The 56,056-nt window shown below is 45.8% G+C and overlaps 1 protein-coding gene across 1 annotated transcript; it reads left to right on the top strand.

Annotated features, from left to right (window-relative positions):
• Window positions 1–15,736: 15,736 nt before the first annotated feature.
• Window positions 15,737–46,422, top strand: LOC142588811 (lysosomal aspartic protease-like). The gene is made up of 7 exons (XM_075700628.1): window positions 15,737–15,793; window positions 31,629–31,746; window positions 35,667–35,848; window positions 37,592–37,848; window positions 39,964–40,105; window positions 44,645–44,743; window positions 46,121–46,422. Exons 1-7 carry the CDS (start codon window positions 15,737–15,739, stop codon window positions 46,295–46,297), a joined length of 1,032 nt encoding a protein of 343 aa, XP_075556743.1. The 3' UTR covers window positions 46,298–46,422.
• The last annotated feature ends 9,634 nt before the right edge of the window (window positions 46,423–56,056 follow it).

Here is a 56,056-nt window from a genome sequence, read left to right as displayed (position 1 = left end):
GCTTTCTTGTGCACGTACATACACACCTGGTAGATATGTGCTATCGGCCAAAGAAGTAGACGGACCATTGCTTAGGTGGCCGGGGCAGCTGCGGGGCCACACCGGGGCGCTGCTATCTCGCTCCGCGCGCTGACGACGAGAGTGCCCCGAGTGACGCCAGACTTCGCCCTCACCTTCGCGCGGAGCCTTGTCCCGCTTGATAAATTTCGGGTGCACCGTTCAATTGCTCTGCTGCTGACAGTCACGACGAAGGGGACCGTACATGGCCGGTAGTCTAGCACACGGCGCTGTCGCGATGGAGCGGGCGGGCGCAGCATAGAGTAACATAGTAAACGTAATGAGTGGACACTCCCATAGGCGCCTGCGGCTGACCTTAGAGTCACTGGAAAACATTTCAGAGTAGCGCATTCGTTTTCCCTGCGCCACCGACGCGTTCATTGGCGCAACCGTACCACGTGACGTTGGGGTGCCATATACCTTCCAAGGGCCGAGCGGGCCCGCTGAGTTAGAGCGAAGGTTACCTACGTTTTTTTGTGTTCCGATTGTCGCGCTTGCGTTTGACTGCAAGGAAATCATGCATGGCAGCTGCGCCTTCGGATGCAGCAACCGAACCGAGTCTGGAAAGAGTTTTTTCTCGATTCCGACCGGGGAAAATGACGAGCGTCGTTCTGCGTGGTTACACAGAATCGGCCGGGAGAACTTCAAGCCTACAAAAAACACCCGCGTCTGCGAGGTATAAGTACTCCTTGCTTGTGCTTTTCGGCACTGTTTTAGAAGATATTTAAGCCAAGTGCACGCGGTGTTAGCGATCCTACGAAAATAGGAGTTCTTGCAGTGATCATTCGCTCTCGAGCGCTTGACGCGGGTACACGTATATGCGTTTGTTGCTCAACACACGCGGTTATTCCGTGGTCGTGGCATGCGAAGGCACACTTGTCGCGCGAGAATTCCGCGTCCTCACGTGCACCAGGTACTCGCTATGTTTCTCCGCGCACGTGAGCGCGCTCTCGCCTCGAGTCACTGAACCCATATGGCACTTGTTTTTCGCAGACCGTGACGATCGCAGTCAATAAAAACATGGTCAGTGCATGTCGTGCGTCCACATAACGGCCGCTTTATGTGCAGTTGTGTTGGCACTAGTAGAAAAATAGAAATGGGTTAAATGTTAGCAATCCTTGAAGCTGCGTGTTTGCGGCCACATGCGCGTTTACATCCCAATTGAGCTATTTTAATTTTCTCACTGCGTAAACTTCTAAACATTTATACCGTATTTTTCGTTTCTTTAGATGGATCTTTCAACTTAATATTACAGCTATCTTCGATGTTTCTTTTTTGTTTCACATGTCTGAAACAAGGCTTCATTTAAAAAAGCCCTGGGAGCCTCCTTGGGCAGCCCAGCGTTAGGGTGAGCAGCATCACACTTCTAACCATACAACAAACATTTGCAGGACCACGTTTGTGCTGAAGACTTTCAGAAGCCTAGAGTGGGTGGGCATTCCGCTTATCCTTTGCTCATCTATACATATGCATCTTGAGGTGAAACCAACGGCCAGGTGATATTCACAACACATGCTTTAAATTTTGAGCTTTTAAGGCGAGCACATGCAATGAACTGAAGTCAGCATACATATTGTGTTTTATGTTGAACTGCTACGTGCATACCCAAATACTGTTGTCCTTGACGCATAACAAGAAATACAAAACAACAGAACACCCATTAGCTTCAGTTTCACTCTGTCACTATGCATGTTACATAAACCGCTCTAAAAGCACAAGAATTTTATACATCGCCCATGTAACTTAGAAAAAAAAAGTGCTGCGTCACCAGCGGACGTTCCTGCCTTTTTTACACAGGCACAAAATCTTGGAAGTCTACGAAAACAGCCGTAAATAAATTGAGAAGAGTAGCCGCTCATGAACGCTCTAGACAGCCAGGTTCATAAATCACAATGTAGCAAGCTCTCGCTCATTATCAGTGTACAGAAGTACATATACGTTGCTGTAATCACTCAAATGGCTAATATTGGCCTTCCACAAGATTTAGTGTGCAAAATGGTGATCGAAGTTGGTTTTTACACCTGCTGTGCACAGATCGTCTTACGATCACGGCCAAACACCGGTGCGCACAGGGCAGTCGCAGTGTACGGTGGACGAAGTCGCCCGGCAGAGTCGAGAATGCGCGGTATCCGATTAAGAACTAAATTAAATGTATCCAATTTAGCTTGTGAAATTATACAATGAACGTACGTACCTATGACGCTTTCAGGTGTTAGTTTCGTCCTGCGTGGAAACATTCAATAGAAGCCAGCGGTGGTCCACGATGTTCATGCCCAAAAGCACAAGCTTGCCTCATTGCGGCTCTAAGTGACGAAATGTTTCCTTCGTAGCTCGCTCCGCGGAAAGAAAGAAAAAACGCGTGCATAAGCTCCCGATAGCAGCGCTAAGCTGCTGCCCACAATCGTAGCACAGTTCCACCAGTAAACACGATCGGTGTGCAAAACAACCACCGGCTGCATTACTTCGCACAAAATAACCTTTTCTTTTCGTTCTTAGCAACCATTATCTCCGGGAACAAAGCATTTGTACTTCAGTAAACACTCAACCCGATGCGTCACCGAATATCAAGCTCTTCCAACACGGCGGCCTTCCCGCGACGCAATCGACTAGGAAGGTATATGGCGGTGACCGCTCAGTGTTGCCAGTCAAATCCGGACCTTTGCGGTACTCTGAAATTGTTTCCAGTGACTCTAGCCGGCTTTGGCTCTCAGCGCACCTAGCAGAATCGGCGAAACGCACCAGCCTCCAAAATGGTCGCGCACGCTGCCGAATCTCGGAGGTCCAAATTTCAGTTTTGTTTCTTTTCTTTTTTTTTTTTTGGTGTGACCCATAACGTTGCTTATATCGAGTGATTTCATGCAGGCGCTTGTTCCGCCGTTTATATGTTGTGATGATGCAACAACGAGCGTGCAAAGGTGTTTCACTTCATGTTAGTTCCATTTAAATTCATATTTGTTGTTTCAAGCTGTAACTTAGCTCAACAGTCGTGCCAACTGGTGAGGAAGTAGAACTTTATCGCTTATCATATTGCACGTCTAGTAACTCACGCCAAAAGGTCTATCGCAAATAAATGTGCCATGGTCCGTCAATATAAATCAACTTGCTGCACAGTCAAGAACACGAAAATAGCAGACAACAATTTATTGCAGCAAGATTTTAAGAGGCCGATACATGAAAACGGGAAGAAAACTGCGAAATGCAAGTAATACGGGTGTCACACGGCGCACTTTTAAACGCGATCAATCCCAATACAATTTGAATTCCTCGGTCACTAACACTTTAAAGCTAACATGCCGAGGATGACGAGGCCGCCTTTGACGAAGATAGGTCCTCCTATCGAAACGTTGGCCAGCCTTTCTGAGGCACCTTATCCCTGCTTACAAACTTTATACCCCGGCCGCGATTGGTTCTTTCGAGCAAGCTGCGCGATGGAGCCAATAGAAGTCGAGAATTTCGATCCGGACCGGACTTGATCGCGATCGAAAGTGGTCGTGCAAAACCGGTATAATGGATAATAGTTGGGAATTAACGGCGGGATGGCAATTACATTGCACAAGCAAAACACATAGAAGACGTGTTGCAACTATCCAGATAATTAAAAAAAACTGCACCTACACGTCATCAATTCATTTGCTCAAAAGGTGACTGCTTTAGCAAGTAAAAAAATACGACGTTTTTTCTTGTACTTCTGCGAAGGAGGGAGAATTAGGATAGCAAAATTATGTGAATGGTTGCGTGCCAAAATAAAATGGCTGCAAAAATAATTGAGCACGCACCAACATCTTCCTCTCGAATGTGTAAGCCGCAAGTCCATCATTAAACAGCTCCAATTAAGCACTTTGTTTTGGTGGTCTTCACCTGCTGTCTTCAAAGCCTTGCAATCCTCTACTGATACTTGGAATATTGCCCTTGTGTATGCATGAAGTCATTTGGCTGTACAGTGTATATTGAGCAAATGGTGGAGGTTCCTGCAATACGTAAAATGAGAGACAGAAGGTAACTATACTGGAGGTAATTCTACTGCTATACTGGAGGCTTCAAAGCTATTGAATGTATTCGTGCGCTAGTTTCCTTGTTATAAGCAATACTGGAGCCTGCAAAGCTTTCTAATGGAGACACTGCATTTCTTCATGTTGTGCGTACTTTTTTGTTAAGGAATTACCGTTCCAAGTACTAAGAAACAAGGAACTTTCTACGGTAACGATTCCATACACAATTAAAACATGAATACACGCATCTTCACTCCAATGCAGAACAGCTAACAAGGCTCAAGCGCACATAACCTGCTACAGAGGTTGAGAAAGAGTGCATTTTGCTATACTGCAAATATTGCACATGCACCGCTTTAGAAATAGCTACATTTCTTTGGCAAAAGTAGAGCACCATACTTTTTCAGCAGTCGCTGCGCGTAACATAGGGCTCTCTGCCCTGAACGGTATGTGTTCATAGGCCGCATTTCTTAACGAACCATTTTATTCTATTCTTTAACTTCGTCCCTGTATGGAACGTGCCTCACCGTTCGGACGCTGCCGCGTCGCTGTTATCGCTAGCACGACCGCTCATTGCTGCGCATAAGAAAAATTATACGAAATGAAAGTCAGCGTAGCAAATGGGCAGGAGCTGTTCATGGCTACAAGGCCGCCGTCACTCGTTCATGCGACTAACCATCACATAACGAAATGCGAAGAGAATAAGTCATTAACAACGCGCAAGAGAACTTGGTGTGGCCTTACCATAGAGTTTCTCACTATAGCACCTAGAGGGTAATCTGGCGCCACCGTCTATGGGAGTTTCTTAAGGGGGCACCGTGCTGTCATGGGAATGACGGTATATGTGTCTGCGAGGCTCGTATTGGCTGGTGTTGTAAGAGGCTTCGTCTAAAACTTGGATATGGCTACGCAAATAACGCGTTCTCAAAGTAAAATCTTCATGAAATGTTTCCATTCACGCATATTACATCTTTACTCACCCAAGATGCATGACCATGCGAAGAAAAGCAAGAACAGACGACCAACTGTTTCAAAGCGAGCGCGAACCCTGTTGTCTGTGCTCCAACTTTAGCGGTCCGCTGATACTTTTTACGTAACATGTATTCGTACACACAATATCAAGTTCCCACAGTTAAACAAAACATATTTTCGCGTAATAATAAAGCTGAAACAGCTTTTCACGTGCTGTTCTAGTAGAAAATGAATCATTGTGAAAGACGGAATGGTACTTGCCAAGCGCGTCTTCAAGGTGTCCTGTCTCTACGAGAACGATGCCAATCCGAATACACAATATACCCGCATTCCCATGCGTACCACAGTGCAGCAGCGCCAGATTTCCCTCTAGGCAATGTAGTGAGAAACTCTATGGGACTTACCATGAAACGGCGACGAAGCAAACGCTAGCAGAAGAACCCAACAAGGATCCTCAGGTGCATTTTACAGAAACCGCCCGGCGGCGCAGCCTGACTAGGCTTCGCAGTGGTCGTGCCGCCTGTCAAGCTGCTAGCCGCAGCTGCAGCCACAGCCACACTTTTCTTGATGTGCTCTGCCACCTAGCGCAATCGGCGAAGCTCGATAGCTCGGCCGCGAAAGGGCTTGAGTGTCCACTCTTGTCGTTTACTATGTTACTCTATGGCCGCAGGGCATCAAACCGCGGCACTGAAAAGGAACGAAGACCTGTTCTTAATGTTTTGCTCATATTCACCTTATCTTTCATATTAGTGCATGTCGCCGGCATGTCACCGCTGCTCCGTTATAGGCCGTCACCGTAGCCGCAACAGCGGTTACGGTGACGCGCGCTCTTTCACGTCGGCGCGATAAGTTAGAGAGAGGGGGATCGCTGCGCGGGCGTCCGAAGCTTAGTGCCGGCATTATCGATGCCGATGCGAGTAAGTAAAGTCATCGCGGTCGACAGTAACTTTCCATCGCAGCGAGGACCCCTTCAAGCCATTGAATGCTTCCTTGAATAAAATTTCATGACTGACTATAGTTATTCCGATTTGTCTTCCCAATTATCACTTCCCGGCCGTACTTCTGGAAAGTTTCATTACCGCCGACGCACTGTAGTAGCTAATTCGATCAGTTCTTAGTGGCGCCACTGATATAAATATTAAACCCACTGCTGGAGACAATGCCGGAAAAGTAATTTCGACAGGAAAGCCGTATCCTCAGTAAAGATTTGCGCCTTAAAACTTATCGCGCCGGCGTGAAAGAGCACGCGTCACCGTAGCGGCCGTTGCGGCTATTTGCGTTATGTTGCCTAAAATTGAGCAGCCGTGGACGCCTGCGACATGCACTAATATGAAATATATGGTGGAAGACAAGGGTTTCTCTAAACGTTTCTCCTGGGCGCAAACCATAGAATTCTCGCGCACTGATATGGTCAGTATTACAAATTTGATCAAGCTACAAATCATCTAAAGTTACACAATAATAAACATCAAATGTTCTAGCTTGACCAACCACGCACTTATTTCCAAGTTACAAGGCGTGACGGGACAAATGCGCTCTCCCCGTGGTACTCGGCGAATAATACTTACGCATTAATATACCGGGTAGTGCATAAGGTACTCCGAGCCCTTCTCTGGTTAATCGATTTGGAGGTGCTTGAATGGGCGAGTGTCGTACTTCCGGTATGCGCTAATGCAGGGGCACCTCCAGCGGCTATGACGCAATCCCTCAGTTGGCACGTGAGATATAAAGATGTGTATGAAAACAATAGGAAGAAGGAACGCAATACTTGGTATCCATCCACTTGGCGGAAAGCAGAGACGTCCAGTGCTTTCTGAGTACACCGCCCAGGCGCTGACGGGTTTGCTTTAAACTTGACACCGTTTAAACAGAGCGTGAAGTCGACCGCTACAGGCAAGTGTTCTTTTGTGCTTCTTTTTCTTTTTGGACGTGTATTTCTTCCTGGTTACATTTTTAAGAATTCCTTTACCACATTGCTATTAACACTTGTAGTCACAGAAATGAACTCTTCTACGTGTCGTCAGCACTTGGTCGTTGCGGAGTCGATTGTTAGAGAAGTGGGATTTGGGGGCGAGAAATTCAAAAGGACAATGAATCGTTGACCAATGGAACAGACCTGATTTTAGTAAAAACATATACATTTGTGCGGTTTCGCTAAGCTATTCGTCTATTTATTAACGGGCGTCCCATTCAGCAAAGACTATACCTAAAGTATTTTCTGCTTAAAAGAAAACAAAATAATATTTAGATAATTTTTTTAAAAGGGAGCGTCAGTTTTGCAGGGATGAAAAAAGAAAGAGGTTTCAGTCATTGAAATTCAAGCTTTTACATGAATCAGACGAAGTCATAGCATAACTTGCGCAATTATCGGCATTCGCTCTGCGCCTATTTTTAAAAGAAACACGTTAATCCTACTGTTTGTCTGAGACGCAAATAACTTTGTGGAAATGAGCAAGAATGAGAACATGTCTAGTGCAGAACATAACTTTAATGTCTGAATGAATTTTCTACAGAAAAGTAACACACTGACAAGGCGTTTTTCAACACGTACAAGAGCCTGCCTTAAGAAAAGGCTTAGTTCAGCACACTGCCTTTGCTGTGTTCAAGAATATATGTGAGCAGAGAAGTGCATTCATTGCTGCATTACTGAAATAATATTAATCAATTTTATGCAGTGGCGAACAATGACACTTTCGATTACATTTACATAATAGCGTAATAGAGGTAAACGTGTATTTCAATATAAGAGATAGAATTCAGCAAAATTAACAGATTGAAATAGATGGCCACAACTCCACACCATATTAAGTGACTCCGACTGCGACTCCGCGGCGTATAAAATGTAAAACCGAAAGAGTGAGCAATGTGAGTACAGTGCTTTAGTATTTGTTGCCTCCCCTGAGCAATGAAATGAAAAAAAAATTGAAGGTATGATAACACATAGGTAACTCAAGGCCTTCTTGCCGCTACGTAAAACGTTTTTGCTCTAACCCCTCATCCAGTCGTACTTAAATTTGTGGGCTTGCGAAAATTGCTGAGCTGTAGTTGCAGTAACTTTCTCCCTCTTTTCAATGATCAGTGTTCGAAAAAGGTTAATTACCTGTATGAAAATTCTGCACGACTGGCCACTCGAGTCACTCTGCGTGTATTCACGGGCTTCGTTCTCGCTAGGAGAAACCCTTTTATGTAGCACGTATTAAGCACTAGAATGCTATATCCGTAGTTTTTCATGTCTCTCTAAAATTTGCTCACTGACACACTTCGTCTACTGATATTTTTGACAAGTTCAATAATTAATTAAGATTAAAGCGGAATGAAAACAATAATCTCAGTATATCCAAGCGACGGCAAACAACGTTATCTTGGTTTTGTCCAGCTACGTAGTATATTTTGAAACTCCGGCTCTAGTTTGCCGGGACACCCTGTATAACCCATGGCGATTATCGAGCAGTCATCTTTTTTGCAGGGCTTACGGATTAAGTCAGGCTTACGGATAAGTCGGCACGACATTTTTTTCGAGCGCTTGCACCTCTGTTTTGGAACAGTTCACAGAGATCCTACAATCGGGAAATTTCCAGGGAAAATTAGCAGCGGAAGCTATCGCTATAGTGTCTCTGCGACTTTCAATCATGATCGTACGACAGGCATGGGAATGAAGGTATAATTTCCTGCGATAATTACCAAAGTAATCACTGGTATTTCGATCATTCACGTACCACGGGAATTATTCCTAATACATGCGTTTGTCTGACGTTTCTGCTTGTGGCTTCGAATGCGGTTGTAAGTTCACTTCCGGCGCTCTTTGTGCCGGCACCTGGCGAAATTTCTAATCAAACCTATTTTTTTCTAAACGCACGAGGCCACTGGACTCCGGACACACGCATATAAGAAGTAATCTATATCATTACTAAGGCATTGTGTTCGTGTAAATGAATAGTTTTCTAAGTCACACACCCGTTTGAAGCCAAAAAGAGGATGTTTAGGAAAAGGAAATGTATTAAGTGTCAATCCCATGGTGGCTAAACCGCCATGTATGAAGCTGCTTCTGACAATAGCTTGAGAGATTTTTTTTTAGTATTTTTGTGGAAATCGCTTTGGTATTACCAGCTAGTACATCGATTTGTCTCAGCATCGTCCTTTTCGGTTTGACCGGCTGTGTGGCTTTGCAAGTCTTCCAGTTCAATAAAATTTGGCGCAACAAGCGCACCAAAGTACAATAACATTGCGTGGGTGTACTGTTAGACCAGTGTACTGTAAGTTAGACCAGTACATGCCGATAAAACGAGCTAAATAAAACCGCAAGGAGCTTCGAAGCTATATGCACGAAAATCACGCAAATCCGTGCACTATGCATGACTCCTATGATAGATGAACCGTCGCAGAGGCGTAGTTAATTCCCTCTTGTAAATTTTGCAGAAACTTGTGACTATACAGCCACGCTAGACAGGTCAGATAATGATTGAAGCTCGTTCTTTTATTCTGTGTGGGTCTACGACGGCAGCCGCTATGGCTGCGAGAAAAAAGTACATAAAATTAAACGACCATCTAAACCGCAAGAGATGCTTGGGTCAGAGCTAAACGCTGAAATTTTACCGGTTGGGTCTAGTTGGTATGTCATAGTTAGCGGGAGCTAATGCGCTGATGCTCGTGCAAAGCCTAAGCTAGGTAATGACCGCGACGCCGCGTTATAACTCGACCCTTGCCTCACGGTACGTACTCCGAAGCGTCATCGAAAACCTCGATCACTTCCCTCCAATTGTGCTTTTTCCGCACGTACGCTAGGCGGATGTATTCTGGCGCTACTGTCACCCGTGGAGAACGTCAGCTTGGGGCGGCGCTCTCGTTGAAACGGCGGAGAAAGCAGATAACATTGTGTTTGGGCAAGAAGCTGTACTAAACACTTTGAAAGCCGAGATATTGTCTCACGGCGGCCGCATTTCGATGGGGGTGAAATGCGAGAACACGCGAGTACTTAGATTTGGGTGCACCTTAAAAACCCCAGGTGGTCCAAATTTCCGGAGTCCTCCAATACGGCATGCCGCGTAATCACGAAGTGGTTTTGGCGCGTAAAACCCCATAATATATATATATATATATATATATATATATATATATATATATATATATATATATATATATATATATATATATATATATATATTGAGAGTAGCAGGAAGCTACGTAGAGCCCCTGCGGGTTTCTGAGGACGAGACCTTCATATTTAAAAAAGGAATGTCCGAGTCTAGCGGATGGAACACGTTACCAGCTCCTTTCTGGGTCAGTCGCCCTACTATCTGAACTAATCGGGAAGCTCACGGATCCCAATGTGAAGCCGGAATCGCTAACAATTAAAAGCTCAGGGACATTGAATGTGGCAAATCATGGTGCTTCCTTTAGATTGTTTTTATTCTGCTCGCCGAAGTTTAGCCTTAATTATCGTTTCCTTTCGTCCCGCGCACTCTCAATCGCCAAATAATTGTCATTAAACCCGCAAAATCTAGCATCGCAAGGTTTTTATTGTTATTACATCACGCCGTCGGCATAACTAGCTTTCACCATGATCATTAGACATATGTTTGTCTTTCAGTGCTCCAGCAGTTCTACAAATCAGAAATGCTAGACGTAGGCTTTTCAGCACTAGTAGGTTGCCGTACGCGAGATGGAGGACCTCCCTCTCACTGCCTCGTTCAGCAGTGGGTAAACTAGCAAACAGCGATGATTCATTAAGAAAGAGCTGGCGGCTACCACAGGCAGCACCTGCTCGGGCGCGCCTGCTTTATTTCCTCTTCGAGGGCGACGGACATTATCACGTGTGGGTGAATCGAGTTTTGTAGAGAAGCACATTTGCAGGATTTCACATATCGGCTGTTGCAGATGACCCAATTCTAGTCCTTCACTGTCTTAATACCTGAAGTGGCGGACATTACTTGTTAGAAAATCTAAATCCGTGTTTAAGTATTCTACAAAAATTTCTCAAATAATTGTTTTTTTTTATTTACTACTTTATCTGAGCCGGTGAGTTCGCAAGGCGCATCCATTTCGAATAAATTCTCAGGATGACACCAATCTCGAGAGACTGATGCTTTCTGAAGATGTTCTACAAATCTGCGTTTCATACTTGGGGCCCTCAGCCAATCATTAAAAAAAGTTGGGTAATTGAACTTGATTAGTTAGTTATGCTAAAACAAAACAATTGTATGAGTTAAGATAGGCTATTGCGAATAGTATGCGTTCGGTTCAATATTCTTCCAAGGCGCTTTTCATTTTAATATGCTTCGTTCAAGCTACGTGGGACACCATATATCAGGGTGTTTCACGTATCTTGAACCACAGACGTATCTACTGGGTGGACGCGGGGTGCCCAATCAGTAATGTGAAGGAGGCGCATCCCCTCTCGCACTCTCAGAAATGGGGGAGGGCCAAGTCACGTACTTGAACTATAGGCGTATCTACATGGTGGGCTGGAGGGTACTGTCCCCTGCCTACACGGTAGCTACGCCTATGGTTCAAGTGACGTGAAACACCCTGTATATATTCAATGCTCATGAAGCGATCAATAAAATAATATATGTGTGCAAGAGAACCATATACACAGTGAGTGGGTTCTTCATATATATTTCAAAACTGAATATTGCTCAATAAGGCTCAATATTATGCAATAATCAGCAGCATTTAGTCAACTTTACTGTTGTGAACACTAAAAATCGCTCAATAACACTCAATACTATTCAGCTATGCGGCTACAGCATTTAGTCAACGAATTTTTTGTTGTAAACCACCCAGTAACCTTGTTGCTGAGTTATTCTTCTTTGCTTTTATTAATTGTTGAGGTATTGTTGAAAGGCTAGTGAGTCAACAATTCATCAACTATATGCTAACAACATTTCAATAGTCATTTTTATAAGGGCTAGCGCCGTGACGTCAAAATCTATTTCAAGCAGGGCCTATGTGTCGTGCCCCACAGACACGTTGAGCTGGTGTCATTCAAGCAGCACATTACATAGTTGGCGACAGAGCAGACAAGATCTGGAGGCAATCTTGGTTTATCCCATAGATGGTGATGAGCCTCGATGTCACTTCGGATTAACAAATGTGCGAAGGCGATGCGCAAAAAAAAAAGCGTGAGAGACAAGCAAATATAATGCAAAGTCAGATTCTATGCGACGCGAAGCTTTTCTCATTTGACGTGGTAGTAGCAGCAGCACATCGCACACGCGCAGCGTAGTCGCCGGTAGCTGTTGACTGTTTGTGTCGCGAAGACGAAGGTGATTTTGCATGCTCCTCGAAGGACGCACAAGTTCTTCAAGAGCTGATAGACCGATACGTAGGACTTCAACCTACTGCACCCGCTACCAGTATACAATGGAACCGCTAACGACCACCTGGACTCGCCCATACAAGCAGCACAAATACGTGAGCCTATCCTCGCACCCCGCCCTAACTCGGCCCCGGGACCTGATAGCATTACTAATAAAATGCTTCGCAACCTGGATGAGGATTTTATACTAGCCCTCACAGCTTATTTTAACGCACACTGGGGAACTGGAAACGTCCCCTCAAAATGGAAAGAAGCCAAAAGTATTATGATTCCCAAACCAGGGAAGCACCTCCCACTCGAAAACCTCCGCCCTATCTCCCTTACTTCATATGTCGGAAAAGTAATTGAACACGTCATCCTCACACGCTTACACAGACATATAAACGACAGCGACCTCTTCCCAAATATCATGGTTGGCTTCCGCCCGGAACTTTCTGCTCAAGGTATCATGATTCAGCTCAAGCACCAAATTATCGATGGCGATAAACGCTCCAGCTAGACACCAGAGCCACCTTGGGGCTTGACCTGACCAAGGCCTTCGATAACGTCAAGCATGAGGCCATACTGAACCAACTGGCACAACTCCAAGTTGGACATCGAATATATAACTACGTGAAAAATTTTCTTATAGGTCGCACAGCCACCATTACCATCGGAGGATTGCAGTCGCCAATTATTCACTTCGGCAGCAAAGGCACGCCGCAAGGATCGGTTCTGTCCCCTTTTCTGTTTGACGTGGCCTTGCTCCGTCTACCGCCTGCATTAGCTAGCATCCGCAAACTCAAGCATAGCCTCTACGCAGACGATATCACCCTTTCGGTCACCGGGGGCAGCGACGGGGACATCCAAGACACGCCGCAGCAAGCCATCAACGAGGTCATTGCATACCTAGAACCCCGCCGCCTGGCGTGCTCCCCACAAAAATCGGAGCTCCTTCTGTGCAAGCCTAACTGGGGAGGTCGACGTCCAGACCTTCACCCACCGGAGATAGAATTCCATGTGCATCAGCAACGCATACATACTGTACCTAGCATCCGTATGCTTGGCTTACGCGCCCAATAAAACGGGAGAAACACGGAGATACTCAAGCAATTGGATACGCATGTACACCAAACCACTCGCATCATTGCACGCATCGCAAATCGACATCGCGGCATGAACGAAAACAACCTTATACGCCTGGTATCACCTTATACGCCTGATACCTACGCCCTGAGCAGGATCACCTATGTCGCCCCGTACCTTAGCCTCAAGGCAACTGACAAGCTCAAATTAAATACTATGATCAAGAGAGCCTATAAACAAGCCCTACATCTTCCCATCTCTATCTCTAACAAAAAACTGGACGCCTTCGGAATTCACAACACCATAGACGAGCTTATTGAAGCGCAACGTATTAGCCAATACGAGCGACTCTCCAATTCCACCACGGGCAGACACATTCTAGGCACCCTAGACATAACCTACAGCACCCAATTCCGACCAAAAGTACCTATCCCTCCAAACATTCGCGCTCAGCTAGTTATCCCACCCATACCTCGCAATATGCACCGTGAACACAATCCGGAGCAACGTCCAGAAAAAGATAAACAACTACAAAAGGGCTACGACCAAGCCGCTGACGTAGCCTACGTGGAAACAGCGGAAAACCCCAACTAAAACGCCATGGCGGTTGTCGCAGTCGCGGGCTCGTAGTGCCGCCTCGCTGCGGCCGCATCAATACTCATCACTAAACTCGAAGAAGGAGAAGAAACGGCCATCGCTTTGGCCTACGCTGCTACCAATTCAGACTGCATCATCAGCGATTCAAAAACGGCCTTTCGCAACTGCACAAGAGGACTGATAGCGCCCCAAGTGCAGAAGATACTCTCTGGCACTCCTCCCTCAAGGCAACGCCACGTCCAGGTCGTCTGGGCCGCTGGTCACTTTGGTGTGGCTGGAAACGAAGCCGCCAACGATACCGCCAGAGCTCTCGCATGCCGGACGCATAATCCTTCTCCTGGGTCTTCCGATACCGACCAGCCCTCTGTCCTGCGTCGCGGTCACGCGCGGGACCGAATGATCACGTTCAGAGAAATTCTCCTCCACTACAGCAGTGAGCGGTTACGCTACCCCCCAGCACATGAAACATTGAATAAATCTCAATTCACCACTTCGCAACTCCCTCAGAAGCGAACTTTCCCGAACCCCGTGCTTTACAACCGCATTTACCCCGATGCACAATCCCCACTCTGCAAAGCGTGCGAGGCCGGCGCTGACCTCGATCACATTATCTGGCAATGTCCCAGAACCTCACCCACCAACACCTACAGCACTAACACACGCATCATAGCTACGGCCCAGCAGTGGGAGACTTTGCGGCTCAGCTTGAACCCAGAGGAGCAGCTCCCGGCCATCCGGATGGCCGAAGACGCCACCAGAAAGCAAGGACTGGCCGCCGTCTGAGGAATGGTGGGACTGCGGGTTAGTCTCCCGACCCCCGCCACTCCTGAACCTCATCAAGGACATAATAAAGTTCTGTATGTATATATATATATATATATCCAAGAAGAAGGCAGAGTGTACGGAGAAGTACGACACGTACGTAAGTAGGAGGAGGCAATAACTTTATTCTGGTCCTGTACAAGGTGTTGCTACCTGCCTGGCTAGTCTCATGTTGGGACCGGGAAGTCAAGCTTCCTAGCCCTATCACGGGCGTACTGGACAGCCAGGACTTGAGGGATATGATCTGGGGATCTGATCATTCCTAAAGACCGATTCCGGGAAATGCCAGGGCCGAGCGACCCACACTCCCAGAGCATATGTTCAAGCGTGCAAGCGACGCTACTTACGTACTTTCGCACAACAAACGCCCGTGTGGAGGGAGGGAGTAGGCAAAGATAGCTTCGCTTCAAAAGTCCGCAGACAACGATGATCGAAACTGTGAGTACCACTCCAATCGTCCCATTTCCATACGGCAAATGGCAACTACGCCTCCTCCTCCCTCACGCAAACACACGCACAAAATAAAATAAAATGGTAAGCACACTGTTCTCCCCGCATATACCAGCTGAAGGAATAGATGTTTTTGTGCTGCGTGGGCTATTTATTCTGCCGCGAACGGCCCTTCACGCAGAAAATTGACTAGCAATTTCCTGTTACTGTACGCTGTGACCCGGCTAGAAGAAAGCACAGGAAGCGTTGTTTACCTGAAAGAAAAATAAAACTCATTCAAGCTATCTCGAAGCTATGAACTAAGCAAAGAAGCAGGCCTTGAGAGCTGTCCGCCACGAAGACGCAAGCTATCGCAAAATGAGAGCCCATTGTGAGCAGTATTTTATCCTTTTTTTATTTAGAGAGGCCCCGTAAGTATGAAACAAAGTACGCGCAGACCCACGGCAGACACCAAGGAAAGGCAGTAATGGCTGCCCATTGGCAAAGCGCTTCGAGACGCTTTGTGCTTCGAAAGACAGAGACGGTAAGTGTAGTTTGTACCTTCATGCAGCCAGTATCGAATACGGCTAAGCGGTGTTTCGCCCATGGCTGCACTGGTTCTTAGCCATACGTTATGTGCAGACGCATTCGCTGTAGCTTAAAAGAGGCATTGTATGAGTGCTTTCCAAGCATAAAGCAAGGTCGCTTCCAAGGTCGCCTATTTCGCGCGCGGCTCACAGTCATGTTGTTCTGACTGCCCGTCTCGCCCCTCTGAGGATTTGCTCTTTGTGCGAAAATATGTGACAATGCACCCTGCTCACATCTGACATCTCAGCCTTGAGCGGCTCATCACTATCAGTTCAGCCTCGTTCGGAAAGACTTCTCCGATTACTGTGGCAGGCACACGGGGCCGCCAGCTGTTTCGTGTACCTCAATTCCTACGCGACTTGTGAATTCCAGGTAAGCGCTGAAAGTTTTTTCTTTTTCTCATTTTCTTCTTTTTTTCACTGTACCTTTAAGCGGTGTTCCAGTTCGCCGTAAATAGGTCGTGTAACTAGCTGCGTTCCTGGCCGCATGCGTACGGGAGGCTTCGAAACCACGGCAATAGGAACACTGAGAAATATACTATGTTGTGCAACTTGCCGGGATCAGCAAAACCCGTATCCCGCGCATAATTCTAGCATGTTTTCATGCCTTTGAGATATACGAAATGAACTTAGAATGATCATACTGACATGCCTTTTTCTAACTTTGTAATGAAAATCCCCCCCAACCCCCCTCCCCCCCAGAAAAGAAAGGAATTGTCGCGCAAAAGGAGAGAAAAATGATGCGAAGGTTTGCAGTATCACGCAAACAATACGAAAAAAAATTCAACGTAGCGACAGCAGTTGCAGTGTTCACATACATATTTTCATCAAGTAAAAAAGGTCGTAGTTTGGGTCCATTTATTTCTGCTACATTTGCACTTTTACTAGTTTTCGCGCGTTTCAGTTTGTACTCCCGTAGATCACGAGCATGTATTGGCAACTGATAAATTACAAGTATCACAAGTTCGGCGGCAAAAGGGGCGTGAACAGCTTTCCTGCGCGAACTGTACAAGCAATGTCCAACTTGTCGCAGACACATTCGCTGTAGCTTAAAGGAGCCATCGTATAAGTACTTTCCAAGCATAGGGGAGGTAGCTTCCAAGGCCGCCTATATTACGCGTGGCTCAGAACCATATTATATAATAATTACTTAATTAGTTACGTACTGCCAATCCCAATCCTATTGCACGAAGGCAAAACAAAACGAGAAAGAAAAACAATTACAAATAAAGTGTCAATACGCAGTTACAATTGTTATACAATATTATTTGGGGTTGAGGGAGCAAAAATCACATAGTAAAAACAATGCGAACAGACATACACCAAATAATGATCACATTGAAAAGTTGGACTAGTACGAAAGTAAACGAGATTTTCGCTCTGGGCAGTACGTAAGTGATTTTCAAGCAATGTTAAAAATTTATGCACTGGGTAATATATTCCATTCTCTAACTGCCTGCGCGAAGAAATAATATGTGGAACAGTTTGTGTTGAAACAGTATTTTTGTAAGATTACTGGATGTTTGGGGCGTGATTGTCTAGTTTCGCACTTAGATATACATCTTTAGCTGTCGATCTCAAGCTTCTTATGAAGGAGTTTGAACAGCATTTTCTTGCGTGCGAATTTAACACGATTCCTTAATGTTAACAGTCCAGATCTGTCAATTAACTTTCAGGTTGAATCGAATACACCATCTTTGTTGTAGAAAAACCTAACGCCTTATCTTTGTACACTTTCCAGCTTGTTAATTAAATTGTTTATGGCCGGGAACGAAACTACATTTACGCATTCTAGTATAGGTCGTATAAAGGTACTGTAGGCTGAGAGCTTCGCTTTAGGTGGTGCAAATTGGAGTCGCCTTTTAACGAAGAATAATCTCTTTAAGGCGGACGATGTAACATAGTTTACGTGTGCATCCCATCTAAAGTCGCTTGGAATTACTATTCCATGGTATTTGTATTGCTTGGCTATACTAACTTGCGTGCCCACAAATGGCGTACAAAAAATCTGATATATTTTGTGCACGTGTTATTGTTACAAAGCAGATTTTCTTGCATTTAATGTCATCTGCTATTTCGCACACCATTCTGATACTGCTATTAAGTCATTGTTGAGGACAATATGATCAAAAGGAGAGTTTTTTCTTTATAAATGATGCAATCATCTGCGAAAAGCTTTATGTTAGTTCTGATGGAACAGAGTAGATCGTCAATAAAAATTATGAAGGATAAGATAGGACGCAGGACACTACCCTGCGGCCCTCCTTATGTAACTTTTGCCCCTTCGGATTTCTGTGATTTAATATTGCAAACTGTGCCTGCTTAAGTACGCGCTAATCCAGTCTGTAATTTATCTTTGCCTATTGTCACCTGTAATTTTGTTATTAGTTTTTGGTGTGATACCCGGTTAAATGCTTCAGAAAAGTAAAGTGAGATAAGGTCGATCTGTTTTTGTTCGTTGATGGCCTAAGAGATATTAATTCAATTAGTTGTGTAACTGTGCAAAGACCTTTACGAAACCCGTGTTGAAACAGTGACAAAATGCGTTCTTTTTCAAGGTAAGTAGTGATATGTTTAGGAATAACTTCTCGAGTAATATGAATATCGTGCTTCTTAATGACCTCGGGCGATAGTTGGAAACATCAACTTCTCTGCCCGACTTGCGAATTGGTATAACCTGTACCATCTTCAAGGTGAAATTCTGTGCCAGGTATATGAAGTTAATGACATCTTGAGCATTATATGCAGATATTTGGCTACCCATTTGGCGTAGCAGGTGAGAAACTCATTCGGTATGTTATCAGGACATGGTCGCTTTTCTATGTTTATTTTTAGCAAAAGGTTACAAATGCCTGCTTCGTGTATGCGAAGACGTTTTATGTAGTTGGCACTAGGAATCTCAACATGCGGTGGGATGCGTTGTCTGTAATGAAAACTGACATAAAGCAGTTAATACACTTGTTATGCTCTGTCTCTGCTTTCTTTGGGGGAAATTGTACTGTCTGCGATTTTGTTCTGGTGGCCCGTCTCGCCACCCTGAGGGTTTGCACTTTGAACGAAAATCTCCGCCTGTGCATCCTCCTCGCATCCGATGTCTCAGCTTTGAGCGGCTCATCAGTATAAGTTTCGTATCGTTCGGAAAAACTTCTCCAATGCCTGAGGCAGGCAGATGAGACCGCAAGCTGCTTGGTGTACGTCCGTCCATACCCGACTCGTAAATTCCCGGTAACCTCTGAAAGCTTTCTTTTCGTCATTTTGCTTTTTTTTCCGCATTACTTTGGAGCACTGTTCAAAATCGTGGAAAATATATCGTGTAGCTAGCCGCGTTCATGGCAGCATGCGTACGTGAGACACCGAAATGACGATATTAGAACTATTGAGAAATAATATATCGCGGAACCTGCCGCGATCAGCAACACCCATATACCGCGGATAATTCAAGGATATGTTGAGGCACGGAGGATCATCTGGACTGGAATTCTCCGACTTAAGGTGGCCTGACAGCCCGCAGAGTTAGCGGACTGAGCTAGCTTGGATGGTCGGTCGCGACAGTCAGAAGTTCGAATCCCCTCGCTTTTATTTATCAACGTGGGAAACTACAATTCATCTCCCCAGCCCACTACATTTCCAGGCTTGGAGTGGCGCCTGACACCGGCGAAAACGACGAGAGCAAGTTGTGCTATACTAATTCAGGTACAACCAAATTAGGAAGACCCATTAAGCTTCAATAAGGCATTCCCGTACCAGAACAGGAATTGCCGCCGTAGTGCACTATTCGGCCACTCCATTGCAAATGACTCCTTTGATTACCGAAAGGCTCTAGGTCCCCAACACCTTTGGAGCACCTGACGAACGCGGTGGTCAAACCTGTAACGCAGCATAGGGTGCTAAGAATCTCTGGATCCGGGCAGGCCGCTAATGGAAACTAACGCTTGCTACGTGTAACACGAAAACCGTTCGGGTGAAGCTAGCCTAGCAGAACTCTTTGATGAAGCATCAGGCATTGTTTAGGAAATCATTGGCCTTAGTGAGGTTAGAAGAACTAGTGAGGCTTATAGAGTGCTGACAAATGGCCACGTCCTCTACTATAGAGGACTACCAGAAAAGAAACAGTTGGGAGTAGGATTCTTATTCCGTAAGTCCTGTCGGGCCCTTGGGCCCTCTCTGCAGCGCGCACGGGGGAAGCCTTTGAAACGCGCGCCACAACGGGACTGGTCGCATGGAGCATGCACACCGATCGCGTTATCGTAAGAACTCGCGCGGGGACTGCCGGGAAGGGAGCTGCCCGATGAGAAGGCAGCGAAGACGGCGCTCGGGGCTTTTTTCGGGGCGCGGGCCTGGGGAGGCGCTGGTGGGGCGTGGCCCGTCTAGGTTTCTTTCCGAGCGTGCTGCAGAGCAGCGGGAAAAGCGTCTTGGCATTGTGTCTGCATGAAAGGGTGCTCTTGTTCGCTTTTGGAACTGCGTTTGCGTGCCTGGTTCGGTGCTTGCTTGCCTTCTGCGCTTTATGCATTCTGTTATCGCCCGAAAGATTCTGTTGGTTGATGCTTTGTAGCGGCCGCTCTTTCGTCGCTCCCTTTGGCTTGTATATTTTGTTGCCTCGCAGGTCTGCTGCTTGCTTCTTTGCCTTGTTATTTTCTGTTGTTGGTCGCGAGGCTGCAGTAATTGTTTGAGTGTTTCATTCTATCATAAATTAAAGCGGTTTTTGTTGTTCGCGCCACTGGTCCTTTGTCGTGCTGGTCGCGGCTCGCGGACCCCCTGAGCGAAAGCCAGGGGCCTTCAGTCCATTAGGACATAGCGGGCAACATAGACTAATCCTACGGCATTAATGATTGGGTAGCAGTAGTCGTAATAAAGCTGAATAGTATATACAGAATAAAGGTAGTACAAACCTACGCTACAACCTCTAGTCACGATTATGAAGAAATGTAACAGTTTTATGAAGATGTTGAACTAGCGATGTGAAAAGTGCACACTCAGTATGCAGTAGTCATGGGCGACTTCAACGCAAAAGAGGAGGGAAAGAAGGCTCGTGAACAAGCAATTGGCAACTACGGCGTAGATTCTAGGAGCACTCGAGGAGTTATGCATGCATAATTCGCGGAAATGAATAAGCTGAGAATAATGAACACCTTCTTCAGGAAGCGTTGGAACAAAAAGTGGACCTGGAAAAGCCCTAACAGTGAAACAAGGAATGAAATTGATTTCATACTTTCGGCAGATCCCAGCATAGTGCAGCATGTAGAAGTGTTAGGGAAAGTAAGGGGCAGTGATCGTAGTTTAGTGAGGGCTAGGATTTACCTCAACCTGACGAGCGAAGGAGTAACATTGGTCAAGAAGAAACAGGCCAACCTAGACGCAGTAAGAGTTAACGCAGAGCAATTCAGGTTGGTACTTGCAAAAAAAATATGCAGCCTTAGAACAGCAAGATGAAGATGACATACAGGCAATGAATGAAACCGCAACTAGGCTAGATTCAGAAGAAGCAATTGAAGTGGGCGGCGAGACACCAAGGAAACTAGTAGGTAGGCTCTTCCAAGTAATAAAGGACCTAATAAAGAAAAGACAAAGAATGGGAGTGTCCAACTCAAGAGATGAGATAGCATTCGCAGAAGTATCAAAAATAATCAACAGGAAGAAAAGAAGAGATAATCGAAATTATAACGTGAGAGAGATTGTGAAAGCAGTAACAAATAGACGCATCCTGAAAACAGCGAGAAGGAAACTAGGCATCAGAAAAATCAAGATGGATGCACTGAAAGATAGGAAGGGTAATATCAACAGCAATCTCGAAGATATAGTAAAAGCCAGCGGAAGAATTCTATACTACTTATATTCGATTTTTCGAAGTAGTAATGAAAAAGTTACACAGGCTCCCTCTATGACTAGTGATGAAGTTAGAAGGGCCTTGTAAGGCATGAAATGGGCGAAAGCGGCAGGAGAAGATGGACTATCGGTTGATTTAATCAAATATGGTGGAGACACAATGCTTGAGAAACTAGCGGCCCTTTATACGAACTGTCTATTGACTTCAAGGTTGTCAGAGAACTGGAAGAATGCCAACATTATACCAATCCTCAAAAAGGGAGAGGTTAAGGAATTGAAAAATTATAGGACCATTCGGTTACTTCGAATATTACATAAAACATTCGCCAAGGTAATCTACAATAGAATAAGCGCAACACTGGACTTTAGTTAATCAAGGCAACAGGCAGGTTTCAGGAAGGGATACTTCACAATAAATCACATCCATATGATCAATTAGGTAATTGAGAAATCTGTAGAGTGCAATCAGAAATCCGCAGATTATATGGCTTTCATAGATGTTGAAAAAGTATTTAAGTCGAGATACCAGCAGTCATAGAGGCACTGCGTTATGAATTAGTACAGGACGCTTACGTAAATATCTTGTAAAGGATCTACAGAGATTCCACAGCTACCTCAATTCTCCACAAGAAAAGTAGGAATATACCTATGAAGAAAGGGGTCAGTCAAGGAGACAGAATCTCTGCAATGCTATTTATTACGGGCTTGGAAGAATTATTCACGCTATTAAAGGGCGAAGGCTTAGGAGTAAGGATCAACGGCGAATATTTCAGCTGCCTTCAATTTCCAGATGACATTGTCCTGTTAATTCTGAGGACGAGTTGCAGCAAATGATTGAGGGCATTAACAGAGAGAATGTTAGAACAGGATTGAAGATTAAGATGCAGCAGACAAATATACTAATCAGTAGCCGGGCAAGAGAACAAGAGTTCAGGATCGGCAGGCAGCCTCTAGAGTCTGTCAAGGAATACTTTTACAGGCCAACTACTCACAACTATAGGTCAACTACTCACAGGGGACCCTGTTCATGCATGAGATACAAACTTACAGAAGAATAAAAATGGGTTGGATCGCATACGGCAGAAATCGTGAGATCCTGACTGGGAGCTTACCGTTATCATTGAAAAGGAAAGTATACAGTCAGTGCATCTTACCGGTGCTGACATATGGGGCAGAGACTTGGAGACTGACAAAGAAGCTTGAGAACAAGTTAAGGACCGCGCAAAGAGCGATGGAACAAAGAGTGCTAGGCATAACTTTAAGAGACAGAAAGAGCGGTATGGATCAGAGAGGAAGGAGGAATAGTGGATAGTCTAATTGACATTAAGAGAAAGAAATGGATCTGGGCTGGTCACGTGATGCGTAGATTTGGTAACCGGTGGACCGTTAGGGTTACAGAATGGGTGCCAAGAGTAGGAAGCGCAGTAGTGGACGGCAGAAGACTAGGTGGGGTGAAGAAATTAAGAAATGCGCAGGCGCTAGCTTGAATCGGTTGGAGCAGAACAGGGGTAATTGGAGATCACAGGGAGAGGCATTCGTACTGCAGTGGACACAAAATAGGCTGATGATAGTGAGGATGACGTGCTGAGTCTTGAAAGGAAAAAAATTGCCAAGCGACCATCGAAGACCCCCGACGCACTCTTCACGTCAATCTCTCTACAGCAGTCCACGCAAAACAGAACAGAAGTTTTGAACGAACAGTATGTTCACCAACGGACAATTATGGTGGGCCTCATTTTGTGTGTATATATATATATATATATATATATATATATATATATATATATATACATATATATATATATATATATATATATATATATATATATATATCGTTACTGATCCTTATTGCTTCGCACAACTGCGCATGCGTCATCGTAGCGACGAACACTTGGCTAAATCCCCAGGACGTCTTATTGGCCCCTGCCTTTCGCCCGTGCAACGCGGGCTGAAACACGCCAGCAAGAACGAAGCGCCTGTCCCTTTGTGAAGTATCTTCAAGCAACTCCCTTGTAGTAGAACGTCACCACCCGTTTTGACGTCACCACCCGCCTTCACCTGTTACTGCCGATGCTGGACCGGCCAGTCCGCATAGCCAAAGTCAATCAGGGTCGGACTGGTCCTTTGTTAGAAGAGAGAGACGCCAACAGTCGATCTTGTTAGTCTGGTGAACCCAGACCGATATATGTAAGCTAAGGGCTATCCGTCTCTCAGCTATATGTTATCTATTTGCCAACGCTCTGGTACATGGAAATTGCATGTTAAAGCGTGCAAGAAGTGATTTTCCTTCGTGAACTCGGAGACTCCATCACCTTTGTCCTCCAAAATCAAAACTTGCAGCAGCCCGATTGATAGCCTGATAATGAAAGGTGCTAGTAAGCAGGATTTTTTAAAATGTTTTACATGTATTTTTCACAGAAATTCACAATAACGTGATGCAAAAATCCCGACGATTACAGCTTGTGTGAGACACAATAAACATCCCATAAGACGGAAGGTCGCCTAAAATGCACATAAAGACAACTGCACCCGTCACGTTGAGTTGTACATGAGATTTAATTAACTTCTGCACGATACGTTCTCATCGCATAGATTTCACTACGCGCGTCAACTGAGAGCATGCGCTCAACATGAGTGATGGCGAAATGATTTAACTTTAAATGAAAGTGGGTACGACACCATTTCGGACATGGAGTGCTCTCCCATGATCAAGTTTCAGGTGTCCCTTCTGTCTATGCCTGCTGCCCTGTGCCTAACCGATCCGTTTATCTCGAGGAAACTAGTGGACGATTTAAAGAATTGGACAAAACCGCCTCTTCTCGACGGTACTCACTTCGTGTGCTGGCAACCAGGATCGTCAAAACCAACACGAGACGTTCGTTTGAGGGGTAGCCAGCCGTTTGTGCGCAGACGCCAGGAAGAGCGGGCTAGAGAGATAAAATATGGGGCTTTTGCAGCTTTTGCGGCTTTTGCTCCTTGAGCATATGACTCTGCCTAGACACTAAGTCGGAGGTTTGTTTGCACGGGTTGTATGCGTTTGTGCCTAGGTCTGCCGTCATAGCTGAGTAGGGTCGAGTTTATTTACGCTCGGACGCTGGGTGCCAGCGCGGTGAAATATGTAAAGCAGCGGGCAATGACGCCCCATTTGGCGGCCGCTGTATCGGAGAGACTGTCTCGCATCTGCGGCACTCGTGCTAAGTCAGTCGTGCCGGACCACTGCTTTTTTGAGCCTTACGGCAATGTACCTTGGAAATAACGTCACAGATGTTTTCGTGGGAGCAGTAGAGACGATAGTAGAGGTCGAGCCGCATATATTGAAGATGTAGAAGTCAGACCACCTTAGCAACAGCGTTTGAACGAAAGTGGCTGAAAGGCCGTGGCTGACGCTCGACGCCCCTGCAGCCGGTATGAAAATGCGTCGCGCTATCCTGACGCCTTTTACGCTAACCTAACCTAACCTAACGTTAACCTAAAAGAACGTGGCCGAGACGAGAAGACAATAATCCTCACGGCGTAACCGCTGTGAGAATACGCCGCGTCACCCTAACGCCTTTTCCGCTAACCTAACCTGACCTAACGTTAACCAAACCTAACGTGGCCGAGACGCAATGAGAAAAATCCGCACGGCGTAACCACTGTGAGAATACACCGCGCGACCCTAACCCCTTTCTCGTTAACGTAAGGTAATGTAAGGTAACGTGAACCTATGCTAACCTAACCTAACGTGGGCGAGACGCAAAAGTCAGTAATCCTCATGGTGTGACATCAGGGATTGCCGTTCAACCGCCGTTGCTAAGGCGCTGTGCGTTTATTTCATTTAAAGTGGACCACTCAAAAATACACCTGAAAAGTGGCGGGCAGCAGCATACGAAAAGCCTGCAAAGAGCAAAGATACTACCCCAGGAAAGCAGGCCGGGCTTCTACTACGGCCCCTACTGCGCCCTGAAAAATTCAGTAATGTTTTTTTGAAGGTGGAGCACCGCAATTGGCAAGAAAGGTTTAATCCGGCTTGACTGATTGAGGACCACCGCCACAAGCGCGAGAAACTCTGTCCGACGCACCTTCAGACAGAGCGATCATCAAATGGGGCGTCTGGGGCCACAATGGCCCACCGCGCGGGCAGCCACCGTGGGAGCATAAACAGCCTCAACCCCACTCCACAATGCCGGCATGTCTAAAAGGCAAACGCATAGAACAATCACTAAGAAACCTCCTCCGTAGTGCCTAGGCAGACAACGTAATCTAAAGACGTTGTAGGAGGAGTCATATATTCACGGAGGAAAAGCCCCCCGGTTTTCTCTTTTTCGCCCGCCCTTACTCCCACCTGCGTACAAACGGCTGGCGATCCCTCAAATGAACGTCTAGTGTTTCTACTCGGTGGCGGCGCACGGCCATTTTGCGTTGGCTGCGCCGGCGGCGTGTAAACCAAAACCAAAAATTCAGAAGGCCATTTCGCTACATCCGTCTCTTCTGAACTCGCTAAAATTCTGGACTTTTTATACCGAAGGCTGAGAGGAACGAATACAGAGGGGTGTTGGAAGTGAGAGAAACACAAAACATGTTGTAGGACTTTTTCTCTTCAGCCGATATATAAAAAAAAAAAATGGGCACATATATCTGAAGACGTCTATGTTGAGTGTGTGTCTATATTGCTTTCCCCATGTATATGCAGAGCCTTGCTTTTCGTCGTAGTCACAGTGGTTTTCTTTTTTTGCTATGCCTCTGTTTGTATGATATTTTTCCATTGTGCAAAGAGTGAGCGAATTCGTCTAGAATTGCTAAGCCAGCACCGATGCCCGTGATGCTCTCTAGATAGGTTAACTTTTGCTTCCACTTGTTCTGAATGAGATTGTGTTAATACAAGACGCTTTATGTAAAAAGTAAAAAAAGGACCTTTTCTATCACCAACTTTCGGCGGGTTCAGCCTTTAAGCTGTCAACCAATCACCAGATGTTATAACCCGCCTTCCTTACTGAACAGTAAGTAAGATCACTTCTGAATATTATTCACCATCTGCTTATGTAACTTTTCTTTTAACGTCCTTTTTCCTTAAGAAAAAAGAATCAAAATTCCTTTTTTTCTGCCGCAAGTGAACATTTTATGTTCAGCTGCGGCAGCTGAAAAAGAAATAGCAGCTGCTATGACGCGGTCGAAAACAAATTTGCTCAATTTGTTAACTCGTCATCAGCAGGTTGAATGAACGACGTGTGGATTAGTAGAAATGCAGCCACTGCTTGGATGCACAAATATTTTCGAAAGACAAAGAATTCTTTTTAAACCTGCACGTCGAAACTGCTTTCTATTTCATTGCAGCAATCGGTCTCAGTTACATTTAATTTTTCATATGAATGTTACGAAGGAATAGCATCATGCAGTACACAGGTAAAAATATTATTTTACATGCAGGAATATGAAAAAACTCCTTCAAATGCAACGGCCGTTATAAGGCAGAAACTTCCAACCGGCATCTTAAACGCATTGGGGCCAGAAATTAGTACCTTGCCGCAAGTTGCACCTCTCGCGTTGATGCCGCTATCAGACATATCGCCGATTCCAGCCACATCTACAGTGCCCACGACCTTCAAGCCTTGATTCCGGAATTCCGCAGCCAATGTTTCTTCTCGTTGCGCCATATTGCGCTTTTGAAGGAGAAGTTTCAGAATCTCACGTTGCGCTCACCTAGTTGTGACAACACGCATGCGCAGACGCGTCGAGAACACAGTTAGGTTCGTTTGTATTGTTTTATTCATTGCTCCCCTCCTTATCACAATTCTATGATTGGCGGCGGTGGCGGCGGCGCGCCGACGTCTCCAGGCGCACCGCTACGGGCAGCATTAGCTGCGCCTCATTTTAGCGACCATCCGCATCCTCTACGCCGGGGCACGACCCCTTTTCAGGCATCGGATGCTCTCCCGAGCGGATGTTTCAGGTGTCTCTTCTTCTGGCTGTGACTGCGCCCTGTGCGCAACAGATCCGTTTCTCTGAAGGCAACTAACGGAGCGTTCCATGAACTGTACGTAACCGCCGCTATTGGATAGTGCTTACTTCCTCTGGTGGCAACCCAGATTTACAAAACCAACTGCTTCAACTGACAGCACAAGCTGTGTCGAAATCAGGCGCCCGTCCGCATCTGCCGCGCAGGGGCATGATCCCACTTCAGAAGTGGAGGGTTCACCCGTGCTCTTGTTTCAGGTTGGTTACTTGAATTGCGTTTCTTGTCTGAAAAGTTGGTGTCGTGCTCCGGTGAGCTGCTGCCCTTACTGAAGCATTGCGAAAATCTTTATTTATGCATACTTCGGCTGTGCGTAATTCTATTCTGTGCGTAATTATATGTGCTGGATAACGTGCTCGCCACTTTGCGACCTATTGAATCCGGCCCGCACGAGATTGGCAATGACCTGCGCGCACTAAAAAATTGGCAGGCGTCAACTGATGTCGAGGTAAAGCAATTGTCGAGTAGCCTTCGTGCTGGTAAAGTCAATATTGTGTCAGCGAAAAGCTCCGTCACTGATACATCGCCGGCATAACTGCACTTAGATAATGGCATTTCCACCCAGATAAAAACAATTGAATCGAAAATACGCAGAAAACGGACGCTTTCGGCGTCTGTTTTAACAATTACTTCACGGCCGTATTTATAAAGGAAGACAATTCGGGAGTACCAACACCCATCGAACTCAACTAGCCATACGTGGTCCCAAATCAATGTTGCAACCATTGGTATTGCTAGGTTGATTTGTCATCTCAAGATGCCAACTTCTTCCGGCATGGATGATATGAACTCGCAAATCTTTAAATGTGCACTACGTAACTTGTAGCACCGTCCTTTCTCGCTTGTTTCAACAGTCCCACTCAACATGGGAATTTTTTTATCAATGGAAGGTCGGTAAGGTTATATCGTTTTGAAGTGCGGTGATAGGAGCGCTATTAAGGATTACCGCCGAATATCACTAAAAACTGTTCCCGGTAAGCTACTAGAGCACATGATCTTTCCAAACGTAGCACATCACTTGGAAATTAACTTCATTTTTGAATATCAGCATGGCTTTAGAAAAGAACTATCATGTGAAACCCAGCTAGTCGAATTTAGTGCATATATTTGTGTAAGCATGCATACGCGCCTGCACACAGATTCCATTTTCATTGATTTTGCTAAGGCTTTAGATCCCGTTGGTCATTGCGTCTGATAGCTAAACTTTCATGCCTAAATATCGATTATCTAACACTATCTTGAATCAGAGTTTTTTTTTTTGTGATTCCGTAAGCAATTCAGGGTCCTCTATAACTACCTTTGAGGTATTAGCGAAGTAACATCTTGCGCATCACAAAGAAGCGTATTGGGACCACTACTTCATCTGATTCATATTAACGACTGTTATGTTATAATAATATAATATTTGGGGTTTAACGTGCCAAAACCACTTTCTGATTATGAGGCACGCCGTAGTGGAGGACTCCGGAAATTTTGACCACCTGGGGTTCTTTAACGTGCACCTAAATCTAAGCACACGGGTGTTTTCGCATTTCGCCCCCATCGAAATGCGGCCGCCGTGGCCGGGATTCGATCCCGCGACCTCGTGCTCAGCAGCCCAACACCATAGCCACTGAGCAACCACGGCGGGTACCCCCGAGCTAAAGCTTCCTCTTGAATAGGAGTCGGCGTGTACGTGACCTCTAACCTAACCAATGGCGCTGTTCTTTTGCATGAAATTCTGCCCGAAGGTCAAGTTTTACACGACGCAATATCACTATTCGTCATATATGTCGAACTCAAACTGCGAAACACACATTCTATCCTTTGAGCTGGATTGTTCGAAAAGGCGCCATAATACTCAGACGATAAATATAAATGAATCACTCACTCAGCAACAAAAATACCACTAATAACCACTTTATGTAATGTATTCTCAATCACAAACTTCAGCCAGTAAATTCGCAAGGAAAATCTACTTTGATTTTAAGCTGTTTCTGGGTTGTGCGTTCAGAAGTTGTAGAAGTAAATAAATTGTTGTCTCATTTGTTTTCTTTATCAAAACACCCTCTTAAGGGATACGCGGAAAACCCAACTGGAACACTAAGAAACGCAACTAGGGGAAAGTATGAAGTACTTTTGCTTTTCCTACTGTCAAACAATTAAAACCATGTGCATTGCGAAGGCTGATTTCAAGCTCGGAGAAACACTTTCGTGTAACGCGTATTGAGCAACACAAAGCTGCATCGCCAATTTTTGATGTCTCTCTACAATTTTCTCCTCGACACTTTTCATCTAATTACATTATTTGAGAAGTTGAATATTTAATTGTGAATGATCATGTAATTAGGAACAATGCAAAATATAATTTGAGTATCACCGGGCGACGGCAAATAGCAATGGCTTGGTTCGGTTTAGCTGCGTGGCATTTGCGTATTTTTACTCGGTACGTGATAGTTGGGACGCCCTGTATTTCATGAGGGGGCAAAGGGTGTGTCGTCTGACTCAGTCACCATCCTTCGCGCTGTACATGCTGTTAATTATGAATAACCCACAGGCCCAAGCCTCTACATTTGTCAAAAAACTTGCCAGTAGCTTCGTTGGTTCCCCGGGTTTTTTCTTCTGTTTGCCCACATATGCTGGGACGTCTTTGCCACGTTACTAGTGATGTTGAGGGCAATCGGAATGTGTTATTTGTGCTTTTTACCTTGATTTTTACTAAATATTTTCCCGTCTACACCTGCTGCACACCATTCCCATCTGCTCTGACCTCCCTGCCGACGACCTTTCTCACAGAAGGTCCGTGGCCTTGTTCCATCGGCGAGTTGTGCGTAGCGCCGTGACGTGAGCCGCCACACAAGTCATTTCAACCGTCGCTGCAACCATGCGTCACGTGACAGTGTGTCGTGTGATCACAGCGCAAACGAGCACCAGACAAGTGTTGCTGCCATAAAGCTCTGCTGTTCTTTGTTCTCAAAACAGGGTACCTGGGTTGGCATCTGAACCTCAATAGTATGGAGCAGTGTCGGAAATCTCATTGGGCAGGAACGGGGCCCACCGTGGCACTTGAAATGTCCGCTCAAATTGTTCGCACCACTCTCCGGCGCTCGGCTCACTGACGTTTCTCTGTCTTTGTTACCGTGAGACGTTCAAGAACATTCAAAATCACGGCACTTTGATTATCACCGAATATCACAAAGAAGGAACAACAAAAACGACGCTGCAAGCGCTAGTGCTTAAAAACTTTATGAAGGCGAAAGCCTTAAGTGGCCCGTTGCAATGACTCCTACCCGAAAAAAGCGTTGTCTAGTCCAATGAAGCAAAAAAACTGATGCGAAAGATATATTCATCAGGAATAGCTCATAACCCCGCAAGTAAGCAAAGATGCAATGGCTGAATATGAATGAAGAAACGAAAGAAAGAGAGAATGCTAGAAGGAACAAATAGAGAAACAAAAGAGTGAAAGAAAAAAGAAGAACATAGAAGAAGGAACAAAGAAACAAAGAACGAAAAAAAAAGAAAGCAAGAAGGGCGGAAAGAGAAAGAGAACGAAAGAACCTTTAGGTAGTATATTAGGTGCTTGCATGTGTCGTTGTGGAGATCGGCCTGCGACGTCATACGTTTACTTCATGCAGCAGCTCTCTATGTCTTGCAAGACGCCTGACCCTTCCGATCGTATAACTTAATGCATTACCACGTGTGCAGCATGCTTTACCTTTCACGTGTTACAGGAGAGTAACATGCTGCCGAACTTTTCCATCACGCACACGATTTATAGACGTTGTTGCGCAATGGTAGTTAGGCAGCCATGGCGTGGTTACACCTTGGTCTGATGAACGTGATTCGTACGCGATTATAGCGGAAAACAGGGCATTCACTGGAAGGCGAAGACAGGGCATAGAGCCAGTGCTGCCCTCGTTGCCCCTGTTTTGTGTTATTCATGAGCTGAACCTTCCCAGCAGCACATCTTACCCTTCGTGTTTCTCTTTTGCATGCAGCTCCAGTACTACGGTTACATGACCATCGGAACTCCGCCCCAAAACTTCAGTGTCATCTTCGACACTGCCTCCAACCTGACCTGGGTGCCCTCCATTGGTTGCAGTGTGGAACAGTGCCGTGAGTGCATATATCATTCATGGCATATATCTACACGTATGCATATATTGTATGAAATAAACATTAACAATACACGATTGCTGGGTTTTGTAACTGCGACTGATAAATGGAAAAGCTTACGCTGCGCTGAACTCGTTCTTGCACGACTTATGACACACCGTATTTTTTAGCACAGCGATGACTGAAAAGGCACGGTGTGCCTGAAAAGAACGGTGTCCATATAATCTACATCCGGGTTTAGATGAGTGCAGATACTACTATGTGCTAGAGAGAAATAGAGAGGGACACTAGAGAAAGAGAGAACAAGGGGAAGGCGGTGAAGTTGGCCATTAAGATGCCGATTGGCTACCTAGAAGCAGGAGAAGTAAAAGAATTTGTAAATATGGCAAGGGAGAAAAAAATGAATAGGGAACGAAAATTGGCGCCCAAAATTTATAGGCAGCATACGTCACTACCAACCGCCTATCTCGTAGGCCTGTATACTGCCTGAGAAGACCAAGCGCTGTGGCTGTTTTCAGCTTATACGTCCGTAGTGACCATTGCGCTCCAGCACTGGACCAGAAGGCCACGCTGTAAAAAACAGCTTACACCCTTAAAAGTGAATAAGCGCGTAAATAGATCTATAACTCGCTCCATGCCTTACACCCTTTATGGGTGTAAGCATGTAAATTATTGAGCAGTGCAGAAGGCAGCCCAAGAGCGGCGAATTCATGCAACCAGGGGATTACAAATGTAATAGTGTAGCCAAACTTGAATTTCTGAACGTCTGGTTTGGGTGATTTAACTCGCGCTCTCATTTATAAATCTTCACAGTCCTCTAAAAAACCAGCAATGAAAATTATTATAACGGGTATTGCTGTAATAGATTAGGTAAGACAAAATTAGCTTATTTCCGGTTAGCTTGCTGTTAGCTGAGTTTCATTGTCTTTTCAATTTACGAAACAGGTCTGTAACTGCGGTTTCGATACGACCTTTTACCGGAGTGCTCCGTACATAGGTTAGTTGAACTGACCAGTGCGATGGACAGCTACAGCTTGCCATATCAAACAAAAATTATACAAACTTCAAAACCTTCTTCTAAAGTTTTCTTTCACCTGCCGGCCTACTTATATTTCATGTTCGGCGCTGCCGCCTACGTTGCGTTTTGACTGTTTTCTATTTCTGTTATATTTAGCAGACTACAGTCCTGTTTTTTCTCGTATTTGACGGAATACTATTATTGTATAGAGTACACTATCGGTGTTTAAATTCCTTTTATATGTTGTTAATTAGGACTAAACATATGGCAGCTTCGTGCAGCTTTACGCGGGTGCGACATGTTGGCACGGCGCAGCACACCTCTACCGAAAGCAAACCGTCCAGGCTGCAGCCACCGGCGATCTTGAAACGCTGGATGGATGAGGAGCGCTGCCAATGTCACACCTCGATGGTGAAAGAGATTAGACGGATAGGAAACCGTCAGCGTCTGTCAGCACCCAGTGTGAAATTTTAAAACAAAAGCTTTGCTGGCCGCGAACTTGCGATTTCCCCGTGGTGGTGCTCCGAGGAGGCACGTGACGTCACAATGCGCGCCTCGCCGCAGATGTTTCTCTCTCTCGCTCTCTCTCCTTAGTCACTACTGCGCATGCGCCACTAGCAGAACCGAGCCACATGTGTTCCGCCGCTGCACAGCGCCGCGCCTTTGCGCTGCAACCGTTTGGTATGTCGTCACGCCGCGTTCCTCGTCGTTGCGCTCACTTCCGATCGCTTCGCCAGCTGCGTCACATGCGTGGTAACATGTCGGAGGATTGAAAAGGAGAGCTCGCGTGCGCCGCAACCACAGTTTAGGCGGCAGTATGGACGGCGACAATTCTGATAAGCAGGAGGAGGTCTGGAATCGACAACGGAACGAAATGAAGAGGAAACGAATCGCCCAGGAAACAGACGAACAGCGCACCAAACTACTGGCTAAACGCCGCAACATAGCTAGACAACCAGACTAACCTGGACTTGCAATGAAGGTTAAGCAAGACTAACCATGCTATGTCTTAGCTTTCTCTGCGTATATCCTGGCATAGCCGAGCTAAGCCACTGTCAATTTTTAGGAGTGTGCGAATAGTGATTTTTTAAGACCCGAGCGAATGCGAATCGAATAGTGCTAGACGCGAATCAAACCTAATCGAATACTTTTCGAATGGTTTTTGAATAATGAACGGCCGTCGTCGAAGTTCTGTAAAACAATGTTCCCATCCCAGAATTATGAAATTCAGCAAGTGTCTACCATTAGACACTACGTTTTGAAGTGTTCTTTATTAGCCTATTAGTGTTCTTAGTGCTCTTTATTAGCAGTACCAGCCTAGCAGCAACGCTAGTGTGCTTAGAGTATCATGCGTGAACTCAACGCTCATGCCAGCACCGGAATGAAGAACACCGTCCAGGCTCCACCACTGTGCCGGTTAAGCGGAACGGTGACGATTAGTCCAGTTTGTTGCACTGTGATTCTCTTCAAATCAGCGTTGTGGAAGGCCAAACAATTGTCAGGTGGTTGTTTTCGCGGCGCAGCTGTTTGCTTCGCGTACTGTGTTGCGCCAACATACCGTCCCCGCGTGTTCCTAGAGCACTTACTGAGGAACTTTCAGTCTAACGTCAAACCTTGCTATCGCTTCGACTGATTCGCCATTCAGATGAACCTGCCTACTTTACAGCGAAGCGGTATATAACTAGGATCCCGGTATTTCTCCGTCTCCGGCGACAGAAAACTGAACCAATCACAGCGAAATTCGTACGCCGCGTGCGTAACATGTTCCTTGCAGCACCGCCAGATGACGCTCGCCTCTGCACATCTGCTGCAGCGGCGCCGCCGGCCGTGCGGGGGACACAACAAAAAGAACCAGAAAGGCTTCCTTCACGCATAACGTTCGCCGCAAGCCTTTCTCGCAAAAGACAATGGTTGCATAAGCATACGAAGCACGGAGTGATATGTAAAAGACGCTAAGAGGCTGTAATTTTATATGCGAAAGAACGACCCGCCTAGCAACTCTTTTCATTTTCGTTATGACACCGCTATGGAAACGCCACGCATAGTTAGGGCGCACGAAGAGCAGCGTGAAGACAATGCATGGAGTCAGGAACAGCAACTTTACTATGCACAGTGGCATCGTGCTCTGGCTAGACAGGACGCCGCAGTTGCTGCCCAAAGCAACCTACGCACGGTTTGGACTCCTGAGGAGCAGCGCGAATGCGATGAGCGACGAAAGGAACAAGCACAACGGCGTCGAGCTCAGGCTCGGCATGACCCAGTTAAAGGCTACGTCGCATTCGTCTATCGGATGAGGTGACAATGCACCTTCGCTGACCAACGGCATTTACAGCATGCAAAAGAACCCTAACATTTTTTAAACCGGAGCTTTCTTTCCGCGTTCCAGGCACATTTTCCCACATATCTGGCCTTTAACGTCGACGGCCACAGGGGCATGCTTCGACAAGCGGTAAAGTACACTTTCTTGCAAGCAAGCCAGCGCGTAGAGACGTTTGGCGCGTTTCGATCCACAGTTGCGCTAGACTAGACTGACGCAAAACAAAGAGCACGAGTGCAACATGGTACTTTGGGTCTTTACCTGAAATTTTACCAAATAATAAATGCTTGTTGTACTGCAGGTAAATAAGTGTGCATAATATGCAGCTCGTCTATAGCTTACTTCAAACGAAATCATTTCTTCGTATAGCTTGTTGCTCTTCAATCCTGATATTCATACCTCGAAAACCACACTTCATATGCCCACAAACATGGTTAATGAAAGAATCACACCAAGAATGCTTCACTTTACGTAGACGTCAACTGCAGTTGAGTTTGCCTGTTTCTTTTGTTTGTTTGTTTGCTTGTTTGTTTGTTTTACTGCAAACGTCTTCAAACTCACACGCTGTTTAACCTCGGCTCACAGAGGATCGCCCGCTGTTCGACAACAGCCACTCGTCGTCGTACAGGCCCTATGGCATCTGGGTGAGCGCCCCCTACATTGGAGGTGGCAGCATCCTGGGAACCGCTGCCCGCGAAACCATCAACATCGCCGGCGTCAAGGTCGTCGACCAGCTGTTTGTCGAGGCTACCGTCATTGACCCTAAGGTGCGCAAGGTTGAGCCTGCAGGACCACTCTATTAACAGGGCGACAACACGAGAGTGAGGGGTTGAATGAGTGGGCGGATCTGGTTTCATATATGGAGCAAACGACAGACAACAAAATATCCATAGGTGAAGAGACACGACGAGCTCCTGTTTGTCTCTCTTTCTTTTTGTCCTTGTTTGGCGCGTGCCAAGCATATGAGAAGAAAACTGGGCACACTAAAGAGGACAGAGCGGGCACTGGGAACTGTTTAGCGCTTGATCTGCATTGCGGTGGGCGTCGTGCGTTATTGTCCGAATTATGTGTGTCGAGTCTGCTATAAATCTCGACCCGCACAAGAACGATCGAGGTCCCGGACATTATAGGACTATATGTTATGCCGGGCATGCCACAAGTAGAAACTACCAAGTCTCGTTTGAGATAGCGCATGGTGTTACTAGATAGCCCAACATGACCTTGCAATGCCAGCGATGGTACGTGTGAGGACATATATTATGTGGGAGCTAAAAGACAAATATAAAAGAAAGGTGATCCAGCCTGTGCCACTGAGTATAACAGGCTTTACGTGTGAGAACAGCGGCGACGACGTTGTCCTGCCGACGATGGCGCCAGAATGATGACAACACTAACGAATAAGGCACAGCGCTTGCTTAGACGCGCTGCCTCTTTCGCGCCTGCTTTTCAGCTGCCGCTTTATTCTAGCCTCAGGGCCACGTGCGAAAGTGGTGCCCGCGCAGCTGTTCTTGATTTTTATATGCAAACTGGCAAATCTGCGACTTCAGAGGCGCGCCAACCTTCTGAAAGTGCTAGCTCCCACAAATGAGGAAGGTTGGAGGATTGAGCATTGCTCATTCGTTTTATCAGACATCTGAGGACTAAGTTATAGAGCGTTCGGCAAGTGCACCAGTGGATCGTGCTTCGATTCCCATTGCCAGACGCGCCCTCTCTTTAGTCAAGCGGTACCATAAGAGAGAACGCACAAACATACTTACTCATCTCAAAGTTGCCTCTAAAAGGCAAATGATCCGCATTAACACAAACTCAGCACAGAGCATTGATTCCTGAGACAGCTGTTTAATCAAGGTGTCGAAGGGAATTATAAGATTTTGCACTCATTCAGCACGTACGACACTGTTGTTTGCACTGATTAAGACAAAGTGTTCGCTTGCCATGGCTTTATCGTTAGCTGCTCTTTCATCACCTCCACTACTCCCCACAGCTCACTGTGGGCTGTGCCGGCCACTTGGCATGAGGGGCGAGAATCAGTGTGTTTGCTTTAAATGCTTTAAATTGATAAGCGATAGTAAGAAGTGCTGATCTGTACGGTAATGGGGGGAACGCCACCGTTGCCGTATGGTGTTGATGACGTACAATTTCTGCTGCAAAAAATATGCGTGCGTCACTGTACTCGCTCGTCAAAAGGGCTGCTGGGTAACTCTCGATCACACATGCGGGAATGACAAATTTCAGCATGTCCTATTAATTAGCCACTGAACCTAATTATCTAAAGTGATACGTCGACGTTGAATGAGGTGCAGGGGGTGGCATAGTGAGTGGTTTCCAGGGCATTTGGTTCCTTCCTACGAGACCCAATTTCCTGAGAAGCATCTTTTTCTGCAATTGTTGGCGCTTTTTACTCTGTATCTTAGTCGTTCTCGTTCTCATACTCGTTGCTCGTTCTCCACCTCCTCAGTGGTGGAGTAATGATGATTCTGAGCGCATTCGCTTCCCCTCACTCTTCGCAGATCTACAACGGTGTGAAGTTCGACGGCGCCGTCGGTCTGAGCATTGAGTCGCGCTTCCTGTCCGAGCACTGGTCCATCTTCGACCACATGTTCTGGAGCCAGCTCCTCCCTCAGCCAGTGTTCGCCTTCTACTTCCACCCGACCGTCAACGGTACCGACGGCGAGTTCGTGCTCGGTGGCATCGAGAAGTCGCACTACGAGGGAGAGCTCACATATGCCCAGAGTGCCACCGATGAGTGGATCATCCGCTTCCAGGGGTAAGAGAGCTCTCTCGTGGTCTCGGAGTACTCTGTTACACATAATACGGCTGCCGAGCGGGTTTTTATTTGGTCTTGCAATTTTACTTACTGTCAAGTTCTTTCTGCTGAGAAGTTAACACGGTCTGCTTTTCTCTCTCTCTCTCTCGGCCGTTAAGCGTTTTTTGTAACTTAGTTTTATTTAGCGAAACTTCTGTATACGGTAATATTCCGTGGTCAGTGGTACATTTACTTGTATTTCTTGTGGGAACGTGCTGTTCCGACAAGAAGGGTTTGAAAAAAAGTTGACATAATCAAGATACACGCATTACCAAATGCGCACGCTTCGATGATGTAAAAGTCACCTCGTGCGGAAAATTGGAATTCTGGAAGTCATTAGGCTGGTGCGGGGGCAAAAGCAGAAGCGAAGGGGTGAATTAGGCGCATTAGTCAAAAGCATGTCAGTTTTCGAAAAATGTGTTTATTGGGGAAATATCGAGAATATATACAAGTGCGAGGAATAATGTGAATTACGAAACTTTTTTCAGGTTGGAGCGTTGCAGGAGTATAGCCGATACCTTCGTGAACGTGCAGAGGAAGGTTTACCATTGTAGTGTGAATGATAAAAGCACAAAATATTCAGAAAAATCTACTAATTACATTGCACGTCGAGTTTTGCCGGTATTGCAAAAGGTGTATCAATTAAGAGTCGCAATATCGCCTCACCCGAAAGGCGAATCATCGATTGCGATAGCAAATAAGTGGACAGCTATACGAAGTTAGGGATAGTAGTTTGATCAGCCGTATAAGCTTGCAAACATAGGCAAACTAAATAAATTAGCAAGAATGGTGTCACGCGCAGCCAAGCACTCGTGAACACATCTCACTCGATGACCGTGGAAACACGCTGTAAAAACGCTGCAGTGAGGAAATGCGGCAGCAGCAGCGAGCGAATTGAGCTTCGTGTTGCTGCTCGCATAAAGACGAACTAAAACGTGAAAGCGCAGCACGGACACTGTACCCGGCGCAGATTGATTTCAAGAGACAGCAGGCCGCCGGGGCCGCCCGTGCCGCCTAAAGTAGAAAGCGAAGCTCCCTACCTCCCCCCCCCCCCCGCAAGAAGTGTTATACGCAAATAAACGCACGCTCTCCGGCATGTGCGAGTAGCCAGTGTTCGAATGATCGCGGCAACCATCTTCTGTACTTTTCGGAGCGGGGCAGTATTTCCGGCATAAAATGCATCTCTATCGCGTACACGTCCCTCTGACGCAATGAGATTTTGCGGTTTTGTGACGTCGAGTGCCAGACAGGTGTAGTGGGTGCAACTTCAAACCTTTTGACCAATAGCCGAGGGTTAATGGCGAAAAGGCGTCAAATCAGCAATAATATTTTTTTCTTCTTGTGTTCGGTCGCATCATGCCTAATCAGTGCGTACACGCCATGTAATATTGGGAGCTAGCGCAGTTTTCGTGACGTCGCATGACAGACAGATGAAGTTGGGTTGGTCCATGGCCAGTCGTGGAGGGCTGATTACAAAATAGGATTAGAAAAGTTTGGAATAGCTTTACGTTACAGCGGCCCTGTTGTGGTTGACTGTACTCGCTCCGTACATGTCCTTATTCTCGCATTATATTTCGAGTGTACACTATTGTACTGTGCACCTAGTGCCACTTCCAAACAAGATTAGTTTCTATTGCACAACTGTGTGCCCTCTATTCAGCTTCAGACAGCGTAATGCCCTTTCTTTAGTTTTTTTAAGGACGTCATTGTACGTTTCGGATAAAGACGCACAAAATATTCTTCAAGCCTCACCAACGAACAGCACATGTTACGCAAGTTGTTGATGCATGCCGCTGCAATCGGTGCGGAAACTTATTTCAATAGTAATTGAAAACATGAGAAGGCTTTATTTCGGTGTTTCCACTGGCGCTGGAGACATCGTCAAGTTCCATATTAGGCAAACGCGCAATAAAAACAACGAGCATATTTCGGGGTGCCTAGCGCCTTTAAGTATAGTGTCGGCAGCATGCATGAATTGGCAGTGCTCGCTAATAATCAACACAAAGAAAGTCTATACAGATAGATACTCAAGCAAGTTTTTAATAAGAGAGCTTTCTCCGTATTCACCTATTGCAGCATCAAGATCGGCCAGCGCTGGATTCAGACTGATGACCTCTACGCCAAGCCGGTGTCCACCCTGCCGTTCATCTATGGTCCCCAGAAGCAGATTGATCTGATTCACAAGAGCCTGAACGCTTCAAGCACCTCCCACGGCGAGGTGAGGACGTTGTTCACATGATACAAATGTACTTAGTAATGTAGGAAATGCCGCTAACAGATAGAGAAATACGCTTATAGCATTTAAAATAATTTTACCGCATCTGGAAAAATGTTCTAACGTGTCACAAAGTGCACCTAAACTATGTTTCTCTGTCAAACAGTAGCAAAAGAGGACGCACGTTTTTCACATGTTAACATGCTACGTTTAGCTGAAGCTAATGTTAGAGTAAACCACTAGTCTTCACACGGGTCAGTGTGTCAAGCTGCGCGCAGACCTCTTCGAACAGAATGTGTCGTGCATAACGATCAATAGCTAAGAATAGGAAGCACCCTTGTGGGTGCGTGCGAATGACCCCTGGGCATATGCAACTTGTTCAGCGGCATTGTACAGTCAGTTCTCTGCGACTATAAGAGCGCGCTTGAAATTGAGCATTCGGGTCTCCATTGGGAAAGGAGGTCACAAGGCTTTATGGGGAATTTCTTGCACGTAATAACATTACAAGAATAAGAGTAGATCCATAGAAAACATTTCTTTAGCAAAACTTCCTAATTGCTTTTAAAGGCGCCTTTATCAGTTACGACATGAAAGCGACTTTACTCCGTAGTTCTCGTAAATGGTGTTTACCTGTTTTTACATTAGAAACTTGTCCACTGTACTCTTCGAAAAATGAGGACACTGTGACTGATTGCATAAGCACAGGTATATAGTAAGAATTTAATTTCAACAAAAGACATTGAAGTAATCTTCTAAAACATCCAAGTTCGAGATTTCATATAACGCTTCCTAAGCCAAGGTTTTTATTCCTAATCCTTCATACTAACTTTAGACACAGTGTTCCTTGCATCAATTGGCGTCCGGATCACCAACTTCCACCCTAAAATTGGGCTATATGCGGACAATCCAAACTACTTTATTTTGTTACTGCCCGATGCATTCATACTACCAAAGTGCGTGAGAAGGAACGAGAAGATATAATTCATGCAGTAATAAGAAAAATGCGCGCTCATGTAAATGTTATTTTCTCACTCAGATGTATCCCTGATGATATCCTTACAATGGTATCAGAGGGTATCAGCGAAGAAACATCGCAAAATCAAGGGCTAAAATACGATATTGTTTCTGTTCGAGAAGCAACTATTGGGTAGCTTCACTTTAGCACCACTGGAAGATGCTTCCAGATGGACTGCATTAATCTGAAAATCGTTCTCACTCTAGTCAACTTGCGTATGATGTCCTGTGGCCACCTTCCCCTGTGTATGCCATAATATCAAATATTCTTGAAGCTCATCTGAAGTGCGAAAATTTTCTCTGTACTGGCAAATAAATGAAGAGGCCGCATACTTGTTTTGTCACTTGATCAGTCCCGCGAATCATACTCTACAGCGCAGCATGCGATATCATATTCTTGAACGTGTAATAGCTAATTCCTTCGGTCGAGGAAGACAGCTTAGGGAATCATGATAGTCTGGCTATCAGCCAGAGCCCTATAACGCAAAACTATTCTAATATCTTTTTATTACAATCTCTTGACGTCAAATTTACGTAATCACCGATGCTACCATCGGGTGGAAGCCCACAGCGTTAATTGAAAAGCCCAATGAAACGCGCTTCTCGTTTATAGGATGTCACTTTCTTTTGCTTTCAAAGCGAATAGCATTGCCTACAATGAGCAGTTTCTTTTATATAATTCGTTGAGGAGAGGCGAGGTGCACGGTGAAGTGGAGAGGGTTTCTATGGGGCCTAGCCAGCACAGTGAAAGTGGATAACCGGACGAAGAGGGTGGTGCCGGCGTCTGCGATTGGTCCACTTCGCCTTACTTAGATAGCGGTGGCAGGCGGAAAACCGCGGCGGCGTGCAACGGAAGATGCCGCTAAAGCAGATCCTCAGTAAAGTATAGCTAGCAAAGCAATGTTGCATAGGTGCCGCTAACGCTATACGCTATATGCGCTAACGCTATACTGCCACGCAAAATATTTTATTATACGCTTATAAAGCCACGCTTCCCGGCAGCTACGAGTAGCCATTGCCACTGACTCGGCAGCGCAGCCATTTTAGGCACGTTTCCAGGTAGCTAAGGTCCACTACTATGTGATAAATAACCATACACAATCGCTTATTGCTGCGAAAGCATAAAAATGATCCACTGAGCGAAGAAGCTGGCGGCATCAGCAGCATCGAAACTTCACCTAAACTCCCATTAGCTGCGACGCTACGAGTGCGCCTCGACAGAGCAGATCGGGTCAATAGGAACGTCCGCTGCCGCGATAGCACGCCATGTGTTGTGCGAGGGGAGAGACGTCGCAATGACGTCCCGTCACCAGCGTGCCTCGACGGAGCAGATATGGTGTCGCGACGCTGGCCTTGCGACCACTGCTGCTCCATCGTCCACTCGTCGCGCAGCACGTCGGTGGCACGGAATGCTTCGTTTCTCACCAATATTGTGTAAATGATTCTGGCCTACAGCCGACATGCTATCGTAAAAACTGTACAAGAAAAAAAAAACCGCACCAATTTAATCGCAAAACTCGCTATCTCGCAGCAAAACTCGAAAAAATTGCACGCAGCGCAATACTCGATGCACCACACCGCGGCGTCAAATTGAACATTAATACCTTCGCCTTGACTATTCGTAAGTGCTTACGTGTCCTTGGAGTTTCATTACGATTAGCATTGTATTTCTACATCAGGCTTTTTGAGACTCTATTTATCTAGCTATTATCTTTGGCCGACGGTTATGATCCAAGCTGTCCACGATCTAGGGCCGCTAGGCATAGGCTCATTGTCGTGAAGCGGTCGTAGTCGTTCCATCGCCACCATTCCAACTTCCTGATCTCAGTATCCTCATGCCACCGTCATGAAGCCTTCTACGCCGACACAGTGACCCAAGTTATCTAATAGCTTAGGCCACTAGGTATGTGCTCGCGGCCGTGATGCTATCATGCTCGTTTCATAGTGGTCATTCCAGGTTTGCCATCCGACTGTTGTGATGCCGTCGCCGTCACGCCATCGCAGTCATTTAGACGTCACGAGTTCGTTGTCACACTGCCGTCGCGATGCCATCGTGGTTGTTTCATCTTCATCACACTTGCTTCGTCATCCCACGCTTGTCATGATGTCGTCATGCCATGGCCGTCACGCAGTCCTCGTCATACAATTGTCGCCACACTGTCGTTTTAGTATCTTTATCACGTGAGCAACGTCATAACATGATCTTCAACCCGCGCTTTTCCCATGCGGACTTTGGCGTGCTATCGACGTCAATGATTTTTCGTCATTATATCGTGTTCATGCTGCCGTTATTCAATCAGGTTATGCTGCCCTTGTCATGCTATCGTGATCATTAGATCGTCGTCAGACAGTTGCTACCATGCGTCCGTATTCATGCCGTCGTAATTATGCCGTTGGTATCACCACAGCTTCATCGTGCCAACGTCGTCAAACAGGCTTCTTCATATAGTCGCCGACAGGCGCTGTCGCCATTCGCTCATCATCTCATTGCCCTCATACCGTTGTTATGCCATCGTTGTAAATGCGTTGTCGTGAAACAGTTACTGTCATGCGTTTCTTGTCATACCGTCGTCGTCATGCCATTGCAGTCGATCCATTGTTGTCGTTCTAACTTTGTAATCTCACTTTCGTCGTGCCCTCGTCGTCAAGCCGTCGTCGTAATACCACTGCCGTCGTCACGCGACCGCTTTACCTTCATCATCGCTTCGGTAACGTCATCGTATTGTTGTCATGCCGTCGTTATACCACCTTCGTCAGTCCATAAACGTCATTCCTTCTTGGTCGTTTTATCGTAATCCTGTTCTCGTGATTGAATGCTCGTCATGGCGCTATAGTGATTGATGCTATCATCGTCATTGCGCAATAGTCAAACAGTCACTATCATCCCTCCTGAATCTTCATCGTCATACCGTCGCGGTCTTGCTATCGCCATCACTACAGCTCACTCATCAGATTTTCTTCATATCCTCGGCTTCATGCCATCGTTGTCATACACTCGCCATGATTCCACTTTTCCTATGTCTTCGTCATCAAGCTGTCATCGTTATACCACTGTCACTTACGAATCCTCACCTCATTGCCGTTATGCCGCCATCGTCTTTCTCGTTCCACCAACGTCATTCTTTCTTCGTCATTTCATGGTTGTCACTGCTTCCGCATCAAACAGTCATCGTCATCGCGCCATGCGCATAGGCGACCTTGGCAAGCGAATGCCTTAGCAAAGTTAGCTGAATATAGCTGAAGCAATGGAAGCCTGAGAATGACGAACACGCAGGATAAAAAAAGTTACTTCAGATATAAGGTGCGTCGTTGTGGTGCTCGAATGCTAATCGCATTGCTATCTAGGGCTATCGTGAGATAACTACTACCGTAATTTTTAATTCCATCCTTCTTAACACTTCGGAGAAATGATCATATTATACCTGTCTTCAACCCGTTTTGCGAAACTGCTTATCGCTATGATACAAACTATTGCATAATAGTTCTTTTTTGTTTGAGACGTCTTCCTCTGTGGTTCCCGCATTGCAGTACACCGTTGATTGCGAGGACGTCCCGACCTTGCCCATCATCAGCATCAAGATTACCAGCAAGAACTTCGATCTTCGTCCCCAGGATTACATTGTCAAGGTAAGCACAAGTTACACATTTCACGCAACTAGCAAGGAATTCGCTGTGCTAGTTGGCGCAAATCAAGTGGTTTAGGCAGCACAACTCTACAAAAGAAAATAAACAATGCACATTGTTACCCATGGTTCGTTAGCTTTATTTTGTTTATTGGTTCTCTTAGATACTTTATTTGTGCTGACAAGTACCTTGGCACTTTCTGTACGCAGGCACAAACAGACCTTCGCATACGTAACAGAGGTGGGCATGCGTATGTGGTTGTATATGTTAAAGTAATTAAGTACATTTGTGCATGTGGGCGTGGGTGCGAGTACGTTTGTGCTTGTCAGTGGTGTTGAAAGCTTTATGTTGGTTTTAGTTAAACTGGTGAACAGGATTTGCACGCTTCACTAACGCAGCAGAATGCTAAAGTCCATGATGAAAGGAAGCGACAAGGGGCGATGGTTTTTCTTCTTTTGAAGTGTTCCCACAACATTTTCTTTATAACTACTGATAAATGATCGGCGTTTCCTAAGGTGCTATCAAGGTAAAGCTGTGGTCAATGCTTTCCTCGCATAGCTGTAGACGTAGCTGCAGACGTAGTGACATGGAAAGTCTTGAACCGCTTGGTTATTCTCATTGCTGGTATAACTACAGCGCCGCCGAAACTGTTTGATGTAGTTGATCCATCAGTGTAGACGTGTGCTAGGAGGCAGATGATGGGGTCACTGTAAAAAGAGATATTTAAGATGAGTCCAACTGCTATGTTTTCAACGAAACGAAACTGGACACACATGCATTTGTACACGCTTCTGCAAAGGGACGTGCTATGTGTATGCCACTGGGAATAAAAAATTTTTATAAGTGGCGGAGGACTCGTAAAGCAAGATCAAGTCGGACATTATTGTGCGTGAATACGAAAAGGCAGTTGAATAATTGACGGGAAAGGCAGACCTTATTTTTCAGATACGCTTCAAGAAAAACGCAAGCATCGGCAGGTGTAATCGATAGCTAGTTACACCTGGATACGCATTGATGTCATCAACGAAACGAATGAATTTCTAGCATGTGTGGAAAACTTTGAACATGCTTTATGGTGGCAATGTCCAACATATTCTGTGATCTTGCTGTGCGAAATAATATGGGAAATACTGTACCATAGGTGGGGTACCGGACTTCAACTTCGGGTGAATGTTTAACATTTATTCGAGAGCCGCACGTGCGTTGGTGGTACCATGACCTCGCCGTCTGCCAGAAAGGTGCCTCGGTTGTGCGACTAAAAGCTATCGCAGAAAAATAAAAACTTGTACTATCATCAGTCGCGCGTGGCGTAAATGCGCCGCGGGCCCAACACACTGACTGAGCTATCGTTAACTGTTCAATATTTCATTATGTTTGCAGGTGAACTCCACTTGCTACACCGGCTTCATCGTCGACACGGCTCACCAGCTGCCCGGTGGCTCCACCTGGCTGCTTGGCCAGAACTTCCTCCGCCGCGTCTACACCATCTTCGAGACCGGCATCTTCCTGTGGGACAAGCGCCTTGCCTTCGCTTACGCCCACGAGACTGTGTACTAAGTGGAGATAACGCATTAACAAAGGACTCGGTGGAGCACTACATTGAGAGACGGCGCTTGTGGAAATAGCTGCCGAATGCAATTTGCGATTGGTTTCTTTTTCTGATTTCTTGAATAACATTAGCGTCAGAGAACTAAGTATGCGTGCACGTGATGAGTATTATTCTCGCAGTCCTGTGTTGTGATTGCTGTTTCCGCCTAATAACAAGTTTTTCTCGAACGTAGATTATTTGGAAAATTACACCTTCGAAACTAAACTGGATGTTTTGTTAAAATATTTAAAAAAGGGTGTACTTGTAAGCAAAACATCCTTTCCGCACCCCTTCAATAATTTCAGGTTGTTAAAGGGTCTTCGGGGCAAATTATACACCTCATAGAAATTAAGCCTGCTCAGGCGCCTCAACATTTCTGCTAAATAAAAAGCCATACGGGTTTATTTCCCAGCGACTAGGATGAAGTCATTGTTCGAGAACGTCGTTCGGTGAAAATAGGTTATGGATATCATACTGCTACTTCTTGTATATGGCCTTCCCAGCAGTGGAGTTAAGTGAAGAGCTTTTCTTTTTCTTATTGCGATAACAACTAGATGAACACTCCAGGCGCTATTTTGCCGTCGGGGTCCCTGTCACCGTCAGCTCCTGTTTTAAGTCCAGGGGCGATAAAAGCCCCGCCACGCACCGTATGCCGTAAGTGCAAGTGCAATATTGCGAGGGTGAGCCTGTGTTCGCGGCTCAATCACGCTCAAGAAAGGGAGGGAAGTGTGGAGGAACCGCGCCGCCTTCCGTCGCGTGCGAGGCTCCGGAGGAGGGGGTGGCAGGAGAGGAGGCGTGCATCGTACACCGGGCGGCGGGGCGCGCGCGGCCGGGCAGTTGTAACTCGAAAATGAATCGCTAAGGGAACACAGTCCGTCGCGCGCTGTGCTTCCGCGGCTTCGGTCGGGTTAATGCGAGATGCAGCACTGCGAAAGGCCAATTCGCTCGCTGCTGCTGCCGCCCTTCCTCACTCCAGCGTTTTAAGAGCGATCTTCCGCGGTCATCGAGTGAAATCTGTTCATGTTTACATGTGCGCGCGTGACACCAGGTTTGTTAATTTAGTTAGTATGCCTATGTTTAGAAGCTCTTATGGCCGATAAGACTACTATACTTACTTCGTAAAGATGTCCGCCAGTTTCCTATCGGAAGCAATGCTCCGCATTTTGAGTGAAACTGCCGCTTTTTCCTATCCTGTCTTCTTTTTTTGCCGCTGGGTTTGTTTCAAGTGTTTTAGCTCGACTTGATTTTGTAGATCAGCTGCCAATCATCAGGGAATCGTAGTTATTGAGCAGGATGTTCTTTCTGGTGCAGCATCGGTATCCGTGCACAGTAGCTATCGAACTTTTTCATGAAGAATCGGTCGGAAAAAACAGTAACAGGTTCATGCGGCGCAAGTTACTATGCATAGGAGCAAAGCATTTATTTCCGAAGTGGTTCAGGAGGCGGGAGAGGAGCGTGTCAGAATGTATATCACGTTGGTTCGATTCTTCCCAGCAATACAGGAACTACAGATTTCCACTTTTTACTTATTAAAGAAGGGCGCCTACCCTTCAGCACATTTCTTTCGGCTCAAGTTGGCCGCACGTGTTTTTGGTTCACGCGCTACTCAGTAATTGTAAAGCTCATGCATCCATATAAATGTAAATACAGCTTGTACGAGATATTCTACCAGTATAATTTTTATAGGACTGAGAAGAAAAGGGGGTAAACGACGGGTTCCATTTCTATTATTCATATCATGAGAAGCCAACAAACAAACACACTAGGGAAAACATAGTCGAAATTACTTGTACTCACTAAATGAACTAAAGAAGTGATAAATTAATGGGAAAGAAAGTGGATGAAAAAAACAACTTGCCGCAGGTGGGGAACAATCCCACATCTTCGGATTACGCGTGCGAGCTTCGCAAGCATAATGCGAAGACGTGAATATGAATGAGATTAGGAGACTAGTAAGATCGGAGGTTCCACGGCAGCACAAATCTAAAATTAACAACCTATGGCAGCGATGAAAATTGTAGTCGCTAATGAAATGGTGCGTGGGCGCAGTCGCGGGTTATCGTTAGGGAAAAGTAAATTCTGTGGTTTTACGTTCCCAACAACGACCTAATAAGAGGCAGGTTGTGGTGTGAAATTCAGGATTAATTTGAAGCACCGGCGGTAATCTAACGTTTACCTACATCTAAGCAGAAGAGAGTTTTTGTATTTTATTTAGAATTTAGGAAGGGATCATTACATAATTGAAGTCATCTTACAGACGCAACCACCACCAAGAAAATATGAGTACGTGGACTGGGATCTATTTCGTAAGTTGCGTAAGGAAATCAGCATAGATGGCAAATCTTATGAGGAGCCTTTAGATAAACTAAAGGCAACGATTAAGAAAGCTATAAAGCAGTCTCAACGGAAATGAAAGTCCCGAAACTGGAGTCCAATCTAGCTCACATGCTGGATGCGAAGAATTCACATCTAACCAGATGGAATGGTTATAGACTTAACAGAAGATTTACAGCCAATATCGCCTAAGTTGATCGTGATATTGAAACCTACGCGGCTCAACTCTCACGTCAACAATTGGATGAAGCTTGCTTGGAAACAGACAGCAGATTGAGCAGAGGAGGCAAATGGAATCCATTGAAGAGTCTCCTTAATGACAAGCTCTCCAGAGGTACTAAAAACCTGGCCATAAACAGACTCGTCAGTAAGCAGGTAACTACAGGGCAGACAGCAAGAGAGGTCGCAAACGACCTCTCACACATGTACCTGCCACTTAAAGATGACTATGAGCACGAAGAAGAAATAAGCGAACCTTACTCCGGAATATTGCAACTGGACTTGGACAGTGATTTCACTGCCGCTTAGTAAAGGCACGTACTCTTTAATTTAATTGGCAGATCTGCCCCAGGTCTGGATGGCATCACAAATAAGCTTTTGCAAAACCTGGACGATGATGCCATAGACATAATCACGGTCAAAATTAACAGTTACTGTAGATCTGGCACGGTCCCAACGGAATGGAGGGAGGCCAAGGTGACGTTTATTCCGAAACCCAGCAAACCACTAACAAAGAAGAACGTCTGGATCATATCACTTACATCTTGCGTTGACAAGGTAGCCGAACATTCATAACAGGATAGTAGAACACATACAAAACCAGGAGCTTTTCAGGCACGATCTCATAGGTTTTCGGAACGCATTATACACACAGGACGCCAGGCTCATGATCAAAGTGCTATTATTGATGATCCTAGCAGGGACGTAAACGACCTCCTAGGTCTGGATCTTATCAAAGCATTCGATATGATGGCACATAAACATGTCCTACATGAAATCTCAACCTTAAACCTGGGAAGCAATTTTTACAATTATGTGAGGTCCTTTCTAGCTAATCAGACAGCTCTGGTGAAACTCGAGATGAGCACAGGCGGTCCATACAAGTTACGCAACAGCGGCACTCCACAAGGTTCCGTATTGTCCTCACTCCTCGCTCTACACGGAACACTGCTGCACGCCATGTATCCGGGCACCTACGGGCGAGAATGCAAGTTCTGCCCGCCGGACACGCCCAACACCTTGCGCCATATGGCGCTTGGGTGTTGGGTATGGCGCTTGGGTGCAGGAATAATCGAGAAGAACCACCATCATTATCACCACCAGGCGATAACATGCAGAAAGAGGGGGATTCAGAAGAAGAATTGGAAGACCAGTGGGAGGCTCTGCTGGTGACGCAAGACCCTGACAGCCAGCTGCGGTTGGTGAACAGGGCTCGGGTGGCAGCAGCGAGCCATGGTACCTGGACTGAGGAGGCCATACACCTTTGGGCTCAAGAAGCCTGGTCTCACAATAAAGTTTATTTCTCTCTCTCTCTTTACATTGCCATGCACAGGCTCTAGGAGGAATTGTCCAAAATCAGGAGCATGAGGCACGTCATATACGCTGACGATATCACAGTGCGGGTCCCCCGCGTGCAACTCGCCGCACTAGAGCAGACATTACAGACAACCGTAGATACAAAAGAATCCTTCCTTAAGGGCACCGGACTCAGGTTATCACCAAGTAAATATGAGCTGCTTCCCTTTAGAAAGGGGGGGCAGGGTGTTAGGAACGTTGCGTGTTTAGAAACTCTGCCAATTAAAATCACACAACACAGGACGGGTCCGCCCCATACTCAGCGTAGACACAATTCAAATTCTGGGTCTTCTCATTGACGCAAGGAGCTGTAATGCTACGGCCCTAAACCGACTCACAGGGCAGGCCAACAGTAATTCAAGGCTCAGGCTTCAAGGGTAGGGTCTCAAATCGAAATGCAGGCCTCAAGGAGGACAATCTCATCAGAGCAAATCAGGCATTCTTCATCAGTCATGTCACGTACATTGCATCATACCGGAACTGGGCGAAAGGAGACAAAGCTAAGCTAAGCACACTTACATGCTCCGGACTCAAAAGGGCTCTTGGACTCCAGCGCGGAACGAGTACCGAACTGCTCAACAAGTTCGGACTTCATAACACCATAGATGAGCTCACAGAGGCGCATTCAATGTCACAAATTGCAAGACGGAGCCTCCAACACTAAGCCAGGGTGCAAAATTCTAGATGAAGTCGGAACACTGCCTCAAGGAGTAGACGTTTCTAAGTGCAATATACCCAACGAGATGGAGATACAATTACTTGTGGACCCCATAACTAGAAATATTCATCCTGTCCACATCAAAGGCAGAAGGGACGCCAGGGCCAAATGCACTCTGGTTGAACTGCACCAACCATAAAGAGCAGCTCCTTTTGTCGATGCAACTAGTTATGGATCGAGCAACCGCTACGCAATTGCCGTGGTCAATGAGAACGGTAAATTTATGAGCGCGGCGTGACTAAGAACGAGCTCAATTCATGCCGCCGAAGAAGCAAGCATAGCACTTGCAATCACAATGAGAAGCGCCACGATTTTCTCTGATTCCCGTATAGCTTTTGGGAACTACTCGGACGGCTTCGTCTCAATGGAAGCACACAAGTTACTTATACATATTCTTTATACACATAATTACAAGCAACTGGATAGCTCACACCTAGTCTGGTTTCCGGCTCATCAGGGCCACCCGGTCAGTCCCACTGGCTGCAATCCTAACCAGCAAGCTCACTTTGCTGTGCAAGATCTCACATGCCACGAACCAGATCAGGAACTACTCCAGGGTGACCGCGGCTCCTACAAGGACCCACTGAGTACTTTTCACGAGATCACCTCACACTATATGAACGGCAGGAGGCTTTTTCATCTCCCCATCAGAAGCTCAACCGAGCTCAGGCAGTCCCACATTAAGGATGATTCAAACTAAATCTTAACCCCCACCTTTTGTGCTTAACAAAATTGACCAGGATGTTCCCGTGGAATGTAAAAGTTGTCGACACACTCCGTGTCTATTTGATCATATGTTCTGGCTCTGCCCCAACCAAAGGGCTTCGGATCTCTACAGCGAGGAGGACTGGAGCCGGCGCATATCCAGCGAAGTCCTCCAAGATCAACTCCTGGCCATCCGGAGAGCTCACGACATCGGGAAAGCCTTTGGCTTACCGGTGTCTACGTGGGCGGAGCTACCGACTTAGCCTGGGGCTTTTGCCCTCGGGCCCTAGTTTCTCTGGGCAAAAATAAAGTTCTTGCCGCGCCATGCCAGCGCACTGTTCTCTACGCTAATACCAGCTGATGAAATTGACTAGCACTTCCCCTTGACTGATCCGTGACCCCGCTAGGAGAGAGAGCTGGAAGCGTTGTTTACTGGAAAGAAAAATAAAACTCATTCAAGCTACCTCAAAGCAATGATCTAAGCAAACAAGCAGGCTTCTGGAGCTGTCCGCCACGTAGACGCAATTTATCGTAAAATGAAAACTTACTGTAAGGGGTATTTTATCAGTTTAAAGCGCGGCGCTGAAACACTGGCGAATCAGTACTCCGCACTTCCGGCAGCTTTTACATTGAGTGGAACCGCATCCATTTTTTTATTGAGAGAGCGACTTTAAGAGGCAAAGTGCCCACAGACGTACGGCAGACAGCAAGGGAAGACACTAGTGGCTGCGCATTGGCAAAGCGTTTCGAAAACCTTTCTATTTCGAAAGAGAGAGACGATGAACGTGCTTTGTGCCTTCATACACGGAGTATCGCCTACGGATAACCAATGTTTCGCTCTTCTCTGCACAAGCTTGTAGCAATACGTTCCATTCTAAGTCTTGAAAGAAAAAAAAAATTGTCAAGCGACATCCGGAGCCGACGCACGCTTCATGTCGATTCTCCACAGCAGTATATTCCGAACAGAACAGAAAAGAAGTTTCGAACGAATAGTTTGTTCCCCAAGGGGCAATTATGGTTTTCCTTGCTAGGCCTCATAGTAATTCAGGCCAACAACGCTCAACTGCTGACTGACAATATATATATATATATATATATATATATATATATATATATATATATATATCCTTGTTGCGGCACACAACTTACGATGCGTAATAAATACATAAATCTGAAATAAATCCCCAGGAAAGCTAATTGGCGCCTGCTTTTGAGCCTTTCAACACAGGTTGAAACAGGCCACGACATAATAAGCGCCTGTCCCTTTGTTAAGCATCATCGAGACTCCCTTCTATAAGAACAGGAATGTTAGAAGGGTGACGTCAACACCGGCCTTGATCTGTTACGGCCGAAGCTCGACCGGCCAGTACGCGTCGCCAAAGCCAGTGAAAGACGGACCGGTCCGTTTTTAGAAGAGAGCGACGCCCGCAGTCGATCGTGTGAGTCTGGTGAAGTCAGGCAGTTATTGGTAAGCTAAGAGTTGTCCATTTCGCAGCTATATGTCACATATTTGCCAACTCTCTGGTACAATAAATTGCATATAAATGCATGCATGCAGCTATTCTCCTTCATGGACTCAGAAACTCCGTCGCCTTTGTTCTCCAAAATCAGGACTTCCTGGAGCCCACTTGATAGCCTGATAATAAAAAGTGCTAGTGAGTCGGATTGTTGAAAGGTTTTACATGTGTTTTCCCCAGAAATTTACAATAACGTCACAAAAAAGCGCATACGATTACAGCGTTGTGTGAGATTCAATAAGCATCTGATAAGATGGAAAGTCGCCTAAAATGAAAACAAAGACAACTGCACCCGTCACATTTACCTGTACATGAGATTTAATTAACAGCTTCACCATATGTTCACCTCACGTACATTTCAGAGTGTGCGCCAACTGACAGCATACGCTCAATATGACGCATTATTGAACGGAAAGAATTTACCTTAAGAATTTAACGGAAGAATTTAACGACATCGCTTCGGACATGGAGTGCTCATCTGTGGTCATGTTTCAGGCGTCCCTTCTGGCTATGCCTGCGGCCATATGTGCGCAACAGATCCGTTTACCTGGGGCAAACTAGCGTACGATATAAAGAATTTGACAAAACCGCCGCTTTTAGACGGTACTCACTCCGTGTGCTGGCTGCTAGGATCGGCAAAACCTACTACTTCGACTGACAGCTAACCTGAACGCGACCCCCGAGGACTCCGTGGCCGCTGCGGAAGCATGAGCTGAGAAAAGGTGAGAAAGGAGAGTAACTCTTTTTCGCAGGGTGTGACGTCACATTGTTGCTTGTTTTTGCCTTTTGAAATAGCTACTCTCGAACGTAGATTATTCATTGCCGTTGCGTCGGCTGCATTACGTTCCGCGCACTTTTGTGCATGTCGAAGGGGCCCAAACGTGCGCGTATTCGTGTGAGCGCAGTCGTGGGCTTGGACTCCGTGACCTTCGCTTTCGCCATATGGGAAATAAGGGCTTGTCGACAGGTAAACCGCCGCGGTACTTAATCGAATACCTTGTTTTTCGTGGTCCTGAAATAAGAAATGACGCGTCACTAGGTTGGCGACTTCATTCGAGTATGGTTGCTGCGCCTGGCGGGTGATTTATTTCCGCAATAAGTGCTGCATTTTTAGTATAGATAGACAAAAATTTATCCTGTGAGCCTTATTTCTTTCAGTCATTCGGTTACCACATGTTTTGATGTTACCCACTGCACATTCCTTAATATCCACTAACGATCTGCTGCCAATATGGAGGAAGTGTCTATTCATCTTGCAGCTTACTTCATGTCTTTTTATGTTTTTTTTTCTGTGCGCCATTTTTCTTCTTATTACGTCTCGCGATCAGCAGCAGCCTTACGGCCGCGTTGTTTACCTTTCGTGCAAACCGTTTAAAATGTCAGTTTCCCATCAAGCTCACAAGACCGTAAATTTGAGTGTTACATTCGCCGCTATACTTTTCGATTCGATGTGACCTAGATTTAAGCTACCTTAGGTTACGCTCAGAGACGTTTATTAAGAACAGTTGTCAGCTGAAATTCAATGCAGCGTGCCAGTTCTTTTGGAATCGTGGTATTTGTGAAAACGAACATACTTTCCCATAGTCATGTTAAGCTAGTTACCGGTCAGGTGCTTGAACTTCTGAAGAAGTATTTGCAAAGTTTTCCTTCCAAATAAATATTGCAACTGACGCCTCTAGGCAGTATGAGTGCGATATTTGCCACTGCAGCACTGCCATGAGTTCAAGTAAAGATCCAGAAATTCTTCTGGATCTTGACTTGAACTCCTGGCAGTGCTGCTGGGGCAAATATCCGAAGCATATCTGCAGGGACAACTATCCGAAGCATTGAAGTTTCGGATAGTTTGGCAAGACCATTGCCTAGTGGGCCTGTAGGTTTTCTTGTATTTAGCGCCTTACCCTTCTGACTGACCAAATTCTGTCGACACCAACAGTGCATCCCGCCTTGCCCTACTGGATTACGAATATTTCGCACTTCCTTGGAATGTCTGTTTCATGTTCCTCATAACGGTACACGGGGCCATTTGGTATTCTACAATGTCGAATTCGGCACTTGAAACTTCAAATGAGCAAGTGTAGGTTTGTATTGCAACATAAATAATATGAGTACTTCTTCAATTGTCTTCATCACGTTGCTGGTGCCTTCCTCAATGTGCCTTCTTCAATGTGACCGCCACGACCAGAATCGAACCAGCGACCTCAAGAGCACAATGCTTCTTAGACATTTATTTGCATTCAGCACAAAATAAGTCTGCATTAAAAGCTTTTCTACTGCCATTTCTCAGGGAACATAGAGCATCACCTTGACCTTCCAAGTGGCTCCTTCCATCACACATCAAATGTACGACAAGATCGAAAGGAAAGACGAATGCTCTGGTGCAGAGAGGTCCTAAGATGCTCGGTTTTCAATGACCTAATAATGGCATGGCCCACTCATGAACAACTGAAGCACGCATGATATGTTTGTGACCCACCATGCAATAATGTCACCGGATCATGGTGCCATACTGCCTTTGGCATATGTTTAAATGTTTGCATTAAGGATATATTTGTGGCGCACTGAATAAATTTGAACTTTGATAGTGTAATTAACTTAATGACAGCTACACACGCATCACACCGAAAGAAATTGTGCCCGGACTACTTAAACTCTGCAACGTTGAAATGAGCTTTGCCAATTCTTGCGATATTACACTTTGGATCAGATGACTGCAGGTCACTCCTTACAGCTATGCCAGCTTTTGTACTTTTTAGAAGTGCTATGTTTGCCCCTGTTTTATACAGCCACCATAGATAGCCCCACCACACCATGTTGGTAGAATAATTCAGAAGTAACCTTTAGTAAAATGGGGTTGCTCCATGTTGAGGTCCACAAGCATG

This window comes from Dermacentor variabilis, chromosome 7, assembly GCF_050947875.1.
Source record: "Dermacentor variabilis isolate Ectoservices chromosome 7, ASM5094787v1, whole genome shotgun sequence".
Lineage (NCBI taxonomy): Eukaryota > Metazoa > Arthropoda > Arachnida > Ixodida > Ixodidae > Dermacentor > Dermacentor variabilis.
This window is presented reverse-complemented; position numbering and strand designations above follow the sequence as displayed.

Coding starts and splice junctions, on each gene's coding strand:
- LOC142588811 (XM_075700628.1), top strand. CDS start 15,737: ATGGCTGCCCATTGGCAAAGCGCTTCGAGACGCTTTGTGCTTCGAAAG. Junction 15,794..31,628: donor TGCTTCGAAAGACAGAGACG/GTAAGTGTAGTT, acceptor TTTTGCATGCAG/CTCCAGTACTACGGTTACAT. Junction 37,849..39,963: donor TGGATCATCCGCTTCCAGGG/GTAAGAGAGCTC, acceptor CACCTATTGCAG/CATCAAGATCGGCCAGCGCT.